Below are 72,089 nucleotides of genomic sequence, written 5' to 3' on the forward strand. Positions count from 1 at the left end.
GGGTAAAGAATTCTTAAAGGAAGTTTTTCAGATAGATATGAGTGATAAAGGGACATTTTAGGCACAGAGATATTATCAACCCATGCAAAATATGGAAGCATGAAAAAGCTTGGAGAGATGAGGAAGATACTAAATACTCCAGTAGAATGTGACCTCTATAATTGTGTGTGTGTGTGTGTGTGTGTGTGTGCATGGCATGTATGTGAGTGGGTGTGTGAGTGTGTGTTGTGGGAAGGGTGAAGAGATAAAGCTGGAGACACAGGGAGGCAAGATCATGAAAAGCTTTGTACGCCAAAGTGGTTTGGGCATTACCTTGTAGGTGATAAAGACTCAGTAAAGATTTTCAGGTAAACGAGACATGTTATCAGACTTATGCTGTGCAGATTTGAGAGATGGCATGGAGCAGAATGAGCCTAGAGGCAAAGGGCTTGGTAGGAAAACTCCGAGCAGTTTAGTCAAGAGTGATGAGAAGCCTCTCAATGGCAGTAATGGAAGAGTAGTAAGGTGAAGAAGAGTTGAAAAAAGTATTTTGACCTGGAATTGAAAAATATTATAGATTAATTGGATTTATGGGATCCAAGTGAGAATGGAGCAGGACTTTCAGAGTCTTGACTTAGGTGACTGGGTAGATAATGGTGCTACCATTTAAGAAGGAAAATAAGAAGGAACACGGGCCTGGGCTGATAAGGAGTTCGCCAGAGACTTCAAGTGGAGGAAAGAGTTGAGTGAAGATATTTAACTAGGGATAGTTAAAGCCGCAGCAGTGAATAGGAGATGATGTCTGGTTGAAAGATAAAGGACTATAGAAAGAAAACTAGGAAGTATGTGTTAGGGACAAATAGAAGAGGAGACTGAGGAGAAAAGAAAGAATGGTAAGAATTACTGAAAAAAATCTAGAGACAATATGTCAAGGAAGTGAAGATTAGATTCTCCAAGTAAGTCAAGAAAGGTGGCAATGGCAGTGAAGGTTACAGAGAGTTCAAGAAAGATAAAAACTGAGAAATCTTTTTGTATCAAATATTTATTAAGAAATCAATATAAATTAGATTGGCAAGTAATAAAATTTTTGTGAACCTTGTTTAACCTGGTAAAAGCCAGATTGCTTGATATTCTAAGATCCAATAAATGGAAAAATATGTTTGCTCATAAAGTTTGTGTTCTTAGGCATGAGATAGAAAATAAATCTTGACATGTGGCTAAAACTATATCAACTGCTAAACTAGATCGTGCTATTACATTTTTACTTTCCAACTCATCAGATTAGGAGCACTACCCCGTCCAGGTATCATATTAGGAGCATATCACATCCATCAGTGCAATACTACCTGATCCTTTCTTATTTTCTTAGGGAAAACTTTAAAACAAATTACAAACTCAGTGTTGAAAATTAATGTTAAATCTTCTCAGTTTTTTTTTCAGAATCCAAAATAATTTCATATACATACATACATACATAATACACATACACATACACACCCACACACACCAAGTTTTCGTGAGTTAACATGTGTTTGGAAAAAGGTAATAGATCATCTGAGAACAAGATTTCATTTTATACATAATATCCATCATATTATCTCTCCTCCATTCAAGTAGATACATTTCCAACATGTTTGCTAAGCAAAGGAGTGGAAGGTATATCTAGTTGTGTGTAAAATTGTCTTCGCCATGATCGGTAGGTTCTGGTGTCCTTATTAATGATGCAAGTATATATGTGAGTGTGCACACATATGTATGCTATAAACATTTCATTGTAGTGTGATCTAATTGTGCCTCATGGTGACTACTGCCAGTGGGATGCTTAATCTGTGATTGGAACTAAGTCATCAGCTAAAGATCCAATGTGAAAGTGACTGTTCTCAACCAAGCAAAGGGAATATACCTTTATCTTTTAGTAGGGAGTAGAAAGACAACATACACAAAGATCAAATGTGATATAGAAGAATCATTCTCTGAGTAATAATGCTGGTCATTTGCCAGAATACATAGGAAAGATGTGATGATACCAGTTTACAGTAAGAGTACTAAGGCAAACTTTCAGTGACATATACCAATTCAAATAAGTTAGATATAACTCTTTTATTTAAAAATTATTTGTTGAGCACCTAATATTGGGAAGCGTCTATTGGTTAAATATCTTAATGTGTCCATGAAGATTATATTAGTTACCTATCAAATTAGCAAAGACATTTGACAGCCAGTGCTGGTGAGTGCACATAAAAATCACCATTAGTTGCTGAGCTAAAAAAAAAAAATAATAAGCAGGCTATTCTGTATAGCATAAGAGATGTTTTTACATTTTTTGTTGTGAAATATAAAACACATACTAAAAAAAACATAAAGGAAGAGTTTAACAAATTTCTAAATTGAATGTCCATTCCATCATCAACAGAAAATTACCTGTATCACGGAACCAACAAACTCAACTCCCCAACTTTCTTTTTGAAGTGAACACCATCTTGAATTGCACATCAATTACTTCCTTGCTTTTCATGATAACTTAGCACCTAATATATATCCCCAAACAATATAGTTTAATTTTGTCTGTTTTTTAGTTGTATGAGTCTATTCATGCTACGAATATCCTTTTGTGCCTTGCTTCTTTTCATTACATTTATTAGATTGATTTGTACTTGTTCATATCCAAAGCTGAAATACATTGCACAAAAAGGCCACAAATATTGTATCCATTCTATGGTTAATGGGCATTTGCTTTGTTTCCTGATTGGGATCTACTGCAAATAATATTGCCATGCCCATTTTCTGCATAGATTATGTTGCATGTGTGCATGATTATCAAATTTGCTGAGTCCTGGAAATGCTTTTTCCAAAGTTGTTTAGTGAATTTTCTCTCCCACCAGCAGTGTATTATGATATTTACTATATAATATGTAGTATGACTAAACACATGTAAATCATTAGGGATTTTGATTGGATTGCATGAAATTAAGAGATAAATTTGTAGATATTACCTTATGGGAAACTTCGTTTTTGTTTTATATTTATATCAAAGAAAAAAAAATATATATGATGGGAGTACTTTTATTTGTATTGTTGAAATGAACTTGAAGGAAGAAAAGAAAAAAAAACCAAGTCCTAAACCATGACATGAAGGAAGCAGCAGGTTTTGATGGAGGAAGTAGAGAAGTTGAGACTGATGAAGCAGGAAAGAGATGAAGGAACCCACAGCAAATCTGAAGATGAAAGTTCAAAGGCGAAGGAGAGGGAGCAGAGAGAAGGATCCAAATCCGTTCCCCAACAAAAGGAGCACGAGAAAATGAGAATGGAATAAAGTGTATACAAAGGTCACGAGCTACGGGTCTAGTGGTTGAATTCTTCAATGAAAGAGATCTGAGAATCTCCCAGAAAGGCAGCCAAAGACAAGCACACGTAATGCGCGTGGGAGAGAGCCATGCGTCCTGGAAGCATGCAGGAGAATCAGAGCACTTTGGCTACTGGGGACACTGTATCTTGGCTATTACACAGGACACTGAACATCTGACCCTACCTTTCAGTGGTTTACAGTCTGAGAAAGTGAGACACGCAGCGACAGGGAACCCACAGGAAGCCATCCCTGGGTTACTCACAGTAGTTCTGTGTGCTTACATCATAAGTTCCAATTGATAACCAAAACCTTATTTTGGGTATAAGACAGAAAATCTATTGTTATGATTGTCTCAAAGGATAGTCACTTGTTTTATGGCTCTTACAACATACTAACATTTTGGACCTATTCAAAAATGTTTGGGGCTCCTTGGTGGCTCAGTAGGTTAAGTGTCCGACTTCGGCTCAGGTCATGATCTCGCGGTCTGTGAGTTCGAGCCCCGCGTCGGGCTCTGTGCTGACAGCTCAGAGCCTGGAGCCTGCTTCGGATTCTGTGTGTGTGTCTCTCTCTCTGCCCCTCCCCTGCTAGTGCTCTTTCTCTCTCTCAAAAATAAATAAACATTAAAAAAATTTTTAAAAATATTTAACAGTATTGTGGAGATGTAGTTGACATAATAAACTGCACAAATTTTCAAGTGTATGACATATGTACGTACTAATGAAACTGTCAACACAATCAAGACAAAGTGTAGGTTTCCTCATTGCCACTTCTAATCCTACCCTTCTGGCCCTCCTTGTCCCTTTTCCATCCTCAGACAACTGAGGTTATTAATAGTAAACACTTCTGTGTTACTATAGATTACTTGGCATTTCTAGAATGGGAAATATCAATGGGATCCTACAACATGTGCTATGTTGGGCTATTTTTACTCAGTATAATTAAAGATCCATCCTTGTTGCTGAATATCAGCACCTCATTCCTTTTTACTGACTTTCGGTATATTGTATAGATATATCACAATTTTTTATGCACTCACCTCTTGATAGATGTTTAGGTTTCTAACTTGCATCTACTCAAATAAAACTAGTATGAACATTTGTGTACAAACTCAGCATTCATTTCTCAGGAATAAATACCTAGAAGTGGAATGGCTGGGTTATATAGTAGGTACATGTTTAACTTAAGAACATTCCAAGCTATTTTCTTAAATAGTGGTACCATTTTTACATTTCTATCAGCAGTATATGGGAACTACAGGCATCCTACATCCTCACCAACATTTGCTATTATCCATTTTTTCGACTGTAGACATTTTGATCGATGGGTGGTATCTCATATGGTCTTACTCGCATTTCTCTAATGAACGAAGATGTTGAGCATATCTCTGTACATTTATATATGTTTATATAGCTGAAGTGTCCATTCAAATTGGCTATTTTTTTATTAGGCTCTTTGTGTTTTTATTGTTAAGTTGTGAGAGATATTTATACATTCTGGATACAGTGCATTGTTAGATATGTGATTTGTGAATATGCTATTTCAGTATGCAGTTTCTCTTTCATTACCATCACAGTGTCCTTTGAAGTTTAGAAATTCTTAGTTTTGATAAAGTCTAATTTAAATTTTTATGAGCGGATCATGTTTTTGGTGTGTCTAAGAAATCTTTGCCTAACCCGAGGTCACAAAGTCTTCTCTGTTTTCTTCTGGAAGTTTTACAGTTTTAAGTTTCACATCTATGCTTATGATCCATTTTGAGTTAATTTCCATATTTAGTTTAAGGTATCGATCAAAGTCTTTTTTATTTATTTATTTATTTATTTATTTATTTATTTATTGCATATGGGTATCCAATTTTTTCAGTAACATTTGTTGAAAACACTATCCTTTTCTCTGTTTAATTTCCTTTGTAACTTCAATGAAAATCAATAGGCCATATATATATATATATATATATATATATATATATATATATGATTTTATTTCTGGTCTCCATATTCTGTTCCATTAATTTATTTGTCCATGTTGACACAAAATTTACATTGTATTGATTACTATATATATGTTATATATTATATATTATTATATATTTTATATCTTGGAGAGTCAGGTAATATAATTTATCCAAATTTATTTTTCTTTTTCAGAGTTATATTATTTTGCTATTCTAGGTCACTTACATTTTTGTATGGTTTTTAGAAACAATTTCCTAGCAAAAATTGAAATTGAATTGCTTGTCAATTTCTAGCAAAAAATATTTATTATGATTTTGATTGAGAATACATTAGGTCTATAGATCAATTTGGAAAATTGACATCTTAATGACAATGTCTTCTAATCCACAAACATGGCATATGTATCTATTTGCTTCAGTCCCTGTTAATTTCTCTCAGTGATTTTTCATAGTTTTTAGTGTACAGGCGTTGCACATTTTTTTGCCAAACGTATTCCCTAGTACTTAATATTTTAGTGTTATTGGAATGGTCATTTTTTTATTTCAATATCCAATTTGTTGTATAAATGGAGTTCATTATTCATATTGGTATTGTACCCGGCAACACTGCTGAATTCACTATTAATTCTCATAGTGATTTTGTATGTTTCATTAAATTTTCTACATAGATGATCATGCTATCTTGCAAGTCAGACCGTTCCTTTCTTTTTAATCTGGATGCCTTTTGTTTTTCTTCCTCATCTTCCTCTTCTTCTTTCCTCTCTTATCCCACTGGCTACAGCTGCAGTACAATGTTGAATGGAAGTGATGAGAGCAGGCATCCTTTGCTCCTGACTGTAGAGGGAAAGCGTTCAATTCTGCTACTGAAAAGGATGTTACCTTTTTCACAGATATTTTTCACAGATTTTATCAAGTATTTTTCACAGATTTTATCAAGTTAAAGAGTGTCATTTCCATTCTTAGTTTCTTTGTTTTGTTTTGTTTTTTCAATAATGGAATTTTAATTTTGGAGAATACACTTCGTGGATCTAATGATCATACTTTTCTTTCATAGTCTGATATATAGTGAATTAATTCAAGTGTCAAATCAATCTCACATTCCTGGGATTAGCCACATTTAGTTATTGTAAAGTTAAGAAACTATCCACAAGACCACCCTCATTTTTGACATCAGTTGCAAGTCTGAGGGCTCCAAGACAACCCCCTAAAAGGACACCTCACTGAAAGCTGTTATATTCATGGTTATGGTTTGTTAGAAAGAAAGGATACAGACTAAAATCAGCCAGGGGAAGAGACACAAGGCACAGTCCAAGAAAATATCAAGCATGAATCTTCCAGGTTCTGTCTAGCAATGGAGTAATGGAAAACGCTACTCTCCCAGCAACAATGTGCGGAAGTATGCACGGAGTACTGTCCACTATGGAAGCTCACCCCAGCCTTGGTGTCCAGACTCTTTATTAGGGCTCTGTCACATAGACATAATCAATTACCCAAATGGCTGACCTTAGTCATCAGCCTCTCTGGAGGTTGATTTAATAGCATATAACCAAAAACCTCCACCCTAAATCATATCATCAGATTGTTTGGCATGACCCAAGGCCCCCAGGTAAGCAAAGGCATTTTTATCAGGTAGTACATTCCAGGGGCTTAACGATGATCACTAAAGAGTCAAGGGTAGAGGCCAGATCTCTCTTTGGGCAAGGATAAATTCTTTCCTACACAGCTGTGATATATTACACTTTTTATGTTGCTAAATTTGATTTGTTAAATTGTTAACAATCTTTGTATTTATGATAATGCGTGTTATTAGGCTATATTTTTACTTTCTTGTAATATCTTTGCCTAATTTGGATACCAGAGTAATATTACTTACCTCATAAAATGAGTTGGAAAGAATTCTCAATTCCCCAATTATCTGGAGAAACTTGTGTACAATTGATATTATTTCTTCCTTACATATTTTGAAGAACTCTCCAGTAAAGCCATCTGGGCCTGAAATTTTCTTTGTGGGAAGGTTTTTAAATACAAGTTCAACCCCTTAACAGATACAGAATTATTCAGATTACGTCATCTTAATTGAGCATAGTACTTTGTGTTTTTCAAGGAATTCATCCACTTCATCCAAGTTGTTGAATGTATTGGCATAACATTGTTTATAATATTCCTTTATTGTCCTTTTTAATAATTCTGGAATCTATAAATTTACCTCTCTTATACGTGATACTGGTAAATTATGGTTTCTGTCTTTGTTTTCCTAATCAGTTTGGCTAGAAATTTTACCAATTTTTGACGTTCTCAGAGAAAGTATTTTTTTTAATTGATTTACTTTACTATTTTTTCTGTTTTCTATTTTAGTGGTATCTTCCTTGTTATTTCCTTTCTTTTCCTTACTTTGCACCTATTTTTATATTATTATTACAGTTTCTTAAGGTAGAAGATGAGATCATTGATTTGATAGTTTCATAATGCCAAATATAGGAATTTAGTGCTGTAAATTTCTGTTACTGTCTTCATTGCAGCCCACATATTTTGAAATGCCTTGTTTTTATTTTTGTTCAGTTTGTTTATCTTTTAATTTAATTTTTGATGTCTCTTTTTTAAATTTTTTAAATGTTTATTTATTTTTGAGAGAGAGAGACAGAGCAGGATGATGGGAAGAGAGAGAGAGAGACACAGAACTCAAGCAGGCTCTGTGCTGACAGAGTTGTGCTGATGCAGGGCTCGAACTTGAACAGTGAGATCATGACCTGAGCTAAAGATAGAGGCTTAACTAACTGAGTCACCCAGGTGCGCCTCATTTTTGATCTCTTATTTGACTTATGGATTATTTAAAAATTGTGTTTTCTAGTTTCAAAATATTTGAGGATTTTCTAGAAATCCTCTATTATTACTTCTAATTTAATTCTATTGTGTTTAAAGAGTATACTCTATATGATTAGAATAGTTTTACATTCATTGAGACTCTTTTCATGGTCCAGAATATGGTCTGTCATTAAATATTTGATGTGCACTTACAAAGTGTGTGTATTCTGTGATTTTGAGGATGGAGAGATCTATAAATATCAAATAGGTCATGATGGTTGATAGTTTTGTTAACATCCACACTCATACTGATTTTTTGACTTGTACTAATCACTAACTGGGAAAGTGTTTTTGAACTGTCAAACTATAATTGTAGATTTACCTACTTCTATTTGAAGCTTTGTCAGTTTTCGTTTTACGTATTTTGAAGCTTTGTTATTAGTTGTATAAATACCTAAGGTTTTTATGTTTTTGATGAATTATCTTCTCTTTATGTGCTCTCTCCTGGTTTGTTTTATTTTTTAATGTTTTATTTATTTTTGAGACAGAGACAGAGCATGAGCAGGGGAAGGGCAGAGAGAGAGGGAGCCACAGAATCTGAAGCAGGTTGAGGCTCTGAGCTGTCAGCACAGAGCCCCAACTCACAAACCATGAGATCATGACCTGAGCTGAAGTCGGACGCTTAACCGACTGAGCCACCCAGGCGCCCCTCTCCTGGTTTCTTTCTTTCTTTTTTTTTTTTCAATGTTTATTTATTTTTGGGACAGAGAGAGACAGAGCATGAACGGGGGAGGGGCAGAGAGAGAGGGAGACACAGAATCGGAAACAGGCTCCAGGCTCTGAGCCATCAGCCCAGAGCCCGACGCAGGGCTCGAACTCACGGACCGCGAGATCGTGACCTGGCTGAAGTCGGACGCTTAACCGACTGCGCCACCCAGGCGCCCCTCTCCTCGTTTCTTTTAATTAATGTTAGCATGTCTTATCCCCTTCCCCATCTTTTTACTATAGAATTAATGTGTCTTTCCAGTTAAAGTGAGCTTCCAGTTAAAGTGGCAACCTAGTGGGTCTTGATTTATATCTGATCTGATAGTCTCTACCTTTAACTGAGATATTTAGACCATTTTTATTTAATGTGATTATCGATATAGATATGCTAAAATATACCACCTTGCTATTTGTTTTCTTTCTCCCCGCCTGTTATTTATTACTTTAAAATAATCTGCCTTCCTTTGGATTAATTATGATTCTATTTAATCTCTGGCTTATTGCTTTTAGTTTCTGTTACTTTAGTGTTTACTTTACGATTTATAATTTTCATCTTTAACTTACCCTTCAGTAATAATATCTTTCAGTAATAATACCATTTCATTTGTACTAGAACCTTTTATATTCATTTCTCCTCTCCTGAATTTTGTGCTATTGTTGTCAAAAATTAAAAAAAAAAATTTAATGTTTTTGGAAGAGAGACACAGAGCATGAGCAGGGGAGGGCTAGACAGAGAGGGAGACACAGAATATGAAGCAGGCTCCAGGCTCTGAGCTGACAGCACAGAGCCCAACGCGGGGCTTGAGCTCAGGAGCTGTGAGATCATGACCTGAACTAAAGTCAGGTTCTTAACTGACTAAGCCACCTAAGTGCCCCTTGTTGTCAGAAATTTTACTTTTACAAATATTATAAACCTTATAAAGCATTATTATTTTGCTTAAAGCCATTAATTTTCTTTTACAGAAATTTAAATGACAAAAAATTTATATTACCTTCATAGTTATTATTTTTGTATTCTTCAGCATAGATCCATATTTCTAATATCACTTTTCTTCTGCTTGAAGAACTTCCTTTGGCATTTTTTATAATTTAGGTCTGTTAGAAATGAATTCTTTCAGCTTTGATATGATTGAAAAAAATCTTTATTTTACTTTCATTTTTTGCAAGGTATTTTTGGTGGATTAAGAATTCAAGGTTGACTTTTTTGGGGGGGTACTTAAAAAATGTTACTAAAACAACGTTCTCTTCTATCTTGCATTGTCTTCAACAAGAAATATGCTGTCATCCATATCTCTTATACCTCTGCATATTGTGTTTGTTTGTTTTATAGTGACTTTTAATATTTTCTCTTTTGCACTGGCTTTAAGCAAATAAATTATGATATTCCTTGCTGTAGTTTTCTTCATATTTTTTTGCCCTTTGAGTTCATTGACTTTTTGTATCTGTGGATTTATAATTTGTGTCACATTTAGAAAATGTTTAGTCTCTATGTCTTCAAATATTTTGTCTGTCTCCCTTCCCACGGTGAACTACAATTACATGTGTCTTAGGCTGCTAAAGTTGTCCTGCGGCCCAGTAATACTCTATTCATTCTTTTTTTTTTCTTCCTTTTTAAATTTTAGATAGTTTGTCTTGCTAGGCTTTCGTGTTACTAATCTTTTCTTCTATAATTTCCAATTTGTCCTTAATGTAATTTTCATCTTTAGAAGTTTGATTTGGGTCTTTGTAAAATACATATCCTCATGTCTATACTTAATACATTAAGTCTTTTCTCTAGTTCCTTGATCATATTGATTATACTTATAATAATGCTTTTAATATTCTTGTTGTTAATTATTATTCATGTCATTTGGAACATTCTGGATCATTTTAATTGACTTATTTTTCTTCACATTTTAGGTGTATTATTCTGTTTCTGTACATACTTGGCAAGTGTTGACTGAATGCAGACATTATAAATTTTGCCTTTTAGATGCGGGGTATTTTTGTATTTTGATAAATATTCTGGAACTTGTTCTTGGATGTAGTTAAGTTTCTTAAAAACAATGTGATCTATTTAGGCCTCGCTTTCAAGCTTTGGTAGGTGAAATGAGGGGTAAAACTCTTCTCAGTATTATTCCTGATACCTCGTGAATTATGAGGTTCTCTACTCTGGTTGGTGGTAACAGACAGTATTCCTGGCTCTTGAAGAGCTCTGGGTATTGTTTCCTCTAATCTGTTGAGTGGAGGATTCTTTTTAAAAAAAAATTAATGTTTTATTTTATTTTTTGAGAGACAGAGAGAGACAGAGTACAAGCAGGGGAGGGGCAGAGAGAGAGGGAGACACAGAAGCAGAAGCACGCTCCAGGCTCTGAGCTGTCAGCACAGGGCCCGACACAGGGCTCAAACCCACAAAAGTGAGATCATGACCTGAGCTGAAGTCAGATGCTCAACCCGCTGAGACACCCAGGCACCCCTTGAGTAGAGGATTCTTCACAAAAATTTTCTAATCGATACTCAGCTGAAGACCCAAGGGAGTGATCCTTTTGCAGATCTCTGGAGATCTCTCTGTAAAACTCTCCTACTTAGTACTTTGTCCTGCACACTCTAGACATATCAGACTTCTTGTACACTCACCTCCACACGTCCATAATTCCAGTAGCGTATTTATTAACTCAAATGCCTATCCAATGTTTACTCCTCCCATAAACATGTAGTGAGAATTCAGTGGCTGTCATGTCCTTGTGTGCAGTACACAGCTAACAAGTACATGGGGCAATGCATTCAAACTTTTTAAAGAAATGCACATAAAAAATGAAGCAATACACGTGACAATTAAGGTGATCATGTTGATGATGTCATCTGTTATATCCAATGACTAGGGAACTGGAAATAGCTATACATGCAATATGTTTCACCACTGATTTTGGTATATGAGAAAATCAACATTTTGCAGAGGGATGCAGCCAGAGTAGAGCACACAAACTTCTGTGCTCTCTGTTTGTATACTTTGGACACAGAAAAGACAGACCTTGAGTGAGATCACTGTGGATACCCTTCATAGCTAATCTTTGCATCTCTAGTATTTAGCAGTGATAGAAACATGCTTAATCTTCAGTGAACATTTGTGGACTTACACATGATAAAAATTTGAACTGTAAAAAGATCTATTAGGATCTTATATTAGGAAACTCATGGTCTATGTGAGGAAGACTAAAATCTTCATAGAGTTACAATGCAATGAGCTTCAAGCTATAATACACATAAGTAATAAGGAAGCAGAGTATAAGTACATAGGGCAGAGAAACTCCTTGCCTGAAAACTTTAGAGACACCTCCTTAGGGACAGGGTTAATGGAAATGGCCCTTGAAAGAATAAGAATTTTCCTGGTGATGGAGTGAAGGACACAGCAGGATAGAACTGACGGTAAGTACACACAAAGATGCCAAAGTCAGACAAGTGTGTGGCAAAAAGGAGCTGGATTTTTAAAGGAACTGGAGGTGTTGAGCCAGGAAAGAAAGTTGAAAAAGAAATCTGAGCCACATTGAGAAGACTTATGTACCCTACTGAGAAGCTTTGACTTTGTCCTTGCTCAGTGGTTTCAAGCAGAGAGATGGCAGGGTTCGATTTGCATTTTAGGTAGATAAAGCTGGTGACAGTGTGGCAAATGGATGTGATGGGAAAGAGATTAGTTAGGAGACAGTTGCAGTGCAATATGTCACTTGTGCTAAGGGGTAATAGTGGGACTAGAGAGGGAAGAGCAGATTCAGAGATATTTTGGAAGTGGTGCAATTAACAGAGGTAAAAAGAGGGGGAGGGTTATTGACACCTGTCAGCCATCTAGTTTGGGCAGTGGACTGAATGGGGAATGAGATTGGGGACCCAACTTTGGGGATTTCCAGTATCAAGTCCTTTAGACCACTTTGCGGGCACTTAGGAGGCAAGACCTCATCTCCCAAGTTCTCTTTCTCTTCACTACACTCAGGAGAGGAGAGTAAACAATATTTCCCTTTAAGGAACAATTTCCTTAAAAATTAAGAAAAATAAATGGAGGTCAGTTTCTTGCATGTTAGAAAACTACAGAGTTCTAAAAATTTTTATTCCCGGAGGCATTTCATGACTTCTGTCCCAGATGGTGTTTATGTGTCTGACCGGACTCTTGTGGTCTTCTTTGATCACTGAGGGTGCCACTCACTAAACTTTGTTCCCTAACACACCTTGTCTGTGTTGGGATCATCCATTTCTCACTTACTTTTCCATCCCCTTCTGACAGGTACAAATGATGTGATCAGATAGGAGAGCAGATTGGGAGTTGTCTCTGCATTCTCTCTTGGTTGTGTCAAGTGGGCAATTAGAATCTCAGAGAAGCACAACCTAGGAGTCACAGGTCTCAAGGGAACACAGCCTTACTTCGGCAAAATAAGCTAAATGGGAAGAAAATGAATGAATTGATGAGAAGGATGAGGAAGAAGAAAAGAAGTTGTTCTTTGGCAATTTTTGATTCTGTAAGCATCAGAACAATTAGTGAGTGTTTTTGATTGGCAGCTAGAAATAGGGGTTATTACTGAAATTGCTTCCCTAATGGTGTGAATTTAAATAAGTAATGTTGTGAGAACTGCCTCTGGTTCTCACTAGCATTCTATTAAAAATAGAGAATGCGAGATCTCTTAAAATGCAGAGGACAATAAAAAGTTATCCAGAAAGAACCTGAACTAAACATCTGAACAAGTGAGTTAGAGTCCTAACACCCACACTACCAAGCTCATTAACTCTGGAATATATAATGTCCTGGCATCTTGATTTCTTAATATCTACAATGAGAGGTTGTGCTATTATTTAAACACTTGTCCAGTCCTGAAATCCTGTCATTCTCTCTTTTCCTTTTCCTCTAGTGTTTCAAAGTGAATGGAAATTGGCAGTTACCACATGGCCATCCAGAATTAGGTTGCGCCATCAACTTCCTAGGGATGATTTTTTACTCTTCATCTCTAAGGGAGTTTAACTTCAATTTGATCTCCAGATACCCTGCTCCCTTGTTTTTAATTTTGGAAATCAGCTCTGTTTCTCTCTGGAAAGTTTAGGACTCTGTGGTGATTATTAACACAGCAGCCAACAGGTGGCACTGCGGGTCCGTGGAACTGAACTCCATGGTCCCGGCCTTTCCCTGATTGTTTATGGCAATAGGATATCTTCTCCTCTGTATTTATTATTTTTTTTTCCTATTCAAAATACAAAGAGTCCAGTGAAATTGCCTAATAGGCCTCCAATGTGTATAAACCCCCAGGATCAATAATATGTGGTAGCTGCTTGCAAATGAATCTATGGTAGAGAAGACATTCTCATAGGAATATACTACCAGAAAAGTTTGAGTCTTAACAATGCTTGTGTATATTAAAAGAGAGAAATCTGTGTGCATGAAAAGGTAGTATTCCAGCCCAGGAACCTACAGCATGATTCCATACATATCATGATGGTACCCAGGGAAGGTGTCGCAACTATTCAGGTATTACCATTCAGCCGAGTTTTCAAGACTACTAGTTTTAATCAAAGAATCCTAGCATTTTGATCTGGCAGTATCCTGGGTGACACTGAATCCAGATGAACTCATGTTACAGGTGGGGAAGCGGAGACCTAGAAATGCTTTGTGACCTCCAGGAAACAATGACTATTTAATAGCATATCCCAAATGATAACTGATGTTAGGCCCAAGTCCAGGCAGTCTCTGGAGAATAACAGCTGGTTCAGGGTAATTTCTGGACTCAGGCAAATCCCCAAGCCTCAATTTCCCCATTCACTGAAATCTATCTATCTATCTATCTATGTATCTATCTATCTATCTATCTATCATCTATCTAATATGTCTTTGTAATTTACCTGTCTCATGCATTTCATATTTACTAAGATAGGTTTGAAGTTATGAGCATTGGAAACTCTTATTCTGTGGTTGTCAGAATAAAAAATCAGCTTGGTTTATAATTCAGTGAAACAATCTGGCAGACATCCTTTCATGACACACTCTATATCTCTTGGACAAGTTGTACCAAATAAAGAACTTGCCTAGAATTCCTTTATTCAAGATCAATAAACTAACAAAGAGGGCAGCTGTTTCAGCTTTTAATCTATGGAGGAGCGGAGAGTGGTGTGGAGGGAGGGTGAGTGCACATCTGGTTTTCCTCTCTGTCATTAAGAATAGGGCCTCTTGAGGGAACTTCTGGGCTTTCACTTGCTACCTTTGGATTTGTAGCCCCAACTTCCAAAAGGGATTGGCTCTGACCTCCTCTCCACCTCTGACTTTCAGCCTTGCCAACGTCTTTGTCTCCGGACAGAGGGTAACAAAGATCATCTTCACTCAGATGAATATGTCTGTTTTCTAAATTGCTCTGGGTCAAAATGGCTTAAGCAGCTTCCTGGGAATGTCAGGAGCATGGACTGAAGCTCTGGCTCCGTGGTTCCATTTATTCTCCTTCTTCCATCCATCCAGGATAGCGACCCGGTGGAAAGTTCCCGCAGAATGCAACGTAGAAAGAGAGAATATTTTATCTGCCAAGTGCTAATTCATAACGATGATAGCTGATATTATGTGTCAGGTATATTTCTCCACTTCTTACCACGACCTTGATGACAGGTGTTGGTAATTTTTTCCAGCTGAGAATGCTAAGATTTAAATAGACGAAATTACTTGTCCAAAGTTATGACCTTAACGAGTAATCAGTATACTCACTGCTAGTGCCTCGTATAACTATAAATTGTAGACCTAGGATTCAATTTCAAGTTTGTTGGACTCCAAAGCTAGTATTCTTTGCTTGTGAGCAGACACAAATATAGAACCATAGCCTGGAAACATAATGACCTAGATGAATAGGAAAATTTTTAATATTAAGCCCAGCTGTCTTAGGCTAAACCAGAACTCGTTAAGATGCATCATTTCATTAATAGATTTCTTTCTTGGTAAATCTGCTGTGTTCTTAATGAAGACACATATACCAATTTAAATATGGAAAAGAAATAAAGTGCACAGCCCTGTTGTTGCAACAAAGCAGGTTTTCAAAATCAGACATCTGGGCCTGTGAAATCTGAGTGGTGAGCCAGCTTCATGGCTTGGGGCACTGGGCACAGAGGAAAGTCAGACACTTGAAATTTGAACCCCAGCCTTTTCTTCTCTATGGAGAATCATTTTTCTGTATTTGTTCCTGAACTCACAAGTAAAAATCCAGAGCAGCCTTACTCTTCATCTTCCCTGCCTTGAACACCTGGAGAAAGTATCATGCAGATGTGAATTATAAATGTTTATATTGCAGAAAGAAAAATGGTGATTACTTTCCAACTCAGATGTGAATTTCCACTGGGGTGATGTAGTTTCAAGATATTCCTCTGTTTCCTTACCAGATAAATTCTATAAGAGTCAAGAATGTTAATGGCTCCACATAATTGAAATCTCCTATTAGCTTAAGCTATGAGGGATTTATTTTTCTCATGTGGTGATAGGGATAGATGTAGGCAGTTCCCTGTATTGGTTTAGTGGCTTAAAGGTGTCAGTGCTGACATTCGTGACTGTCTCAGTCTTGGCTTCAGATAAGACGGCTGCCCAAGTAGTAGACAGAGTTCTGCATTCAAGGCAGGAAGAAGAGGGAGGGGTAGCATGACTTACATCTGTCCTTTGTATTAGTGGAGGAAAACCTCTTCAAAAACATGACAGCAGGCTCTTATTAGCCCTGAGTCATAGGGCTACCCTTAGAAGCAAGGCAGGCTGGGAAAGTGAGATTTTAGCTTTTGTGGCATTGAAGTGAAAGGGGGCATCACATGAGTGATTACCCAGGTGGTATGTGACTGCAAATAGAAACAAGTCCTTGCAATTCACAATTCAGAAGCTCTTAGAGAATAGGCAATACATGCAGGTTAGTATTCATGCATTTTACTCAACAAATACTTATTACGCACTATGTTATACATTGAAAACTATGCATACAGTCTGCTGATATATAGGTCAAATGCTGCCACTAGTAATGTCCCTCCACCCAGGCCTTAACTCATTGGCTCACTGGGGTAATGACATCAATAGCCTGGGGCTGAACAGGTAGAGTACAAGGAAGAATGATCTAAAGTGTGGCGATGCCAGAAGCTTGCTCAATACCTTCTCAATCAAAGGTCTCCTTCACCTTTCTAAGCAAATGCCTAAAACTCTGATAGGGAGAAAAGACATGTCAACCTCTTCTCCAGTTCCACTGCTCTCCTCTTTCCTAGTTCCTTGCAATGAGAGAAGAATTACTAGCATAACTGTTCAGAACTTGGGATGTTAAGGGGTCATGATTTCTAGCAGGAAAAGAAAATATCTCTAAATAGGTCCTGCAGAGAAAGTGCAGGTTCCTCTTTATCCCACCTGGTGCATATAGGTGTGCAGGGAATTTTCAGCAAGATATTTAGTGTAGACATGACCATATTGTTCTCTGTATTTCAGTTCCTACCTCTGTATGACCATCCAAATAGCACAAGCATCCCAGGATGTAAATTTCAAAAGAGGCGACCTTCAGCCTAAATTGTATGTACCAATCCAGCTTTTTAATGGGAGGTTGTCCATTCTAGGTATTGGATTCTTAAACAGCTGTTGATAGAGTAAACTTGGTTCCCTTTCTTATATCATTCACTGTGGTTATAGCTCCTTTGGGAATCCCATGGAGGGGAAGTTGATACACAGGGCAGGATTAGGGATTCCTAGGTCTCTTAGAAAATATCAATATAGACCCAAACCCACATTCTCATCCAAATTAAATTTGTACAGAGGATGGAAATAGGAAAACATAGGGCTCAGGGAACTTAGCAGGGTCCTGTGTTCTTTTCATGCCTCTGCCCGCCATTTTTCTTAGCTTCTTCCCAGAGCATGAGGGTATATTGGATCACGATTGCCAGTGGGCAGTCACTGTGCTTTCAAACAAATCAAACAAAAAACAAAACACTGCGAACTCAGGCTCCATGCTGCTTTTGCCTAATTTCCTCTTCAAGTCCAATAGATAAAAATGTCAGTGAGGGTTCTCCTCAGGAGGGTTTGCAAACTAATTCTCTCCTCTGATACTATGTATATGAGTGGATAAACTTAATTCTTCTTACTGTTTTCCTATTGTTCTTTTCTTTTCTTCTTTTTCTTTTCTTTTCTTTTTTTCCCATAGAATGGCCTAAGCTTCATGCTCCAAATGGGACATTAGACATAAAGCCTGCCATTGACCCACCAAGTTCATATGCAGCTATTAATAACATTGTGTTTCTTATTTCACTTCTGTTTGTGTTCAAAAGATTCAACTGTCCCTTACAATTCCACCAAAATCTCATCACTCTGACCACAATCTAATAATAATAATAGCAACTATTATTTACTGAATGCCTTTTGTGTGCAAGAGACTGTGTTAAGTGACTTACTGTTTTTATTTTCTTTTTTTAAAGTATATATTTTTTTTTATTTTGAGAGAGATTGCAAGTGGGGGAAGGGCAGAGAAAGAGGGAGACAGAATCCCAAGCAGGATCCATGCCATCAGTCAGCACAGAGCCCGATGCGGGGCTTAAACTCACGAAATCATGACCTGAGCTAAAATCAAGAGTCTGATGCTTAACTTACTGAGCCACCCAAGCACCCCAACAATAATATGCAGGCTTCCAGGGGCACCTGTTTTTCTTAATTATACTGCAAGAGTCATCCCCACCCCACCCCACAACATGGCACTCTCTTCTTGTGATCCGAGGGGTGTTTGACAGCATGCAAGTAAGAGGAAGTCAGTGAACTTAGAGGTTCTTGGGAAGCCCCAATGACAAATATGTAAACAGGTGTTTAAGGACTCCTTAATTATACATTTGAGGCTCATCAAAATCTGGCTTTAATCTATTCACCAAAACTAAAAACCTTACACTCTCAAATACTGACCTTCTTCTCCTTTATTGTTCTTCACAAATGTCACCATTCATACCCCCATTCATACTTCTCTTCCTTGCCAATTGCCTTGTTGCTTTTGTCCATTTTCCTATATCCTGCTCATTTGTCAAGGATCGCTTTAAGATATCATCTCCAAAACTAATTCTCTGATACTTCATTACACAGAGGTATTTCCTTGAATTTCTGGGACATTTAGGGGTAGAGCTTGCAAAAGTAATTTTTTATTTAGGGTGAGTCTGAGTTTGGGTCTATGTGGTGAGCTCTGAGAACTTCTGTGTCAATATCACTTGCATAAGACTTTTGATCACCTATGTCAACATGACTTAGTGGTTTTTTCCAGGAAAACTTTGCCCAGGAAAGATAAAACTGTAAACTAATAAATAACTTCACTGTTTGCTTGAGGAAATTCCTACAGATCAATTTATCAGAGACAACAGTCTTCTCACCTCAGCAAACAGCTTGCTTAGCAAACAAAAATGTGCCTATCAACACATATTTCAAGGGTATTGCCTGACTGACAGCCAGTTTTCAACTATTATAGCATTAATTTTACCCAATTCTAGCCAATTACCTACCTTGAAAAGCCCACCTTAGACTACCTAAGCCCAGACCCGAGAGTGCTACAAATATCCTACTTCTAACTTTCCCTTGAGTTGCTTCTGAAATCCTATCATGATGGTGTTCTCTCCAGCTGCAGCAAATTCAAATAAACATAGTTTTACTTTATTAGCACATTTCTGATGACATTTTGAGGAGGGTAACACTGGAAGTGTATGTATATGAGTATATATGACAAACTGGGAAGGGCTGTCTGTGTACCAGAGGTCCATGTGAATGAGGACCAAGAATCTGTAGGAAGGGAAGAAGGAGTTTCGCATGACACACAGAACACAGTAACGAAGACTTCATCAGCAGAGGAGAATAATTTCAGGTCTCTGAAGAGACTCCCTGAGCTCATGACAACCACTCCTCAGCCTTTGTTCCAGGAGAGATTACTTTTAGACAATATGGGGACTTGAGAGAGAAGAGAGGATACTGAAAAGTGACAGTATGCCAGCTATCCATACATATCCCTTCATGGTTCAGAAATGGGAAACAAGAAATATATTCTTGCTGCATCTCAGACGGGTCTGAGACAGACCCACTAAAACCTACTGAGGCAGCCAGCCTCATCAGAGAAGAGAGGATAATCATGTTTTCCATGGCACAAGAGATGGCCCTTATAGTGTGGGTCCAGAAGAGGTCTCGCAGACAGTGCAGTGAGGGGGGCAGGTTGAGCGGCAAGCCCTGGAAGCTGGAGACCATATGGGAAAATACATATCTCTGGGACATCAACACAGATGACAACGGAAGACTGGATGCCTCCGTCCTCAAAACTGTAACTGTTGTGCACACACATGCCCTGTGGAAAGCAGATGCAAACCCAAGTTAAAAAGGAAAAGAGGGGTGGGCCCCTAGGTGGGTCAATCAGTTAAGCATCCAACTTTGGTTCAGGTCATGAGCTCATGATTCATGAGTTCGAGCCCCATGTCCAGCTCTGTGCTGACAGCTCAGATCCTGGAGCCCGCTTCGGATTCTGTGTCTCTCTCTCTCTCTGCCTCTCCTCCACCCACACTCTGTCTCTCTCTCTCTCCCTCTCTCTCTCTCAAAAGTAAATAAACATTAAATAATTTTTTAAAAAAAGAAAAAGAACAGAGTGGGCAGGGTGAGTGGAACAGAATATTTAATTGTGAAAGCACTGAGTTGACTAAATTTAAGTTTCTGTCGTCAGGTGCAACGTGAGTCAATTAGACATTGGTTTCCGCTGTAGAATATTAGACCAACAAAAAAATAACTTTATGTTTCTTGTAAACTGAAATGTATGGCCTCGAACTTAATACCTACAACCTACATAAGGAAAAGAAAAAAACGACAACAACAACTTAAGAGGCTGTTTATTTAGAGCTCTGAAAGTTGGTTAGGTTTAGAAATTCTCAAGTAGACCATAATATTTCCCCACCTACAGGGAAATGTCATGCAGCCTGGGCATCTTCAGGCCTCTAGTGCTGCAACTATGCTGGGCAGCTGCCTGTGAGCCACCACCAGTAGCTGATAGTGGGCGCAAGATGTTTAACTGAGACGGAATGTTCGTGAGTTCATCGAAGACACCGTCTGAAGACAGAGTGGCTAGAAAGGGGGGGATGTAGAATTTGGAGTCACTTTATGAATCAATAGAAGCACAAGCCAGATTCACCAGCATAATGACTGTAAATGTGACCCTTGGCCATTCTAAAACTTTGAGGCCTGGAGAGTTTGGATTCATATCATGTCTTCTCTGAAAAGATAAGCAAACTGTGATTTCCATATAGTGGAATTCTACTCACGAATAGAAAAGGAAAAAGGTTTTGATCCCGGAAACAATACAGCTGGGTTTCAAAATCTTTATGCTGAGTAAAAGAAGCTAGACTCTCTCCCCCCAAAAGAGAAAAGGCGGTGAGTCTATCTATATAAAATCCTTTAAAATGCAAACTAACCTATATAAAATTCCAGAGAATGCAAATTAAGTAGGTTCATGAGTACCTAGGGAGGGAAAAAAGGAGGGATAGATTATAAAGCAGCATGAGAGAACTTCAGGGGTGACACAAATGCTTATCTTTTACATTTTTTTAACCTGTATTTATTTTTGAAAGACAGAAAGAGCATGAGTGGGGAAGGGGCATAGAGAGGGAGACATAGAATCCAAAGCAGGCTCCTGGTCCCCAGCTGTCAGCACAGACCTCAATGCAGGGCTCAAACCCTGCAAACTGTGAGATCATGACCTGAGCCGAAGTTGGATGATTAACCAACAGAACCACCCAGGCGCCCCAGAAACACTTATCTTGATTGTGGTACATATTTTACACATTAGATATTTGTAATTTATTGTGCATTAATTATCATCAATAAAGTTCTTTAAAAGTTATATGTGTGTGTATATATATATATATATATATATATATTTTTTTTTTTTTTTTTTTTTTTTTTTTTTTTTGAGAGAGAGAGGGTGCAAGTAAGCAAGTGGCAGGGAGAGAGAAGGAGAGAGTGAGAATCCCATGAAGGGCACGGGTTGGCGGGGGAAGCAGGGCTCACCCAAAGCTGTGCTCATGCTCACCCAAAGCAGGGCTCAAACTCATGAACTATGAGATCATGACCTGAGGCGAAGTCAGATGCTTAACTGACTGAGCCACCCAGATGCCCCCAGTTATTTTTTTTTGCACTTCAATTGTACCTACAGTTCAGTATTTTCTTACTATTTTTGACTGTTTTATGTAGTCCCATCAAATGTGGCTCCTGGGACAAAGATCTGGTATGATATTTGATACCTTAATATGTTGAAAGAAGAATTGTGGGTGTTGCTTCAGAAGGTCTTTGTTTGTTGACTGAATAAAAAACTGGAAATAGTCTTTCAGAATTGATTCTATCTAAAAATAGGAAAGTAAGGATAGCAATAATAACAATTAAACAATAAGTTGAAGGGTGAGCATGAGTAACCAGGAGGGAGATCATGCCCAGCAAGGTGAAAGGGTAGGTAGGCAAGCACGTCAAATGTCTGGAAAGGCTTTAATGGGGACCTTCTCCTCTGGGAAATGTTTAGGACAAAGTTATGCTAAAGGTCAAGGGAACACCTTTTAAAATAAATATTGCAAATCTCGGGCATTGTTGTTCTCTCAAAACAACCTTTACCTGTCTATTTATAGCTTGGTAACAGGAACCAAGCTCCTCGTGTGTTAACACAGGGCAGTTAATCTGAATGCCACTCAGAAACGAAATTTAATCAACCCAGCCCAGTTTCCCAGTTTACAAAGATATCAGAAAGTCCGTATGTGAAACCTTCCATTGGATGGCATAATACCTACTTTCTTTGTTGTTTATATTTTGAAATATATCACTTAGATAAGGTTATATATACCATGTATGTACAATTTAAACAGTAATGATAAAATGAACACTGTGATCCAATCACCCAGCTTAAGAAAACATAGCCTTGAGGATCCCTGGGTATCTGTACTTGATTGGTTCCTCCTACTCTTTGCTTTTAGAGAAAATTAATATCCTGAATGCCATTAATCATTCTCATGTTTTCTTCATAGCTTTTTCTTTATGTGAGTACCTGTAAAAAATATACCATTTCATTTCACCTTTTTAAAACATTTTTAAAAGTATTAAATCATAGTGGCTATATTTTTTCTGTATTTTCTCATATAGTATTATGTATTTGAGATTCATTTTTATTGATAAATATAGCTATAGCTTCTCCATTTACATTGCTTTATAATAGTCCATAAGATTTTATAATAGTCCATAAGTGTATTTATTCATATTAAGTCTATAGAGATTTAGCCTGGTTCCATCTTTTTTGTCATAAAAAATGCTGTAAGTCGTATTTTTACATGTCGTTTTGTAAAGCGTGTCTAAGTTATATCTGGAGGGAGAATTGCTGGGGTTATAGGAACTGCATATGTTCAAATTCACTAGATTATGTTAAATATTTTTCCAAAGTGATTTTCTCATTTACGTTTCCATCACCAATGTACAATATTTCCTGTTGGAAGTCTTATCAGCAGTTGGTATAATTAGACTTTACTCCTTGCCAATCCAGTGATTTAATTTGGTGTATTGTTCTGATTTTAATTTTTCATTTTCTGACCATAAACAAAATTTAACACCTTTTTTTTAAATTGGTTGTATGTGTTATTTTTCCTGTGAAATATTTGTTTCTATCTTTTGCCTATTTTAGAATAAGTTGTCTTTTACTGATTTTAAGGGTCCAAAATATATTTTTAATTATAAAGCTTGGTCAGTTCTATTTGTTGTAACTATCTTCTTGCACCTTGTCATTTATGGGATTTTTTTTTTGGTTGTTTTTTTTGGGTTTTATTAAGCTGTCAATGTTAATGTAATTATATTCATCCATCTTCCTTCAATTTTATGTATTTTGTATCCTTTTATAAAATCTTCCTCTTCCTTGAGGTCATAAACTTTTTCATCTATATTTTTGTCTCTAAGTTTAACATTTGCCTTTCACTTTTTAGTAGTTAACCCATTTGGAATTAATTTTTTTGCTCCTAATTAATTGATTGTATGAGATATGAACCCAATTTTTTTTGTTTGTTTTGGATATCTCATTGTCTCAACATAATTAATTAACATTTTATCCTTTTCTCAATCACCTGCAATGTCACTGCTGCCATTTATTCAGTTAACTTATATGTGTTAGTATGTTTCAGGGCTCTCTGTTTTGTTAGTCTGTTATTTGTCCCTCCTTGCCCTGATATTAAGTTGTCTTAATTCAGATTAATAGTGAGTTTTTATTTCTGGTTAAACTTGTCATCCCACATTTTTTTCTCCTACCTTCCTATTCTTCGTTTATCCTATTTCTGTATTTCAAAATAATTCTTGCTTCAAGAAACTTTATTTCTTGAGGAAGCCATTGCCAATTTATAACCCCATTTCCCCAGAAAAGGGATTCTTTCTCAACTCTGAGAGACCACAGACTTAGAAGAAATTATCTTATATTATTGTGAGTTATTTCACTAGCACCAATAAATCTTAAGTACCACTTTCATCCATAAGATAGCATTTTGCTCCCAAGAGTAATTAACTCATTGTAGACCACATCTAAGACTTCATAAATCAAAAACACTTGGCCTGGAGTTCCTTGGTGAGTTTATGTGACACATATTCTGCTTTAATGGCGGACAGCCAACATAAAGAATGGTGCTTCTTCCTATAAAAACATATGCCTGATTATGAAGAGATTGGGCTGGTTCACAAACAGAACTAGGGTCTGGCAAATAGTGTTTGTGACTCTGCCTCCCAGGATGGTCTTTAAGGACATGTCAAAGTTATTTATTTTTTCACATCTTCCTCCATACATAGTGACTCATTAGATATGAAATTATGTGAGGAAAAGGAGAAAATTGAAGTTGAGATTGAAATCATCCAGTCAAGTTCAGGTATCAAAGGAGAGACTTATTTCACTACTAAGTACTGAAAGGCTAGGATCTATTTCAGTGATGAATGTACTATTCAGTTACTGGTCCTTTCAGACTTAGAAGTCCAATTTGTTCAGCGATAGTAAAGTTATCTCTAAGGAGCTGATTCATATTTAAGTTGTTTACAAAGACTGATAACTAAATACAGAATGCCAATTTATTAATTGACATTGTTATAGGGTTTGACTATTTGCCAAGCCAGATCTGGAACTTCTTTGTGAGCATGGGATAGATTAAATCATTATTAAATAATAATCATTGAAAATCTAGTGTGAACCAAGTATGATCACAAGAAGTTAGTTGTATAATTCAAAAGTTTAATGATGCCAGGTGTTACAGTCATCTACCACCAAGTAACAAAGAACCCAAACTTAGGGGTTTAAAATCATCAATAATCATTTATTTTGTTCACAAAGTGGTAATTTGAGGAGGACTCAGCAGAAACTGCATGTCTGTGTTCTTCGGGGTATCAGATCAGCTCGAACAGCCTGAATGCTGGAAGAGATTTGATGCCTGGGTATTGGACTTATCTGCAGGTTCATTCACTCACATGTCTGACAGCTGATGCTGGCTTTCTATCATGACAGTAGCTGGGGTTTTTGGCTGAGATACCTGTAGGTGGTCCATTCACGTTGTTGTTTGGCTTCCTCATAGTATGATGGCTCTGTTCCAAGAAAGAATGAATATCCAAGAACAAAAAGGCAGAAATGCATGGCATTTTTATGAAGTACCCTTGGAAGTCACACACATCACTTACACCATACTCTATCAGACAAAGTGGTTGAGAAGGTCTTCCAGGTTGAAGGGGAGGAGACATAGATCTTATCATTGAAAAGAACACATAGGATGGGATATTGGTGGCAGCCATCTTTTTATAATACAATTTGCAACATCAAGCTGTCAAAATCTAATGCATCCGTCTCTCCCCATTGAGATATAACTGCTACTTGGGTAAACAGATAACATTCTTAGTCCCATTTGGGGAAAAACCCAAAAGAGCCATTAATTTCTAATGGTTAAACTTGACATTACTGAATTGGATCATTGGTTATTACTCACATTTGATAAAATAGATTGTCTAGTGGAAAGAGCAATGGGTATATAGTTAAGAGATATTCAATATTAGTCCCAACTCTGCCATTATCTGTAAGACCCTGGAAAATGTCAACCTCTGAATCAGTTTGACAATAAGGTTTCTCTTACCCTAAAATCATGACTTACACATACATGTTGATAACTGAGTAGTTTGTTCATTTGATACAGTTTCCTTTCTACTTAGTTTTAAGGAAGTATTTATTTAGGGGAAGGTTGTCAAGAGGGATGGTTTTGACACTGCTGGGAGATGGAAATTTTAAAATCTGTGATCCATTACAAGTCTGAAAACCCTCAAATGGTGTTTCAGTGTCTTTGTATTGGTGTTTGGAGAAGAAACCGGTTTTCTGTTAGCCAGCGGAAGAACAGATTGAAATGAATCTGTATCATCCCCACCTTTGCTAAAAACTCCTCTCTTAGAGTGAATGAGAATATGAAGATGATTTAAAGAACTCAGCAGTGTCACTCACTAATTACTCTAAAAAGAAATTGTACTAAGCCTCCTTGGCCTTTGGGGAGCTTTGAATTTCAGTTCAGAAGATCTGACAGACAGGGTCCTGGTCAAAGGAGAAGGTCATCTTCTTTTAGAGCAGGTTTTCTCAACCTCAGCATTATTGGCAATTTGGGCCAGATAATTCTTTGTTGCAGGAAGCTGTTCTGTGCATTGTAGGCTGCTTAACATTTCTGCCCTGTACCCACTAGATGCCAGTTGCTTCTTCTTCTCGTCTTGTGACAATCAAAACTGTCTTCAGACATTACCAAACGTCTGCTGCAAAAGCATCCCTTGCTTGGAAAACTACTGCTTTTGTGTGTCATGCTGAAACTTTCCAGGTTTGTTCTGCTTATTCGTCTCAATAGACAATCCAACATTTGCAAATGCGGTGGGTCCTGTGCGTTGTGATTGTATGAAACTGTAGATTAGTGGTTTTCAGTAGTCATGGGCTCAGTCCTCAAGATTCTGACTTAGCTGATCTGGGATGTTACCTAGGCAGGGTGGTGTTCCTATTGTTATTCTTGTTTGTTGATGTGTCTTTAGCTCCCCAGGTGTTTCTAATACTCCACCAGGGATAAGAAACACTAGAGAAAAGCAAGCATCTCCCTCTGAGCCCACCTAGGTTTGGGGGCAAAGGACTGTCATCAAAGTACTGAGCAAGGGCAAGCTTTGGCAGAATTCCAATTCTTTTCAGGCCAGCAAGATTCGTTCCTGGCCAGTCTTAGGAGTCATCTGGCCTCTGTCCCCAACAGGAAAGGGTACAATTGGAAAGAATTGTCTGTGGATTCAGAGATCAGTCCTAGGCCTGGGGGGAAAAAACGGAAAGAGATCTTTATAATTAATCTGACAAAGAGAACTAATGGGGGAATTGAAATGCATAACAAATAAGTGACAAAGATAAATAACTGATGGTGGTTGTTCTTTGTGTGAGAAGATGCTATTACTGACAGTGATATTGATATCTATTGTTATAGGCGCAGTTAAAAAGGCAGATGTGATGTGTGCTTAGTAACAGGGATTACTTTCAATGGGGCTATTAATAACACTGTGAATTTGTATGCCCATTATTATCAACTAAGACTAAGATGGATTTGATAAGAAGTGGCCTGGGAAAACCTCACAGATTTCCTAGTATTTAAACTTTCAAAACAAGCATTTTATTTGCCATAGATACTTGTAAGAATTTTTCAAGCGCACATCAACAAAGGGACATGTTATTTTTACCATGATGTAAGTTAACCTAATGCCAGTTCTCCAACCAAGTGGAAATCTCTAAGAACTGACTAGATTCTGGCTCCCAGGGGCCACTAAGGAGGGGAAATTTTTGACCTTTAGAATTACAGAAATCTTAAGTGGAGTGTTGAACCTAAGTTATGAAAGTAAGTGGCTTGCAGTGGCAGGAACAGCAGCATTTCAGAGGAAGAAACGAGCAAGGGCTTTCTTGAGAATAATTAAGTCGCTTCATATTTGTGTTTAGGTTGTCTGAAGTTCAAGCCAGTAAAACCATCCTAAGCAGGTCATTCCACGTTTTTCTCAATACTCTGCCCATCTGTTCATGACATGGTTCCCACTATAGTAATAGCAACACCATATTTTTCAGAAAAGCCTGAAACTCACAAATTCCTCGAAGAAACAGAAAATCTGTATAATGAAGCAAGCAGAAACACCTCCCCCTCTTCCACACTTCCCAAAGACTAAACATGACTCACACACCCCCTTCATCCCTGACAAGAACAAATAAGCCCCCGTGTGTGTACTTCCATGGGGGAGACACAAGTCAACAGAAGAGGGTCCCTGAAATCAAGATTCCAAAAATCAGTTCAATTATCCTAAATAGTAGACTTAAAATACTACTAGGTAGTTATCAAAGATTTAATGGCATGAAAGAATGGAGAATTGTATTGGGTTCAAGTTTCTTCTCTAAAAATTACAGGTTTGCAATTTTTGTATCAGACTCAAAGGATGCTCTATCTACTGATGAAAGATATCCTACACACCTACCTGATCCTCTTGTCTCGGTGGGGTTAGGTGGGGGAGCTTCTCCGCATCAGCTTGGTTTTGCTATATCGCCCTTGTCACTGGCCTGAGATGGAGAAAATTGTGTGATCCTCCAACTCTGTGGTCTAGGAAGCAAAATACCCAGAATCTTTCTCCTGCCTTGGCTCTGATTGTTCGTATGTCATTATCTAATTAGATTCATCTTGGTGACCTTCAGTTACCAAGTTTACCAGTTACCAGTTTACTAGAATTGGCAAGCCCCTCACTGATGTGTTGTTTCTAAGGGTGCAGAGTTCCTAGGACTGAAAGTATTTTTAAATTCAATGGGGTAGGCATCCAGGTACACTGAGAGTTTAAAATCCTGATTGCAGTAAATGTGGTCCAAGGAATTTTTGTTTCAGTCTGTATGATTCCACTACCCTAATCAGATTATAGTGTTCAAAGATGCTTTAGAGAGCAGTCATTGTCATTTCTAATTTGATGTTTTAATATAATAATAATTACTAATATTCACATGGTCATTTCTGACTACAAAGTACTTTTATTTATTTTTTATTTTTTTTTTATTTTTTTTTCAATGTTTATTTATTTTTGGGACAGAGAGAGACAGAGCATGAGCAGGGGAGGGGCAGAGAGAGAGGGAGACACAGAATCGGAAGCAGGCTCCAGGCTCTGAGCCATCAGCCCAGAGCCCTACGCGGGGCTCGAACTCACGGACCGCGAGATCGTGACCTGGCTGAAGTCGGACGCTTAACCGACTGCGCCACCCAGGCGCCCCTACAAAGTACTTTTAGAGATATCTGATCCTTGCAGTCGCATGTGAGAGAGCAGGGACAGGTTTTATGGTAAGTGACACCTGTGGCTTTTGCCACTTGGGGACACCTACCTAAGAATAAGGAAGGCATCATAGGGGAAAATTAGAGCCAAGAGATGGAGAGACTGATATTATTTTCTACCCATATCCAGTTGTGTCTGAAGGTCTACTTACTTTGCTACTCTAAATTAGATGAGACTATAAAGTCCTCTCCTGCTTAGTCCAAATTACATTGGATTTCTGTGCAAGCCAAAGTATGACCAATACATTATCATCCCTACTTAAAATATAATAAGGAAAGAAAGTCACAAAAGTGAAATAATTTAAACAAGTCCACAAAGAGGAAGAAACAAGACTTGAATCTACTAACTCTTGTGTTCTTTTTACATGCACCCAATGGAGCCAATAATATCTGATACCATCCGATAAACATGTAACACATCTGTTCAGGAAGTTCTTCCATTCATCAGCCACCAAGTATTTCCTGAGTTTCCTCCCATGATGATAAGCAGTTTTGCTAAATTTAAGTTAGGCTGTCTTTTCTCACATCACACAATCCAATTAGGAATAAAGCCGTTAGTCTGCAATGGGCCCGGGCAGAGATAAATGCCAAAGGATGGTGTAGACAACACACAAAAAAAATGAGGTTTGTGAAAAGAGGCCAGTGGATGCCAGGGCTCGTGTTTGTAAATGACAAACACTCCGTCCTAATTAGCATAAGGAAAAGCATTTCTTCAGTTAAACTACTGGAAGGGTGGCGTCAAGTTGGCCTCAGGAATGACTCTGTGTCTTAACCCCGCTTATCTCTTGTCTTTGCTTCTCAATTCTATTTTCTACTACTGCAGATTGCCTTTCTGTGCAAAGCAGATTGACTTTTTCCAGCTCGTATCTGGCAACTAGAAGGGGCTTATTTGCTCAGCTGGTGACCAGGAAAGAAAAGGCCCATCATAGCAGTTTAGAATTCCTAGGGAAGAAAATTGCCAGTGGCTAATCATTGTGATGAGGGGCATGTGCAGGTACTAAATGTTTCCAGTTAAGTCAAGTGTCATTCCCTGTGGTCAGGGAGCTGGAATCTTATTAGTTCTACTGATAACACAGTAGTGAGAGGCAGGAGGTGGGGAAACAGGGAGTTCCCCGAAAGGAGCAGATGATGAGGTCGCCCAAAGGGGGCTGTTAATGAAGAAGCTTCTGGGCCAGTCAGAAGAGTTTCATGCAGGGGGCAAGGAGCCATTGGAAATGTTCAATGACAGAAATGTCAGAACAAGATCAGTAGTACGTGCCTTTCAGACAGGGCACGTCCTGGAGACTGTTGGATGGAGAAGCTGGTGTTGGAATCAGCAGCACCAAAACAGTAGGCATTAGTCATAAATCTTTTTTAGGGGAAGGGAGATAAATGTACAGGAACTCCCTAGGATTCTTTGCAAAGGCCATTTGAGGTCTCTTTGAGGAAAGAAAGGCCTTTTATTTCTCTATGGCATGATAAAATCATGTTCTCTAGCTTATGGATGGTAACTCTGTACTTGAAAACAGACAGTTTTCCCCCTTGAGTAGGGAAAAACACAAGCACAAACAGAAGCTTTCTGTTGGGGTCATGCTTCAGTCAAAAGCTTTAGAAGCTCAGTGGGCATTTGCTCATGCAGAAGTACAAAGAGTGGCAGTTTGAGATGAAGCATATCTGTTCCATACAATCCGGCAGGAAATGGTTATTAATCATTCTTGGGTCCCTTAAAATTATTTTCTACCAGTTCTTGAAACATAATGGAGGCACCTGAAGCAAAAGAGGTTTTTTTTTTATCCCTTCAAAAATGTTTCTTTTGTAGTTAATTACAGGTGAGGGTCTCTTTCCTGTAAGTTCTAAGGGACGCTGGATTTTATTGTAAGGCACCAGGCCTCAGGGTTCCTACGGTTAGCGTGCTGTATTATTCTGAAATCAGCATATCAATAATTGAATCATGAATTTATGCATGTGTATGAGTTTCCCATTGCTGTTGTAACAAATTACTATAACAATAATTACTTAATATAATACCAGTTTATTATCTTACAGTTCAGGAGGTAAAAATTCTGAAATGTGTCTGCAAGGATGCATTCCTTCTTAAAGCTCTAGGGGAGGATCAATTTCCTTTTCTTCTCCAGCTTCTAGAGAATGTCTGTGTTCTTTGGCTCCTGCCCCCTTCCTCTATTCTCAAAGCCAGCAGTGTAGCATCATAAAATCTCTCCATCTGACCTCCGCTTCTGTCATCCCATCTCCTTCTCCGACTCTGAACCTCTTTGATTGATTCTGCTGCCTCTTTCCCTTATAGGGACCCTGGTAGTTACATAGGGACCCAATGGTAATCCAGGATAATCACCCCATCTCAAGATCCTTAATCACATCTGCAAAGTTTACTTATCCCAGTGAAGGGATACTGGCTGAAGCGTATCTAAGTTCTCATTAGTGAAACAATCCATGTGATTTAAAAAAAAATACTGTGATACTCAGAGAGTGAAACATACCCATAAGCAGTATGGGGTTTGGGATCATGACTTCAAAGAGAGGGTGGAGTGGGATGAGGTGTCTAGAGGGCATCAATTCTGTTATGCTGGGTTTTCTCAGCTCAGAAGGAATAAGGGAAGAGACTCTTTTGTCTTCCTCCTTTGTTGGAGGGTCCCCAACATCCCCCTTGCTTTACTCCATCCCTATGCAATACGGCTGAACATTTAGAGCTATTTCTTTGGACATTTTCAATCAGCTCTTAAAATTTACAAGGGCAGGAATCAGTTAGGTTTCTACTTTTATGACCAACAGTATGTGCTGAATTTTTTAAGAGACACAAACTTGGCAGTCTGTAAGCCAGTATAATTCCACAGTGAAAGAAAGGAATCTATTAACTAACAGAAGTGGGGGGAAATGCCCACACCTCTGTGCACACTAGTGTTTGATCATCCGGGGGAGACCGATTACTTGATGTTGGAAATTCACAGCCTGGGTCGGTGGTGGGCTTCTACGAGGCCTCGCCAAGGTTCCCTGCCCCAGGTTCTGAGCAGTCAGGAGGTAAGTGTGGTGATTGTTTGTTTAATATATCTAGCCTAAGGAACATGTGAAAGATACAATCCTAAGCTAACAGGAGCTCAAATGCTGCCTCTACAGCTGTCTGACCTTGAGCAAGATACTGCAATTGTGCATCTGTTTTCCTATTTGCAGAAAAGGGAAATGCCCACTGATAGCGCCTCTAGAGCCTTTTGATGCACTTAAATTGCCAGCATGTTTGTTGCTATAACAATAAATAGAATCACCTTAGACTCTCCAAGTCCTGTGTTAGAGGTTATAGCAACAACTATTAACCCAAAATTGGTTTTTATAACCAGTTTTTTACCTACATACATATTGTTTTTTACAAACGAGGTTTCATTATTAGTCGGTGAAACCCAGCATTTCTGGAAGTTTGATGAAGATGACAAAGCTATCATTCAGAAGCATTAGAGAGGAATTAAGCCCGACTGTTGAGGGCTTTCAGGCAATGACGGGAAATTGAGTCCCCGCCACCTGATATTATCCAATGAGATATGTGAACGTCAAAATAAATTTTCAATCAACGAAGAGAAGGCAAACATTCAAATATGGTCACAGCCCAATATTGTAAATACCAAAAAGCACGGGCAAGGGAAGAAAGAGAAGACTGAAATGATTCAGCATTGTTTGTACCCTGCACTCCAAATAGTACTAGTGAGCCAAGCAAACCTTAAAAGTACCAGGTTGCCCCGAAGTTGGAAATAAAGAGATATCCCTGTATTTTTTCTATCGTGGCCCGAGGAATGGCAGGAGAAGCAGAAATGTGTACTAGGAAAGATGGGATAGAATTAGAAAACAGATAACCACAGTGAACTCTGACTTAAGTGCAGACGCTGCAACTCCATGATCAGTTGGTAGAATAACCTGAATCTTAAGATAACTCTCAACCATGGAAATAAGAGATTTTTTACTTCCGGTACCACTGCTATAAGGTAGAAAGTTAGTAACTTTTATTAAAGGAGACCAGTTCCAGTTGATCTTATCTTAACCCCATATCTCAGGGTGTGAAAAATGAATCGAACCTAAAACTCCATCCTCACACTGTAGATTACAGAGGAATACAGACATGTCTTGGATAAGGTGGGAATACAGGAGGCCCAAGAAAATCCAAGCACGCTATATTAAAGCAAAACAGCTGGAGAGTAGAACCTGCGTTAAACAGGAATCAGGTGAAGAGTAGTCTTGTAGTAATTTATAAATATTTAGCAGGAAAATGGAATAAAATGAGAAAAAAGAGAGGAAAAGAAGGAATAAACGGATGAAGAAACCATTCTAGAAGAAAAAAAAGTCCAAAAAACAGAAGTAAGTTTTCATGAGTATTTTATGGTTTGGAATAATAACATGAATTCAACAAAGACACAGGTAACAAAACAATGGAATGAAATAAAAATGGAGATTGCAAAATTGAGGCCACAAATTGAAAAGAAAAATGATTCCATTATAGACATAATAAATTAATTGAACATAACAAAACACAGCAAACATGGTTGACAGTAGGGTAACAAACATAAAGAAAGTCTTGAGAAACTCACAAAGGAAATGACAGAATGATCAAACCAATTCCAGAAAGAAAATATTGTGGGAGACGGAGGAACTGATTGAGCGTAAGGAAAATCACTACCCCTGAATGTTCTTGGTGAGGTAAGAAGCATGATAAATGAGACAGAAAGGCATTCAAAGAAATGCCTTGAAAAGGAGGACTTGACCTGCAAGTTGAAACAAAAATTTTTTTAGAAGAAAAAAATGGATTCACCATTTGAATGTGACTGACATTCAAGCAAACTTGGCTAAGCTTTCAAAATTTATTGAAAATGAGTTCTTCAAGCATTCAGATAGAGAAAGGGGGAGATGTTAGCCTGGCTTTAAACCTTTCTACTTCAACATTCAAAGCCAGAATACAGGAGTTAGGTCTATACAATTCCTAGAGAAAAAACTGTCCCACGAATGCTGTGTCCAATCAAGTTGTCACTGTAAAGGTCATATTCATTTTTTTAAATATTTATTTTTTATTTTGAGAGAGACAGACAGAGTGTGAGTGGGGGAGGGGCAGAGAGAGAGAGGGAGACACAGAATCCGAAGCAGGCTCCAGGCTCTGAGCTGTCAGCCCACAGCCCAGTGTGGGGCTCAAACCCATAGACCATGGGATCATGACCTGAGCTGAAGTCAGATGCTTCACTGACTGAGCCACCCAGGCGCCTCGGTCATGTTCATTTTCAAACACGCAAGAACTATAGCCATGCAGTACTTACAAATTCCTCACAGAATAGAAGTACTTTGTGAGTTTCCAATAGCTAAGAGAATTTTGTTTTTGATGAAGTTGGAAATGCAGAAGACAAAGCAAAAAGACTGTTGGTGAACAATAAATTCATAGAGAATGGATCTAAGAAGCAGTGGAAATTATGATCAGAGAATAGAATACATATGTGCACACATGCACATAACAAAAACTAAGTGCTTGGAAGAGGAATTAGTAATTATGGGAGCTTAATCCCATCATCATTTGTAGCAAGGAATTTAAAATAGAAACACATTGAAAAGAAAAGAAAGAAAGAAATACATTTTAAAAATACAAAAATGACATCAAAGTCTTAATTGTCCTTATAATCTTTTTTATAATCTTCTGCTACATTAAGTATAGTGTAATTGCAGTTTAATTTATAGATGACTATAGAACTTAATATCTTTGTAAAAACCCGCTCCATTAGACCACTGCCTAGGGGCGTCAGAGCAGAAGTTGTGCAATAGGACGCCAACACAAAATGCCAAACTGGGAAGACAGGTGGCCATTCTTTTCTACAGTTGTTCAGAAAATAGAATACTTGTGGCCCTGATTAAGTAAGATGTAGTTCTAATTCAACAAACATTTAGTGAGTCTCCACTATGATCGGCTATTATGGTTCTATGCTAGATGCCGTCGTACATAGTGTTTGGTTTAGTAATCGAAACAAGACACCACTTATAAGCTTATAGAGACTCTATTAAAGCAGACAGAAGTAACTCTTGCAAGTAACTACAAACGCTTCATAATTTTTCACCCTTTCTTTTACATCTACTGGATGGTTTAAATGACTTGACATACACACAGTTTCTCCTTTTTTTTTTCTTTCCTCTAGTCTAGTTTAGAAAGCCTCAAGTATGATGTTCATAAGAATTAGTGAGGCATCATTTATGCATGAAAATAAATATCCTGTATGGGCAATGTAAAAATCGTTAGAAAAAACAATAACTTACACGCACTTGCTTTATTTATTTATTTTTTCAATATATTTTTCAATATATAATTTATTTCAATATATTCAATTTTTCAATATATTTATTTATTTTTTCAAATTATATATTTTTTCAATATATTTTTCAATTTATTTATTTTTTCAATACTTTTTCAATATTGTCAAATTGGTTTCCATACAACACCCAGTGCTCATCCCAAAAGGTGCCCTTCTCAATACCCATCACTCATCCTCCCCTCCCTCCCACCCCCCATCAACCCTCAGTTTGTTCTCAGTTTTGTTTTGCTTTTTAATCATGGGAAGACTCGGAACGTTATTTTTTTTTTTAATATATGAAATTTATTGTCAAATTGGTTTCCGTACAACACCCAGTGCTCATCCCAAAAGATGCCCTCCTCAATGCCCATCACCTCCCCTCCCCTCCCTCCCACCCCCCATCAACCCTCAGTTTGTTCTCAGTTTTTCAGAGTCTCTTACGCTTTGGCTCTCTCCCACTCTAACATCTTTTTTTTTTCCTTCCCCTCCCCCATGGGTTCCTGTTAAGTTTCTCAGGATCCACATAAGGATGAACACATATGGTATCTGTCTTTCTCTGTATGGCTTATTTCACTTAGCATCACACTCTCCAGTTCCATCCATGTTGCTACAAAGGCCATATTTCATTCTTTCTCATTGCCACGTAGTACTCCATTGTGTATATAAACCACAATTTCTTTATCCATTCATCAGTTGATGGACATTTAGGCTCTTTCCATCATTTGGCTATTGTTGAGAGTCATGCACTTGCTTTAGAATCAATTGCAAGGTAAAGTTTAACATCACTAAAAATTCAAATTATTAATTAAAATGTAAATTATATACTATAAATCCATTTACATAGATTGGAATCTACTCCCCTTGTTTACAATCTATGAAACCAGTGATTCATCCAAATGATTGGAGCAATGGGTAGAATGACCCTCACCTAAAGGCTAGAGTTTCTATTTCTGAGCGATAGGGAGTTAGATGATTTTTTAAGCTTTACTCTCTTTTTCATACTTTGATATTTTGTTAGAATGATCTATGATGATCATGTATTGTTATGGATTGAACTGTGTCCCCTAGAAATCCATATATCCCTAGCCCCCGATGTGACTGTACTTGAAGACAGACCCTTTAAAAAGTAATTAAGGTTAAATGAAGTCATAAGAATGGGTCCTAATCCAATGGGATTGGCATCCTCTAAGAAGAGGAAGAGATCCAAGGAGTGTGTGCTCACAGAGGAATGATCATGTAAGAGAGCAGCCATGTGCAAGTCAAGGAGAGAGGCTTCAGAAAAATCCAGCCCTGCTGGTACCTTGATCATGTACTTCGGGATTCCAAAACTTTGAGAAAATACTTTTCTGTTATTTCAGCCACCTGGTCTGAGGTATTTTGTTATGGCAGCCCAAGAGGACTAATACAAAAAGCTCATTTTACAAAAGCTCCTTCTCTCTCTCTCTCTCTCTCTCTCTCTCTCTCTCTCTCTCTCTCACACACACACACACACACACACACACACACACACACACACACACACAGCTGATAAAATGCCTGAAGGCCTTTTGAGAAAAAAATGCTCTGTAAATGTAAAGATATAATCACGCTAAAATCCTAAAGAGCTGAAAGGGACTTCACTTTATCCACACTTACCAGGACTGCAAAATTGGTCTGAACGTTTCTCAAGAACAGGCTCTCTCCTGAGAGCATTCTGAGCTGTCAATCCCCAGTCAGGGCACAGATCACCAAAACAACTACTCCTTTTACAATAGGCTGACACTTTCGCCATGGGTCCTCTCAGGACTCAGAGTACAGCGATCTGTTTCTTATTTCCCAAGTCTAAAAATGTTTTGGACTGTGTGAAGGTGATGGTTGGACTTAAGATTGAAGGGCTTTCCCTTAGTATCCTGAGTATATAAACTCCAGGCGAGGCTACTTCTTCCAAAGTATGTTGCCACTGGCTGCTCCAAAAATACATGGTTTTAAAGTCAAAAGCATTTGAAAAAATATTGTCTGTTAATTATTCACAAATGGATTCCTCAGGATCCTTGGACATAACGACAGAGCTCTGGGAGTTCTCCATAAGGATTTTTTAACTTTATGTTTATATTTTTTAATTTTATTAATCATCAACAAATTCACCTTTTCTAGATTATGTATATGGCTGTCTTATAGAGATTTTGTCGCAAGATTTCAGTGCCAGTGTTTCCATTTGTGTTTATTAATCCAGGCCTTTGCCAAGATTGCATGACACTCTGGGATCAAAACAAATTACATTTTAGCAGCATTTCCAGAACAGGAAAATAATCAGAGAATTGAGCCATTGTAAGACACATGATAGTAGGTGATGCTAACCTTGAATGAATCTGCCCGTAGCAAAGTGCACCTTACACATCTTGAGAGATTTGATGGGAGCTTCTCATTTTAGTTTACCACTTTGATTGGTGTATTAGCAGTATAAATACGGGTTTGCTCATATTCAGCCTGCCACATAGTAATAGTATTAAATACACCATGGAGAATTTTCTGTTCCTGTTTCCGGCAATAATTGGATTGGATACCCAGAAAAGAAATAAGTAATTAAGGGCTTGCATTTTGAGAATTACCTTGCCAATTTTCTCTTATAATATCATTTATCTTTTTTTTTTTTTTTTTTAAATTTTTTTTTTTTCAACGTTTATTTATTTTTGGGACAGAGAGAGACAGAGCATGAACGGGGGAGGGGCAGAGAGAGAGGGAGACACAGAATCGGAAACAGGCTCCAGGCTCTGAGCCATCAGCCCAGAGCCTGACGCGGGGCTCGAACTCCCGGACCGCGAGATCGTGACCTGGCTGAAGTCGGACGCTTAACCGACTGCGCCACCCAGGCGCCCCTATCATTTATCTTTTTAAGACGTCTGTTGTTTCTGGAGCTCACATATGCCCTCATTTGCTCTTGCGATCTCCTTTTTTTTTTTTTTTTTTTTCTATTCTGGGAATTATAAACATTGAACAAGAACTGTGGAAAAGTAGTAGACTTGCGGCTATCTTTGAAGCCTAAGGCCGTTGTGTTTCAGAAAAGAAAGGCGAAATTTTGGGAGGGACGCTCTCTTGGCCATTGTTTTATGCTTCCGTTTCTGAGAGTTGCTCAATTCTTTGCATGCTGTGAAGCTCAAAAGCTAACGTAATGAAATTATAGGCAAGGAGATCATCTGTACCCATTCAAGGTTAGCTTGGTTCCTCTTCAATCTCTCTTCCTATTGAAAATTTCTTTTTAATAAGCATCTAGAGGAAGTATATTGAATATCTGCTATGAGGACAACTAGTCTGCCACATTTCTTGGAATTCCAGGAAATACAGATCAACCAAAGGTGTTTTACCCTTCTTTGTGGTTGTTCTGAAAGTGTTCTAAGATCTTTCTCACAACAGCTTCTCAGCTTTGTGAAAGACCTGTTTTCTTTGACTGAAAATATGGGCCCCAGCCTTCCGTTTATTTTTTTCCTGCTGTCCATTTGGGCCAGAAGTTGGCAAACTTTTTCTGTAAATAGTCATGTGGTAAATATTTCCCACTTTGTGAATCAAATGTCCTGAGTCACAGTTAACTCTGATGTTGTAGCAGAAATGTAGACATAGATAATATGTAAAAGAACGGACATGACTGTATTCCAATAAACATTTGCTGACGAAAATGAATGGGGGGAGAATTGGCCAGAGGGCCCGAGTTTTCAATCCCTGTTCTAAATTTAAGAACATAATGAAAATACTGATATTGCAGGATAAGCCTACACGGATGTCTGTAGCTGTTTCATTGTCAATAACACAAAAACTGAGTAAATACTCTTCCAGTATTGGAAAACTATTATTCAATTTGGCAAAGAACTCGCTCACATTATTGATGAATAATAAACAGGGATTGTGGGTGGAGGGAAGCAATCAAAACCCCAGGAGGCCTGAGGGCTTTAGAGAAACAAAGCATTGTGGGTATTCAGAAGATCATTTTTTAAAGGTGAAGCGGGAGCCTTAGGAATTGTGGAGAAGGGGCTCACAGGAAGTTGGGGAAGAGACTTACTACCTGTGTAAAGTGTACAAAGTCAGACGGAAATCAGAGAGCATCTGTTTTCTAATAGATAATTCAAGGGGTACATGGGCCTTGATCAAGGATCTTTCAAAGATACCACAGCACAATATCAAGCAGCTTCTGCGATGTATGGCTTTTTCAGCTCTGTGACTATGATGCAGACTCTGGAGTAGGAGGAAAATCCTCAAACTCAGGATAGCACCCCCCAAACCTGGCCTCGCTGCACCTTTTCTCCAACACATAACATTTTTATTGGCTTCATAAATAATTCAGGAGCTCTGGGGAAATACTGCTTATAAGAATTGTTATATGTGAAAACTACCAGATTGAACCATGTGAAATTTCCTTTTTTATAGGTCAAAACATTTTTAGTGGAAATTTTGCAATTTCACATGGTCTAACTTACTGTAAGTTAGGGAATTACTTTTATTATTCATAATTCACATAAGTTTACAACTTGGACTGTCTAAGACAGAGACAGGTAAGGGTGTTAGCTCATAAATGTTAGCTTTAATTTGGGTACTGAGCTAATTCCTAAGGGAGAAAAAAATATGTATTTGCAATGTCAAGAACTTTGTATTTATTCTTTGTGTGTTTTTAAGTAGCCACAGAGCAAAAATAACTATTGGGAAAGAAAAACCAGAGGGACTCAAGTAAGATTTTTAAAACTCAAAATTAATACACAGAGAAGGAATACGTTAGGGATAAAGACAATTCTTCAAAGTGATGTGAGATAAGCAAATGATGGCACAATGCAAAATATTAGTATTAAAATCTGGACATATCATTTACACACAGACCCAGAGCCTCCCTCCCACCCCCTACCAAAATAATGTTGTGTCAAGGTAGCAGGGCTCCGAAAAGTGTATCAGTGGGAATGTCTTAGTCGTTTGGGCTGCCATAACAATTAACATACATTGGGTGGCTTAAACAAGAGAATTTATTTCTGAAGGTTCTGGAGGCATTCAGTCTCAGATTAGAATTCAGGTATGCTAAGGTTGTGATGGGAGCCCACTTTTTGGTTTACAGGGGTTTCTTCTTTGCTGAGTCTTCAAGAGAAGGGGCTCTGGTCTCTTCACCCTCTTATTATGGCACTGATCCCATCAAGGTGGCTCCACCCACATGACCTCATCTAAACCTAATGACGTCTCAAAGACCCGCCCTCCAAAGAACGTCACACTGGGGATTAGGGCTTCAATATATGGGTTTTGAGGGGACATAAACATCCAGTCTATAGCAGTGAGTAGTTTTAGTTTGATATATAGAGAGACTGAAGGCCCATCGTGGGATAATATCTTTATACATCTGATAAGCCTTCAGTCAATCTCTGTAACTCTGCATGTAGTAGGAGGTGGACAGGAGTAGTAATGCTTCCTAAAAACACAAAAACAAACAAAAAACCCAAAAGATATCAAAGAAAGATAATCATCTTAGAATAAAACATTTACATCAATCTTTATGGGTCAGAATAGAAATGTGTAAAGATTTCCTGAAAATGGAGAATGTTTTTCAGTCCAGGAGAACTCTGATGGAAGGTATTAATTACATTCATCAGAAAAGAAAGATATGGGGTACCTGGGTGGCTCAGTTGGTTGAGCGTCTGACATCGGCTCAGGTGGTGGTCTTGTGTTCGTGGTTTCGAGCCGTGTGTTGGGCTCTGTGCTGACAACTCAGTGCCTGGAGTCTGCTTTGGATTCTGTGTCTCCCTCTCTCTGCCCCTCCCCCACTCACACTCTGTCACTCTCTCTCTCAAAAATAAATAAACATTAAAATTTTTTTAAAAAGGAAAGAAAGCAGTTAAAAAAAGATTCTTTTGTTTCTGTTTTTTATTTTCTTTTTACCCTGGTGGCCAATAAAAGATGCATAGATATAAATACTTGCAACATCCACTTAAGCATCATCAAGAGAAAGGATTCCCTGACATGTCTATCTTCTTCCCAGTGGTGAGCTGCCAGAAGTTATCAACCATTCAAATCTTGGAATCCCGGAGCCAACCTCAAGTGGTTCAAAGAACTTACTTGCTCACTGGCCCCTCCCTGTTGTAATTTGGCACCAAGGAGGGTATAAGTTCAGGGAGAAGCAGTTCTGAACTAAATTATCTCATCTCTTCTGCAGTTAGAATCCAAACTTTAATTTAATCAATTGATATTTTTGTTGTATGTGTACTGTTGCATTTTACAGGTTCATCTTGATTCATGCGAGTCTACCCCAAGTGAAGTAAATGGTAACTCACACTTGGTGTAACTTCTGAAACTATAAGGCTTGAAGCCAGAATCTGAACTATGGCAACATCAACATGGTTTTGCTTTCTGAGATTTTCTAGAATGATTCAGGCTTGGCTTTTATAAGAAAATTAATCCCTAAGCAAGCAAGCAAGCAAACAAACAAACAAGCAAGCAAATAAGGAACCGACACAGGGTCGCCCACTTGTATTTTTCGTGGTAAAAACATTAAGGAGAAAATAAAAGAAACAAAAACATCTACATTGCACACACACAAGAATGTATGTTAACATGAAAGAAAGTAGGACATAATTTTGGAATAAAGGAGTCTCAAGAAAATATTATTGACCACCTTATACCTTTATATAAAAAAACAGAAACCAAGATATGTTGATAAAAGTTAAAGGTAAAACAATCTCAACATAAAAATGTCTTTTATGATATGGCATTAGATGAAAACCTGTTTTGTTTGAGTTAACACACAGTGTGACAGTAGTTTCATGTGTACAACATAGTGATTTGACAAGTCTGTATATTATAATGTGCTCACCATAAGTTCAGGTGTCATCTGTCACCATACAACACTATTACAATGCCATTAACTATATTCCTTATGTAGTATCTTTCATTCCCATGACGTATCCATTCCATAGTTGGAAGCCTGTGTCTCCCACTTCCCTTCACTTATTTTGCCCACCCTGCCAACACCTTCCCCTTTGGCAACCATCAGTTTGTTCTCTGGGTTTATAGGTCTGATTCTTCTTTTGTTTATTCATTTGTTTTGTTTTTTTTTAGATTCCACAAAGAAGTGAAATCATATGGTATTTGTCTTTCTCTAACTTATTTCACTTAGCATAATATTGTGTAGGTCCATCCATGTTGTCACAAATGGTACCATACTGTCTTTTTTTATGGCTGCATAATATTCGTGTGTGTGTGTGTGTGTGTGTGTGTGTGTGTTTATATATATTCCAATGTGTGTATACATACCACATCTTCCTTATCCATTTGTCTATTGTTGGACACTTAGATTTCCTCCATACCTTGGCTATTATAAATAATATTGCAATAAACACGGAGAAGAATATATCTTTTTGAATGAGCATCTATATTTTCTTTGGTTAAATACCCAGTAGTAGAATTATTGGATCATATGGTATTTCTGTTTTTGATTTTTAGAGAATCCTCCATACTGTTTTCCACAGTGGTTGTACCAATTTACACTCCCACCAGCAGTGTACAAGGGTTCCTTTTTTCCTTTGCATCCTTACCAACACTTGTTATTTCTTGTCTTTTTTATATTAGCCATTCTGACAGGTGTAAGGTGATATTTCATTGTGATTTTGATTTGCATTTCCCTGGTGATTAGTGAGGTTTAGCATCTTTTCATGTGTCTGTTGGTCATCCATATGTCTTCTGTGGAAAAATGTCTATTCAGGTCCTCTGCCCATTTTTTAACTGAATTGTTTGTGTTTTTTTTTTGTTTAGTTATATAAGTTCTTTATATATTTTGGATATTAATACCTTATTAGATATATGATTTTATATAAACCTTTTTAAAAACAAAGATGTTGATTTGTATGTTCATATTTGACTGTATAAAATAAAGTGGAGATTGACTATCCGATTTATTCATGTAATTTATCTTTATTACAATCACTGCTAAAAATCCAGCTTTATCAATTGCAAGTTGACAAATTGAAATCAATATACCTAACGTGATTTCACTCAATTTGGTAAATTTTGGGCGAAGTAAGAAAAGTTGAGAAACAGGAATCCCCATCCTTCTAGCTCATTCCTGAGCCACTTGCACAGCCTTGGACTGAAGCCACCTGGGAGTGGGACTGTCTCTCACCAACAAGGTGACCTGTCCTGAAATAATGAGGATAGAGTCAGGGAAAGGGGATTTCTCAGAAAAATGTGAATGGTAGGGAGGGAAGACAACATGTGTCCCATGAAGAAATTATCCAAAGTTTGGAAATAAAACAAAAAGATTATTATGACCTGTAATGTCATGCTAGGACATTAAGCTTGCCTAAGGATCATCTGATTCTCCAGAAGAATGTAGCTGACTAATACTATTAATTAGGACATATACATATTACAACTGCAAAATTACAGTTCTATAAAAATGTTAATTTCAAAAAAAACGAAAGCAAATTATTTCTATCTCATAGGTATGCAAAAGAGTTTTCTTGATAGCAATGCAAATGACTTTTGTCTATTAGAGAAGATAACCACAGAGGCTGTTTTATTGTGTTGTGTGACATTAATCAGCTTAGTATTTAACATATAAATATTACTTGAACATTTTTTTCATTCAATGACTATACATTTATTTTCTCTTTTGAAGTAACGCATGAATTCATTTCCTTTCATCTGCGTTCGAACTGGCTTTGTCATCCTGCTGGTTCCCTCATTAAAACTTTGACACGTGTTCCTTATCTATTTGTATAATTGTGTGGGTTTTAAGAAACAGTTTGGAAATTATATTTTTGAGAGTCACAAGAGGTGTGTATCTCTTTTGATGACAGCTAAACCCGGGGCTATGAAGATTGGAGCCATGAGCACTCAACAAAGGAACAAATGACTCGGTCTGAGCAGGATGACATAAATTAATAAAAAAAAGTTATCTTGGCATCGAACCTGGAACTTATTTTTCCAGAAGACAGCTTGCACCCATATGAACCATTATTACATTTTCAATTTGTTCACTAACCCAGGCTCTTAATTGTGAGTTACCCTAATTTCCTCCATCTCCAGTCAACAAGTCACTACACTCTGTCTTTTTAGGTTTAGTTATTTCTCTCCCATCTATTCCTTTCTCATTCTCTTTGCTATTTGCTTTCTGCTTAGGCTTCCTTCTCTTTACCTCTTTCCTACTTCAAATTATTTCCAAAACTACTCCCAGATCCATATTTTTTTAAAGCATAGCTTGAATTAGGTCACTATTCTACCAAAAATAGAAAAAAAATCTTTGATGAACCACTCCCTACCTATAAAATAAAGCATATGGTCCTCAGATAAATCAAATCCATCTTTCCAAATTATCTTCTTCATCATTCTCGTGGTCTAATGCTGTAACAAATCAAACTTGTTACTTGTGTCAAATATACCATGGACTTCCTCCCATAGCTCAGTGCGCATGGGAGGTACACCTGTGCTGTAGCAAGAATATGGACTTTGGCAGCAGATGGACTTTGGTTAGAACACCGGGTCCTCTATTTGTAAGTGGATAGACCTTGAAAAGTTTTCTGAACCTCTCTAGGTGTCAGTTTTCTAATCTATAATCTGGTGATAATATCCCACTGGGGTGTGGTGGTAAGGATTAAAATGTGTCACAGGTTCATTCATGCATTGTTTTTCATGCAGTAGTTTGTTAGTTAATTTCAACAACTAGAGAATGGGCAACCCACTGTGTGACAATGTGCAAAGCCCTGGGGTTATAAAGTCCAATGAACTGAGGTCCCTGTAGCCAGGTTCAAGATATGTATAATTGTCTTTAAAATAGTTTAGCATGAGAAGAATGACATTCTCTGAATGTTAGTTGGATAAAGCTTCAACCCGGGTACAGAATGCATTCTACTCAACAATGCTTACTCCAGGGGGCACCTGGGTGGCTCAGTCAGTTAAGCATATGATTCTTGGTTTCGGCTCAGGTCGTGGGTTCAAGCCCTCAAGTCAGGCTCTGAACTGCCGCTGCCTGTACAGAGCCTGCTTGGGATTCCCTCTCTCCTTTGTTTCTCTTCCCCACCCCTGCTTGTGTTCTCTCTCTCTCTCTCTCTCAAAATAAATAACTAAACTTAAAAAAATTAAAAAAAGGATTCTTACTCCAGAGTTGCTCAGCTAAGCTGTTAATCTGATAGCCTATTATCAGAAGCCATTTTTATTAAAGTACATCTGTTATCTTTACCTCAACCAACAACAAAGGTTTTCCAATTAGCATGGTGACTATCAGCAATGAGTTTCTATTCATGAAATTAGTACCTTGATGCTGTGATAAATGTTGGGAATTGGTTTGCATTGGTGAAACTAAAAGTGTTCAGGATCTATGGTTTGGCTGTTGAGAACTGTTCCCCAGGCTTATGTGAATAGATGTGGGAATAGAGTGTGATGTGTGTACCCTTTATACTGAGGAATGATATCAAGAGTTAACCTCTACACGGTTCTATGAAATTGGAGGATTCTTGTTGCCCGATGCCCACTGAAAGGGTACCATCACCCTGAGTCTGACACATTGGCAGGTTTCCTCAGTTGAATCTTCCCCACACAAGGTTAGAATACCTAAACAAACTAAAAGGTGAGCCACTGGAATGATTTATGTGGCTTATTTTGGGGATTATGTATTTATCAATAGATTTCCAGTTAATAACCATATATATGCCTATTACAATATTATGAGTGAAGATGGGGAATATGATGTAGCTAAATCTCATCCATTTCATACTTTTAGCTGTCTACCTTTGTTTACCAAAAAGCACCCAACGCATGTGCACCTATGAAACTGGCTGATCATTTTGCCTCATCAGGATACTCGTGGTCAAGAGGAGGAGACAGGTGAGTAAGCCCATAATCACAGTGAAATATTACAGGTGTACATACAGGGTATAGAGCATAGATAAGGAATATTTGAATCAGAGAAGGAAGGATCTTGTTATGAGCTAATGCAACCCTATTCAGTTATTCACAATTATTAAGTTCTTTTTTGGTAAATATTTATAGTCAGGCTCTAAGAGTCAGAGCAGGGGAAGGCTGTAGGATTTTGCCTTTTTTCATTTTTGCCTTTTGTTTGTTTGTTTGTTTGTTTGTTTGTTTGTTTTGTGCCTACAATTCCATTACCAATTGGCATGTTAAAAAGATAGCAAGTGTGAAACCCAATTCTGCCAAACAGCCGTTTATTAAAAAGGCAGCACAAAAAACTGGTCACACGGATGTTTTACAAGCTCTATGAAGTCCCAGTTCTCCATTGTTTCAGGCCTTCAGACAAGCTCCATTGTGTGAAGGAATCAGTCAATGACATTCCAATACTGGAATTCAGCTAACCTTGATCTGTTCAGGCCACAGAATTCCCGGAAAAGCGGTGACATATGTTACAAGACCTGTAGGCCTCAGAGTATAATTTGCAAGGTCAGAAGTGCCTGTGCAACATTTTTAATCAGTCTGCATATTTAGAACACCAGTTTTTTTCACTGATGAAAAATAATTTCTAACATCCATTAAGCAAATTAACAATCCCCAGCCTCCATGGTATTGATCTGAGATAGTCGACAACAGCAATCCCTAAAAAGTAGGTTTCTGAATCGAACCTAACCACCCACCCCTTGAGAGTCTGTTTCCCTGATGAAAGCACCTCGATTGGTAAATAACCATGCCTAATTAGATTAACTAACAAATTAATATGGCACCAGTTGTGATTAAGTATTTAAAATAAAATACATACAATATAACAAAGCCGGAGGACAAAAAGGTAGTGGCAGCATTTTAAGAGGGGGCTTCGCTTAAAATGACTTTTTTTTATTTTATTTTTTATTTTTTAAAATTTACATCCAAATTAGTTAGCATATAGTGAAACAATAATTTCAGGAGTAGATTCCGTCATGCCCCTTACCCATTCAGCCCATCCGCCCTCCCACAACCCCTCCAGCCACCCTCAGTCTGTTCTCCGTATTTATGAGTCTCTTCTGTTTTGTCCCCCTCCCTGTTTTTAGATTATTTTTAAAATAATATAAAATGACTTTTAAATGCGAAAAGATCACTTGGAAATACTGTGGTGACTGGAACTTTGCAGAGAGCACCTCATAAAGTTGCTTGCCCCCCGTTTTTTCTTTGCTCGTGTTTGTTCTTTCGCTCCAAGACATCCTTCCCATCCCTACTGTTCCAAATCCTTTCCCTCTCTGACAGCCTGGCACAGATGCTGTTCCTTCAGCTGAGCCCCCATGATGCCCAACAGCAGGACTACCTTGATCCACTAACTCCCCACTCCTGTCCCAGAGCCAGAACTGACCCGTTCTCTACCATGGGCCCCACAGCACATGCTCACTTCATATCAGAGTTGTTGTTCAGGGCCTTTTCAAGTAAGGACCTCATGTCATATTTTCAGGGTGCCTTCTAGGTACTGGGTGCTCCACAAATGTCTGTAGAGTAAATAAATACATGTACCAGGAATTGTTGTTACCCTGACAGCTTCTCCTTCAGTATCTTTCCCTGTGCCTTTCAAGCCTTCCACCCAAAGCCCTTTAAAGGAAGTGTGGAGTGCAAAAGAAACTTGGAAGTACAACTGAAAATAGCTTCGTACAAGCAAAGATGATTTTTGCAGGTTCTGGTTTTATCTGAAAAAGTCATGCTACTATTGCATTCTATTTAATATTTTTAAGTAGACATTCTTAATGGTACCAAGTTAGACCACTTTAAAAGAGAAGAAAAATGGGATGATGCTCCATGCTTATTTTGCAGTCGAATGCACCTTGGGAGATGAGAACCAGGTTTGTGAAACATGACTTAGGGCAGTTCCTGTTTCAATCATGGTTTTCATGGTTCCCATCTTTATCATGGTTCTTCCAACGTTGTCTTTTAATATCAGCTGAGGTACTGTTTAAAGTTAAAGTTGCAGGTGGGGCCTTTGAAATTCCAAGTCAAGATGTCCCCAGGAGGCCCCCAATTAGCACTTTTGATATGCAGTTTAGGTGATTCTGATGCAGGTTTATGTTTTTACATAAGTCTCTCTGTGAAGGGAGATGGCTGGTCAATTAACACTGAAATTACCAGACATAGATAGATTGATACTTTCCTACCTGTTGTGCTCTTTGAAAAATAGAACCCTAAGGTATAATTTTGCACTGAGCTTTAGGTAATTTTGTACTGACTAAGGCTTCTTGAAAACACAGGGATCTTAAAACTTCGATAAAAGCAAACATGCACTATGGGCTCATGTAGATTATAAATTGTATGGCTCAGGCTTCTCTATAAATGCTAAATAATTGTCCATTTCAGTCACTTTCTTCTTGCTTTTTTGCTTCTTATGATGGGAAAAAAAGAGACTCCAAGAAGTTGTGACATTTGCCTTGTGTGGCACTGTGGGTGTGGGGGAGAGTACGTGCAGGTCAGGGAACTAATTTTATTCATCTGGCAGCCACCTCCCCACATTCTCACCTAAGGATTGGCGTGTATACCATTTCAGTGACTCAGTGACCTCGATGCTACCTTTCCGTGGCCAGTCAAGCTCCTTTATCCCCTGCACTTCATTCAACCTTGGTTTTGACACAGTAAATCCCATAGGATCTTATTGCGACTATGGCAAGATTTCTACTTAAAATCATCCTGAGACCACCAGTTCATTTCATGACTGTCAGAAACTGAAGGATTGCCATCCTTCTGTACAGATTTGAAACCACATGTGAGCTGAAGCTGTACCTTCTCCTGCTTATTACAAATCTCTTGAATCACTCGGCAGACAAAGCCATGGCGAAGAATCAAGGAGAGGCTTTTGTTCCATTTATAGAACAATATGGGCTTCCTCTAGGGCCAAAGTCACACTTGTATATTCACTTAAAAAAATGGCTTATGACCAAAGAGTCAATTGTGCCCCCCCAAAAATGCATTGCAATTTCACATGTTTTCTCCATCATGTTGAAAAGTAAATAAAGAGAGACATAATTAGCCTTATAGTGTAAGTAGCAACTCAAGGCATAGAGAGATCAAGAGATTTGCAAAGGTCACATGTATATTCCAAGGAAATGATTAGACTGTAAATATTCTACCTCCCTATCCACTATTCTTTGCATTATTCATGATCTTTCTCCTTCTGTATCTCTGCCTATTTTCAAAAAAAATATTTGTGAATTTTGCAATAAAGGCACAAAGAGAATAAGGCAGATACATATAAAGATTTTATGAAGAGCTTACAATCCTGCAGAGGGGGGAGAAACATGCAAGAAACCTAGAACATCATGGCTCTCTCAAGTGAGCAATACAATCAGCTTTGAGCTTGGCTACAGTGAAAATGGGTAAAGGAACCCTCATAACGATGGAGTCGGGAAGCCCTAAAGGGGGAGCTCTCGTGCACGTAGCCCTCACTGCAGCCTGCCTGTCCTGCAGGAAGAAGAAAGATAATTCTTACCTTGACAAGGGTGGACACTTTTCTCATAGCAATGTCATCCCTTGCCTTTTTTTCCCTCCCTGTATTTATGGGAGATATTTTGTAAGATCTTACCTTATTTTTATTTATTTAAATCCAAGTTATTTAACATTCAGCGTAGCGTGGGTCTCAGGAGTAGAATGTAGTGATTCATCACTTACGTATGACACCCAGTGCTCATCTCAGCAAGTGCCCTCTTCAATCCCCATCACCCATTTAACTCATCCCCCTACCCATCTCCTCTCCAGTAACCCTCAGTTTGTTCTCTGTAGTTAAGAGTCTCGTATGGTTTGCCTCCCTCTCTGTTGTAATCTTATTTTTCTTTCCTTTTCCCTATGTTCATCTGTTGTGTTTCTCAAATTCTACATATGAGTGAAATCATACAATATTTGTCTTTCCCTGATTGGCTTATTTCTCCTAGCAAAATACACTCTAGTTCCATCCATGTTGTTGCAAATGGCAAGATTTCATTCTTTTTGATCACCAGGTAATATTGTATTGAATATATATATATATATTTAATACATATATACATACATATGTATATATATAATATATATATATATAATATATATATACACACCATAAATTTTTTATCTATTCATCAGTCGATGGACATTTGGGCTCTTTCCATACTTTGGCTATTGTTGATAGCACTGCTATAAACATTGGGGTGCATGTGCCCCTTAGAATCAGCATTTTTGTATCCCTTGTGTAAATTCCTAGTAGTGCAATTGCTGGGTCATAGCGTAGTTCTATTTTTAATTTTTTGAGGGAACTCCACAATGTTTTCCAGAGTGACTGCACCTGTTTGCATTCCCACCAGCAGTGCAAGTGGATTCCTGTTTCTCCACATCCTCGCCATACTCTACAGTCTCTGGATTTGTTCATTTTAGACACTCTGACTGGCGTGGGGTGGTATCTCAGTGTGGTTTTGATTTGTATTTCCCTGATGATGATTGACGTTGAACATCTTTTCATGTGTCTGTTGCCATCTGGATGTCTTCTTTGGAAAAGTGTCTATTTATGACTTTTGCTCATTTCTTAACTGGATTATTTGATTTTGTGGTGTTGAATTTGATTAGTGCTTTATAGATTTTGGATACTAACCCTTTATCTGATGTGTAATTTGCAAATATCTTCTCCCATTCCATTGGTTGCCTTTTAGTTTTGTTGATTGTTTCCCTCACTGTGCAGATTTTATCTTGGTGAGGTCCCAATAGTTCATTTTTGCTTTGTTTCCCTTGCCCCTGGAGACAAGTCTAGTAAGAAGTTGCTACAGCTGATGTTAGAGTTTGCTGCCTGTTTTCTCCTCTAGGATTTTGGTGGTTTCTTGTCTTGCATTTGGGTCTATCCTCCATTTTGAGTTTATTTTTGTGTATGATGTAAGAAAGTGGTCCAGGTTCATTTTCTACATGTTGCTGTGCTGTTTTCCCAACACCATTTGCTGAAGAGATAGTCTTTTGTCCATTGGATACTCTTTCCTGCTTTGTCAAAGCTTAGTTTGCCATACATTTGTGGGTCCATTTCTGGGTTCTCTATTCTGTTCCATCGATCTATGTATCTGTTTTTGTGCCAGTACCATACTGTCTTGATGATTATGGCTCTGTAATACAGCTTGAAGTCTGGAATTGTAATGTCTCCCACCTTTGGTTATCTCTTGCTTTTAAGAAACAGAAATATCTCTCCCAGCCCCTGCAGGAACCACTAACCACCACTTGCAGGCAATGAAAAACCATCATAACCTCCAACTTTTGTTTTTCTCCAGTGAACTTTTGTTCAAAACAATCTTTCTAAATTTCCCCCTGAACTGTAACCAAAACTGACCTTTCCTTTGTCTCTTTGGACTCACCTATGATTTGCCATAATTTGCTCGTCCCAAATTGCCATCCCTCTGCTATTCCTGAATAAACTCATTTTTCTAGTAAAATAATTGACTTTTATTTTTAAAATTGACGTTACCAACATGAAATGGAATCAAGATGAATTAGAGATGGGGAGCCTGGGTGGTTCAGTCTGTTAAGTGTCCAACTCTTGATTTTGGCTCTGGTCATGATCTTGGAGATTGGAAGATTGGGGCCGAATTGGGGCTCTGTGCTAGAGCCTGCTTGGGATTCTCTCTCTCCCCCTCTCTTTCTTTCTGCCCCCCCCCCCAACCATTGCTGGTGCTTTCTCTCTCTCTCAAAATAAATAAATAAAAAAGATGAATTATAGATGTCTAATGTCTAATAAAATAGACCCTATTTTTTTTCAGAACACAGTATAAATGTCTGGTCTAAATTCTAAGAATTGATAGAAAGGATCCTCAGTAAAATGAAAATAGAGTAAAGTTAAAAAAAACCACATCTTTAACAGTGATAAGGCAGAAAAAGCAAACATTATCTTCATATGACCATTTTTTAATACCATCCTTATAGAAGCATGGGGCATACTACTAAATTGTGGTTCAATAAAGAGCTTTGCAAGAGATGGGATTATTGTTCCAACACTTAATTCCCACGTTTGCTACATAGTTCTTTCCACCGGAAGTGTTTCTTTCCCAGCCTCTTGAATTTGGGCTAAATCATTGACATTCTTTTGCCAAGGGGAATTTAATAAATAGAATAAAAGCAAATAACTTGAAATATTCCTCTATAGTTGGAACTTCTGTAGTTGCTGTTGTGCCCCTACTATCAGCATGAAAACAACATGCCCCAGCTATTCTGAAGGCTCAAGGAGGATGAGAAACTTATTGTTTGGACTGAGACCTACAGGCCACCAGCAAGAAAAGCTGAGACGGCTGCGTCCAGCCAAGTCCACGGTCCACAACCACACTGCCAACCCACAGGGCCTTGACAATAAGTGGTATTTTTTAAGCCCGAGTTTTGGTGTGGTTCATTGTGTAGTGCAATTTTATTAATATACAAGTTCTATGCAATATAATTTACCCTTTTTAGGTATACCATTCTATAAATTCTGAAAGATGCATATTGGCATGAAACCACCACAACATCAAGATACAACATTTTCATCACACCCCAAAAAGTTTCATTCCTCTTGGTAGTCCATCCTCTCCGCCACTCCCAGCCCATGTTAATCACTGATCTGTTCTGTCTCTATAATTTTGCCTTTTTCAGATTGTCATATAAATAGAATCATAGAGTAGTTGTACTTTGTGTCCGTCTCAACTTAGAATAAAGAATTTGAGTTAGCCCACATAGTTGCATGCATTGGTAATTTGTCTTTCCTATTTCTGAGCTGTATGCCCATATGTCGTTATACCAGTTTATCCATCCGGTGATGGACATTATTTCCGGTTTTAGTGATTATGAATAAAAGCGCTACAAACATTCATATAGAAGTTTTGATACGGACATATGTTTTCACTTAAGTTGGAGTAAATACCAAGCGGTAGGATCATGGGGTTATATGGAAGTTTACATGATAAGAAACTGCCAAGTTGTTCCCCAAAGTGGCTATCCCATTTTCTATCATCTCCAGGATTGTATGAGAGTTCCAGTTGCTCCACATCTTGCTAAGACTTAACAGTGTCAGATTTTATGATTTTTAGTCATTTAAATTAACATGCCATGGCATCTAACTATAATTTGAGCAACATTTTTGTGCCAAGGCTTAAGTGATACAAAAGAATTAAGCCAATATGATCCAGGTACAATGTTCCCTGGTGCTCTGGACTCCACAGCTACTATTGCTATTCAAATAAAGACAGCAGAAATTTATCTATGTCCTAATTATTCAGTCTTTCAGAGACCTTTGAAAACCTGTTAGGACTTCCAGAATGTCCAGTGGTATTTCCCATAGCCTCCAATATTATACAGACAACGTGTCAGCCCTTTGAAATGCAGTAAGTGCTGTAGGTTTTTGTTCTGTTTTTTTTCCTTCATTTTGTTTTTATAGCTATAGCTCATGCCTGTTTGTTTCACTGATTGTATTTTTTTTTCTTTTTTAAAAACAATCTATCATTGTTTCACTACTTATCCTCTCTTTTTTTAAATTTTATCTATTTTGAGAGAGGGGAAGAGAGAGAATGCAAGCAGGGGAGGGGCAGAGAGAGAGAAAGGGAGATAAAGAATCCCAAGCAGGCTCCCCCACTATTAGCCTGATATGGGGCTTGAACTCATGAACCATGAGATCATGACCTGAGCCAAAATCAAGAGTCAGACACTTACCTGACTGAGCCACCCAGGTGCCCCCCCCCCCCACTTCTCCTTTCTAAGAAGGAATAAAATCCCAGCTAGAATCAAACCTTTTGGACCAGAGGCATAAAACCTGAGGTAGAAGGAAGAGACATCTTCTCTGTTCTAGTGCTTAATTTCTCCCAGGGAACTGAGGTTTCGTAAAGGTTGTCTTTTCATTTAAAATGGCTGTAAAGGGAAGGTATTTAGTGTTTCCATAAACTCCCTGCAGCATGTAGTATTTTAAATGAAAACTCTAATTATCCACCACAAGGTACCATTTAGCATATCTGTTTTAATTATTGTCAATTCTAGAGGAAATGAACCTAGGGGAAAAAATTAAGTGGGATTTATGCATTACCAATTAGTTTCTAGTTTAGTAGGTGCAAGAGTCAGGTAACCAATATCTGAAATCACAACAGTGCAATGACCTCTTCTTTCTGGTGAAAGACCGTCAGAGATCTATGATCATTTCTGTCTCTCTCTCTTTCTCTCTCTCTCTCTCTCTCTCTCTCTCTCTTTCTCTCTCTCTCTCTCTCTTTCTTTCTCTCTTTCCCTCTCCCTCTCCCTCTCCCTCTCTCACTTCCTCCCTCCCTACCCTTTTCTCTCTCTCTTTTTTCACATGATAGACTCCAATCAGCCTTGCAACATTTTAACACAGTATTGGTCTGACCTTAAGCAAACGTTCTTTCCACCAACCCTGATGGCTGTCTCATATCCTAAAGTTTATCTCTCAGTAATATCTAATGGAATGCTTCTGGTAGGGCTGTTGGTCCCAAGGAAGAAATGACTTATAAGGAAATAAAAACCTTGTTCAAATATTATAATCCTCTTACATGAATAGGAAGGAAACTGATAATTTTCTAGAAGGAAGGGCTAGGAATGCTGAGGAGACATCATTAAGTCTGATTTGCTTCAATATGAGGCAGAACTTCATCATTACAGATATTGATCACTTCAGGAGAAATGGCTTCACTGGGTCCAGTAAAGTCTAGGCAAAGTCTGCAATCATATCATGTGAATGAGACCTGAGAGGAAATGCTCAGCCCTGGCACCTTGTGATTCTGTGACTTGCGTTGTTCAGACTAAGAAGTAACCTAAGATTACATTTCCTCAGGTGTCTTTTTAAAATTACTTCTACCTTCCTTACACCCCATGGTCGATCGATGTCTCTCTCTCTCTCTTTTTCTCTCTGTCTAGCACAAGTTGGAGAGGAAGAGGGTAGGGGCACAGGGAGTTATATTTTCTAGTGAATGTTGGTCTTTTTCCAGTAAAATTAGTTTTTGCTTTTGTTTTTTTGTTGTTGTTGTTGTTATTGTGAGTGACAGAAACCTAATATGAACGGGTTGTTCCCTTCCCCCTGTCCCAGAAAGGGAGCATCTTAATTCATGTAAACAAACTGCAGAAAGGGCATGGACATGGCTGGCTTAGAAACCAGTAAAACTCGGAATGGGAACACTGCTTAGAACTTTGCATCTCTTGTCTCTGCTTGTCTCTGCACTGGGTTCATCTCTTCTATGGGTAACCAGCTTTCTCCACAAAGCAGGTCACATGGCTTCTGTTAGTATCTGGATTCATAACTCACAGCATTAACCTTAAGAGACTGACCATCTTTCCTTTGTACCCATTCGAAAAATTCAAAAGAAGAACTTGGATTGATAATGTATCTCCTGTGGTGTGAGGGACAAGAATGTTCCTATAATTGGCAATCTATCAAACCCCATGAGAAGACTGAGCAATTAATGCTCACTGCAAGTTTGAGTTTCTTTATATAAAAACAGACACCTTTTATATGGAAGGGACTGTCGTAAGTGTTTTGTAAATATTAATTCATTTACTCTTCATATCAATCCTTCAATATCCTGTTAGTATTTTCATTCTTAATATGGGGAATCTGAGGCAGGGGGCATGTACATAATTGAGCAAGGCAGAACTGGACAGAAGGGGCATATCATGTGCTCACATAGCATAGCCTGCTTGGTACTCACAGAGGACACGGCACTCAGTGCTACTTTCTTACTCCTTTTCCACCTCCCCTTCCTTTTTCTTCACACCTTTTTACCCTCTTACTGTGTTGCTTTCCCATATAACATCTAGCATGGCAGTCTTTTTTGCCCATTTCCCTGCCCCTATCCCCCAAATGACAGATGAATAACCTCTATCTGGCTGTGATGTCAAATGCTAAATATATTGGCATTCCTTAAAGAAGCAATTTGTTTTCTTTTCTCAAATGTATCACATGCAGTTAAGTGGCACTGACTTGTGCCCTCGCTGACCAAATTTCACAGAGATGGCCTGTCAGAGGCTAGAGAATCTTTTGAGGAATGGGTATCTTCTCTATGGAAATATCCCAATTACCATTTCTTGTGGGAAACCCAGCATCACCCTAGAGATCTGTGGCCATCAGAAAAAGTAACCAAGCTGAAGGGACATCCATCTTCATTCCCAGTGGGGATACCACCATTTTCTCTAACGTGTTCATCTTGAGCACTAGAAAACTCTAACTAAATAAACGAAAAAAGATGGCAGAAAATAATCCACAGTGACTTATGCATCTTTCTCCATCCATAAATAACTTTATATTTCACTTCTGGCAGCTGAGCTGAGCCAGAAGGTAATGAGCCATTGTGGAAAACCCATCTGTTGCTCATAAGGGGAAAGGCCGGATTTATTGAGGAAGAATCTGGAGCGTAAGTCCTGTTATTGTTAATGGGAGTTGCACATCTAATTGGTCATGCTGAAAATATGCCCTATTATATTCTTTCACTGGCCAGATGGATGTGCTCAGCTGCAATGCTGAGAAGAAAAATGTACCTAAAGAATTTGAGAGTGGGAGTGGACACCACAGCCTGTAGGGAACTGACAGTTCTAATGAGGATAGATAGTACTTGTCCATGGGCCTGATTTAAAGACGTTTTCCAAAGAACTCAAAGGGCCCAATACAGGTATTTCTAAATGGGGTCACATAGTCCAGTCCCCTGGAGTGGATAGCGTTGAATCATTTCAGCTGGGCCCCACTAGCCCCGTAATTTGAAACACCTTTACCTCCCATTCCTTTGTAACATTACCCACTGGTACTTAATAATTGCTTTGAGACTTTCTTAAAATGGTGCTGGATAATGGCAATTGAAAGCTGTTCCTCCCAGTGTCCTCTTTACCACGGTGGTGGGAAGAAAGTCTGAGAAATCAAAGGCAGGTTTTGCCTTATACACGGAATTTCCCCCAATCACGTTTAAATCAGATTTGGGGCAATAAGTCTTCTGACAGAAATGAGGCACTATATCTTGACACAGCTTCTGGTACATTGCAGGTGCTTAAGAATTGTTGAGTGAAGGAAAATAAAATAAACTAACAACAATAGGCAAAACCTTAGCACATTGTGGCTGAAAGGGATCTGAGAGATTTGGTTAGTCAGGGTATACTCACTACTGTAACTAACAATCCCTAATTCTCAGTAAATTAACAAAGGTTTGGTGCTTTCATGTCATGTTCCAACATCCTAGATGTGGAGAAGGAAGGGCCTTGTGCTCGGGGGGGAAGAGCAAGGTACCCCATGCTGTTATTCTCCACCTGGGTATGGAGAGCATGGAGAGCTTGGAGGAGGATGGATTCCAACCAAGCCTTGGGTGAACTGCATTACTGCCAACCCCTGCACTGGCCCAAACTCAGTCACCTGGTCCGAAGCAAGAGAGCAGAAGCTGGAAAATGTCGTCTTCCTATATGCCCAGAGGGAAAATGAGTGGGATTTGGTGAACGCATGGAATTGTCACTGTCCCTGAAATGCTTTAATTTGATCCTTCGTTTTGAAGATGGAGTCACTGAAGGTCTAAGACTGGGTGATGTTCAGCAAGTCACATGGTGGCTTGGGAACAGTCAGGAAAAGAACTCTGATTTCCTACTCTGTGACATCTTTGTTGGGGGGAAAAAGTGAAGAGGTGAAAGAACGGAGGAGCAGGAGAGTTTATTAGGAGCCCTAGAGAGGACTCAGAACATCCAAATCCTTGTTCCTGGCTCTGCCATCAGGCTGGGGAGTCACTTACTCCCTGATTCCCCTTCTATGAAATGAGCAATTGGAACAGATGATTGCTCAAGTCCCTTCAAGCTCTAACAAACTCTCCGTCCGCTGAGACATTACAAAGAAGAAATAACAATTACAAGAAAAGCAAGGCTGCCAAAGATAGGCAAGTCTGTGTGAGGTGAGGGGTGGCAATAAGGCAGCAGAACGAGGCAGAGGGAGCCCTATGGACATTGCAGCTTGTGAAGACTGAAGACGGGCCTGTCATCCTGCAGTGACCAAGGATCGTGAGCATCTTCCTGGAGTCCATTTCTCCTCCCCATCGTGTCTCCCCAGCCCCACCCAACCTAAGCTGGTTGCCATCCTGTCAGAGCCCCATGGTGTGGACACCCGCTGTCTCATTGTCACAGGTTTGAATGCAGCCAGACCAGAGGCGGGGCCAAGGAGCTGTTGGACAGTGTGCTGTTGGACAGCCGCCCCTTTTCCTCCTTTCTCAGGAGCTCATCTCTCAAACTCACCTTCAAGTGTGCAGGCTGTAGCAGGAAAGAGATTAAGGTGACACTACCGGAGCCTTCATTAGCTGCTCGAGGCCAGCCAAGCCTGGAACACTGTCCCCATGCAGGGTGATAACAGGCCTCCACAACAAAGCCGCCAGCAGCAGTCTCAAATCCTTTTCAATTCTGCCCACTTTGGTTCGCTCAAAGGGTAAAGGGATCAATTTCTGAAATCAGCCTTTCCCGTAAACACGACCAAGTAGCAGCCAAAGCATAAACAGAGGTAATCCTTCAAGGAGCGGCACTTCAGGCTCACCAAGCACTTTCATCTCAGCATTCTAAAGTCCTTTTCAATCATGAATCGCTTTCTCTAAGCCCCCTGCTCTCAGAACCAGGCAGAAGCGATGTGGACGCTGAGCATTGGAGTGGGGGTGGGTGGGGGGGTAGGGGGTGGGCAGGGCTCTAAAACGCACCAGGGAGCTCCATTGCATTGCCACATTCCACCAGGTTTCCATAAATACCATGAGCAGAAATAAAACCTTGCTTGAAGTAATGGGTATCATATTAAGGCAGCATTTTTCAAATCTGGAGAGGGAGCAGTTATGAGGTAGGCAATCTAGAATTACGGGTTTCACACACCTCGACCCCACTGACGGTGGTACCCTGGCTGGATCCATTGCTTAGTATCTCTCAGGGTCTCTCTGTCTTCACTTTTGTCTGGCTTACTGTGGCAACATTTTCTCAGCCTTATGGGAAACCCAAATACTATGACTTTGGACTGGAAACTCTCAAACAGGTTTATGTTTGTGGAAGGTAGAAATTGGTAGCTACACAGTCAGGCATGTTGGGCATCATCATAATTTCTTATTTTGTAGCAATCAGCCTAAATCAGACTTCAGCCCTCATGTCATCAAGCTGATGGAAAGCTGGCTTTTAGCCCTTAGGGATGCTGCCCTCCATCAGATTTCAGGAATTCCTAGAGTCTTAATGCAGTACGGAAGGGACCTACCAGTCAGTGTCCTGGGTCAGTGGGTCTTGCTGACTCACAGTGAGATGCCCATTGGCAGGGCTTGCTCTGTTCCTCCAGGACTGCTGACTGCTGCTTCTACTCATGGTGCCACTGGCTGATTTCAGAGACCTCACTTCTGCAGGTTGTCCGTCAGGCAGCTCCCTCTGAGACTTCACTGTCTCCCCAGGGCTGCTCCCAGAAGGGGGGGGGGGTATGTCTCCTCTGCTTACAGGATCAGTGCCGTCTCACCCCTTCCCAGACTGGAAGACACCTTTCTTCTTTCTTTTATTACTTTCAAAGCCATTCCACTATTTCCCATCTGCCTTCACATTTCATTACTTTTTGCTCGGCTAACGTCTAAGGAAAGGAAAGGCAGAGTCTCCAGCTCCTGGTTTGAAAAGGAGAAATGAAAATTATAGAATGTCTTAAAATTACTTTAATAAAGTATCATCCTACATGGCTGTGACTAAGAAAACTAAAACCATCAGCCCCTCAAATTAGAGAGGAAACAAAGCTAAGCCAAGAAGATGGCCAGAAGCAAACCATGAACAGGACGTATGAGTCTATGATGCATTTTCTTATAATTGTTGCTTGCTGTAACCAAGGCTGTTGGATCCTGAGATTTACTAAAAACTGCTTGTGGCTCGAGTGTTTTCAAGGGCACTTTCTCAAAGACTGTATAAGTATTTTGTTGGTTCTGTGATAGTTAAAGATTTAGGGGTCAAATAGTTCACCCAGCCCGTCCCTCATCTGAAATACTTAGTCAACTTCCACCATGAACCAGAACTTTCTCTTGCGGAAACTCATTCAGATAATGGTTTTGGGACCAAATCTAAATTTCCTCTGGTTGATCACAATTCCATCCCCAAGTCCGGAGACATGGAAGTTGTTGAAAAGGAAATTAACCTCTGCAAGGCTTCCATTATGTGCCAGACATTTTTAGGGCTCTTTTTATATGTGCTTGATACAAATTCTGAAAGATAGCAATTATTGTCTCCATCATAAAGGCACAGAAAGAGATTCAAGGTAGTTAAGTAATTTGCCAATTCCAGTGCCCTGGTTCTAAAACAATGCCCTTCCAACCACCAGACTGACTGCCATCTTATACACAGCCACCTACAAGAATGTTAGTTCCAAGACCACGGCCACATCCCCGCTAAATTCTCCAGGTTAGTCATTCTCTCACCATTGTTCTGTTAATAAGAGCAGGTAACATTTATTGAGGGCTTTACTGTGGTCAAGACCTCTGGTCTGCACTTTACATGGGTCATCTCATTTAAATAGCTCCTGGGTGTCTCAGTCACTTAAGCATCCAACTTTGGCTGGCTCAGATCATGACCTCACAGTTCGTTGGTTGGAACCTGGCATTGGACTCTGTGCTGACAGCTCAGAGCCTGGAGCCTGCTTCAGTTTCTATCTCTCCCTCTGCCTAGCCCTCCCCTGCTCACGCTCTGTCTCTCTCTCTGAAAAATAAATAAACATTAAAAAAATCAAATAGCTTAAGAAGGCTATGAGGCAGATACCCATTTTATAATCATAGGGTCCTTCACTACTATGTGCATGAGTTTGTGTGGTTTGCTGTTTATGAGCATCGAATCAGACAACTTAAGATTCAAAATCAGCTCTTCCAGTGTGAAGTTTTTCTTTTTTTCTTTTTTTTTTCTTTTTTTTTTTAAAGATAAGTTTCTGGTCCATACAGGGATCAAATCTGTGATTTTGGTATTATTAGCACCACACTCTAACCAACAGAGTTGACCAGACAACTGATCAAAGCTGGCCTTTCCAGCTATAGCCTTGGGGGAGCGAGTTTCTCTAAGCCTTGGTTCCTTGTGTGGGAAAACATAGGCATAATAATTAGTAACCACCTCAGAGGTTATTGGGAGGTTTAAATGCCATCAACCCTGGAGGATGTCTGGTACGTCCTAAGTGCATAATACATCTTAGGGACAATTATTGGGCACCCCAAGATCTTTCCCCACCATGGTTGATAATTCATAAAGCAACTCAATTTTGTTAATAACCATCTTACAATAGGGCACTAAAAATTAAAAACCATACAGCAGGGGAAATTTGACCAATATGAAAAAGGAGCAATTTAATCTGCTGTTTGTCTCCTGGCTCCCTTTAGTAAACCAGCCCAAGAGCACTCTAGCTTTTCAGAACATACTATTATACTTCAGATACATACAGAAGTCACAGTTAGCTGGGTTTTCTTTGAAAAGAATTTAGGAGTACAGGGAGATAATGAAACGTGGCCAGAGCTACTAGGGTTGTGCCCTTACTCAGTCTGTGATTAAATTAAGGTCTTTTAAAATTTTTTTGATGTTTATGTTTATTATTTATGTTTGAGAGAGAAAGAGAGAGTGCAAACAAGTGGGGAAGGGGCAGAGAGAGTGGAAGACAGAAACTGAAGCAGGCTCCAGGCTCTGAGCTGTCAGTACAGAGCCTACGCGGGGCTCAAACTCACAGTGAGATCATGAGCTGAACAGAAGTCTGACACTTAACCGACTGAGCCACCCAAGCACCCCTAAAAAAAGTCTTGCTTACACTTCTTTGGCAGATGGTTGCCCACTTCCCCTGAGGCAATCTACTTCCTGGAGGGATTGCCTTTGGACTTTCAAGTGCCTGCACATTTTAAAATTGTTTATTTTTCCTGTAGAGGCAGGTTCAACCAGCATATCGCTATTTTGTGAGCAAGGAAGATGAAGCTTCTGCAGTTTTATCACAGTACGGTAGAATGTATTAGTAAAAATCACTAAACTAACGTTATCTTTCTGCATCGTCTTTTTAAGGCACTGACATGTTTCATTCTAGGAAGAAACTTCCTTCATCATCCTTGGCCCCAAATTCCCAGCCCTAACAGAGGTGATGACCTCAAACTATGATAATGCCAGCAAATAAGTATCATTGGTAGCACTTTGAATTTAAACTTTAGCTTAACACAGAGACTGCATAACAGCATTAATCCTACCTTACAATGGTAATTGTTCAACTACAACATTAGGACATCTGAGGACAAAACTCTCTGAGTGACTAATACACTCCCTTTCCTACGTCCTTGCCAGACTTCCGGAGGAAACACTAACTGTAATGCAGTGAGCTTCAGTAAGTTTGTGGGTTTTTTTTTTTTTATTATTCTTTTTTTCTTCCTAATAAAGGCTTTCCTCATTTGGGAGCAGAATGTCAGGATGTGAGATGATCACTATGTACCTCTTGTTTTTTTTTTCCAGTGAAAAATACTTTAACAAATGTCAATGAAAACCAAACAATCAAAATAAACAACTACGTACAAAATGTATGAATCTCAGTAAATTAATGTTGAGCAAAGGAAGACCCAAACCAATATCCATGGTGTGATTTCACCCGGACAGTGCTTAAAACAGGGGATGCTAGTCTATGGTTAGAAATCAGGATAGTAGTTGCCTTTGGGGAAATAGTACCTAAAAGCGAGCTCAAGAGTTTCCGGGGTGCTGGTTACATTCTGTTTGTTGATCTGGTTATTGGTTACATGAGTGTGTACAAGTTGGAAAAAGGTATTAAGCCAAAATGATTTGTCTACTTCTCTGTATGTTATACTTTAATGAAAAATTTACTTGGAGTCAAGAAATTAAAGATACTCGAAACTTTATTCCTGCGAGGGTATGTAAACAGAAGAGCTTATTAAATATTATGAAAATTTCCAGAAAAATCAGATATTATGGGGGTCAGAATTTTAGCTAGAAAAAGCAGTGTTTAACAAAGCCATCATATTCAGATGGACAGCCAGAGGATAATCACATGTTTCTATTTCCGCTTCTCTATCTTCAATTTTTGGAAAATGATACCTTTTTGAAAGAAGCAGGAATTTACAGAATTTCAATATGAAAAAGCATGTACTCTTTACTCACTACTCACCAAAACAGCAAAAGTATCCCTCCCTGTCTTAAAGATAAGCCAGGTCATTAAATCAATTTTTGTACAGGTTGACACATTGTTCTCTTAGAAAAGCAAGCCAATAGCGATCGTATGTTTAATTGTAACCTACCAGGATTTCATTTCTAGGCTCACATAATGCCTTCCTGAAAACAGATGTCTTTGTAAATGTTTTTCTCCAAAGGAGTTTGGCATATTGGAGAGGTTACCAAATTCTCCTTGTCACATCCTAAAGCACTCCTTTTAACTGTTCTTCTGGAAAACTTTCCTCAGACCTTGTGGTCTGGGCCAAGAGACTCTCCTTTTGAGCTGCCAAGGGGCCCTATGCTAACTCTGTCATTGGATTTAGCATATCTCAGCTTGTCAGTTTACTTATTTATCTTTCATCTGGTCATGTGTGCAATTTGGCCGGAGCTGAGGTAGATGTGGCATTGTTCTGCCCCTGTGTCCTCAGTCCACCTCAGCACCCACCTGTAGCTGCAGAGGACAGGAAAAGTACTTCGGACAGCTTTCCACTTTGAATGCCTAAATGCTGTCCTTTTCTCCAAGGCTGGAGGCAATAGCTCCACCACTTGGGGCAGACTCAATGTGCCGGGGACTTAACACTTCAAACCAGCAAGGGCCCGGTACTGATGGATAAATGCCCCAGTGTCTGGTTATCTACTTCTGCATGAGAAACCACCCCGAACTTAGAACAAGTCAACAATGTTGATATCAACTGGGAGCTCACCAACGGTGGGGGCCAGGGATTTGGAAGAAGCAGAGGGAGGGTATCTTGTCTCCGCTCCATGACATGTGGGCCCGTTTGGGAAGATGCAAAAGCTCAGGTGATAATGACTGAGGGTAAGAATCATCAGGAGGCTTGCTCACTCACTTTTGTGGCAGTTAGTACCGGCTATGGCTTGGTCCTCACTGGCTCTGACTGGCATGTGTGGCCCCCGTGTAGTTTCTCTGGGAGGGCTAGTTTGGGCTTCCTCACAACGTGGATACACGAGCACGAGCATCCCAAGGGAAACAGGAAGAAGCCCTATGGCTCTTTAGGTGATAGCCTCTGAAATTGTAGAGCACCCTTTCCAGCAAAATCACAGGTCCACCCACATTTGAGGGGAGGAAGCATAAAGCCAAGCTCTTTTTTTTTTTTAACCCAAGTTCTTAAATGAAAGAGGTTCAAGGTCACGTTGTAAGGAAAGCATACAGAATGGGAAGGTATTGTTGTGGCAAAAGAATATGGCACGCCCAGTTCCCCTGTCCTTCACTGGGACAACTCTGAGGTATGTTCTCCATGATTCTTTCAAGCATTCCCAGTAGGAATGACTCTCAGCTTCCTGTAGCAATGACCTGTTCATAAATACACACCCATCTGGCTTTTCCAGGGTTCTTGTCTCACCTTCCCTGCTCTGCCACTTGTGCGTCCTGAGGTCACCTGCCAACGATCGCCTGCATCCAAGTCCTTGCCTATGGACTGCTTCTGGGAAAACTCAAATAAGAGGAATTGAGTCATTTTTCTCTGTATAGCTGGAGTCTAATACAGTAGCTATGGCATGGTTAGCTCTTAATAAAAGCAAACTGGATGAATAGATATGCTCACTTCATGGACCGAGATAGAGATATAAGCAAAACACTGGCAGAGCAGCTATTTTTAGTGCTAAAAGTATAGCTCATGTGGACACTATTTTGATATTTTTTTTCTATCCACAAGCCCAGAGTTATTAAGTTCTTCAAGCATTCATGAAGCATCCCTCAGCTCTTCTGGAAGTAGGATCATAATTGGTCCACATAATTTGACTTCTACTCTGCTACTATCTTATTTCATCACAACCCTGGGCATCCCCCTGCCCATGTGGACTTCCACCTCCCTCTCCATAGGCTCAGACACCTCCGTTGGGTCATCTGCTGCTCCTCACCCTATGTGAATGTCATGCTTGGGCTCTGACATCCTGCTCTGAGCCCCTGTGACTCCCTGCACACAAAGATGCCAATCTTGCTTGTTTGCTTCTGATGGCTTTCAGACGAAATTATTCAGGAAGGAATAAAAAGGAAAGGAAGAGGAAGGGGACTGGAAAGAACAAAGAGGAAGAGAGTCTTTATTATTAGAAATGACAAAACCTCAAGGAATTGACTCATATGAAATAAGAGATAGGAAACTACGGCCCATGAAATGTGATTTGCACACTCAGAGTAAGAATTATAACTATCACAGGGACCAGTAACATTTATTCTGGCATGATAGGCACACATTATTTTTGTTGTCAAACTTCACAGGGCACCAAATCACAAACGTCACATTAGGGATTCATCATGGGAAATCTCAGCCACGGGCCTGTAAATACTTAAAATTCTTTAGTCATCCCATTCTGTTGATGGGGACAAAGACTCACACAGGAATCAAAGAGGTGATTGGCCAGCTTCACATTAGAAAAAGATTAGATTAGCGCCTCTCCCCCCAGCTGCCCTGGGAATACTTTATAAAATACAGATGCCTAGGCCTACCCCAGAGCCATCAACTCAAAAATTTCCAGGTAGTGGGTGGGAAGGAGGAATTATTTTTTTTACAAACTTCCTAGGTGAGCATAATGAGCAAACAAGACTGAAAACTATTGAGTTAAATATCTCAAATATTGAAATGCTAATTAGCATCAGTTTATGATACTTCATTGCATCAACTCATTGGGGGAAATCAGAAACACCTGAATTTGATTAAGGCCCCCTTTCTATTTCATCATGCCAGGAAATTCACTGCCAGTGCTTTTTTTTGGATACTCACATTTCTTCTATACTTGCATGCCTGATGAATGCCTTTCTACCTGACATAACCTTCTTAGGTATTGCTGATTGGTCGGTTGGGCCATATTCAGAAAGACTTCTTAAATCTGGCTCAGAAATAATGTGTTGATTTGAACATCAGCAGTTAGCATGCAGGTAGCTTCTATGTTCGTAGCATGTAAGAAGTACTTTTTACTTTTATTTATCTCATTTAAGAATCACCGTAGCCCTATAAAGTAAGTAAATGCGTTCCATTTTACTGATGATGTTGAAAGAGATTAGGCGACTTGTCCAAGGTTATTAAACAACCAATTTTGATTTCCAAATCCTGTGCTCACTCTGCCTCCCACGTTTTAACTTTCAAAGGCCAATTTTTTTTTTTTCATTTTTCTATTTTCTTGGAGAAAGTTCCGTAATTGTAGCATTTGAGTGCTGACGACAATCACTGAAATATAATTCACTAAAAACTGGAATTTAATATGAGTCGGGGCAATTCTGGACGCCTGCCAAAGGGACTTACTAACAGTGATTGAAAAGCCAAAGGGAAGCATTCATAAACAAGATTCATGTGCAGACCCAGATGGAATCCTGCAAGAGTAAAGCACAATATGGTAAATTGGAAGGGAAAACAGAGGCAATCTTCTAAATGTGGTTTCTTTGCAGTATAAACATGCATTCTTGAGCAGCCTGAGTACAAAGGCTGAAAAGAAAATCGCTTGGCCTAGGACTTGGCATTTGAATTTTCCCCTGAAGCCACATTCAGATATATGAAAGTAATAAATTTAAATATTACTTGAAAATGTCTGCTTATGTAATCCTCAGTAGTTCTCAAGTTAAATGTTATTATTAATATCTTTCCAAGAGCCAGCGACTGATTTTTTTTTTATTTCTAGTAACGTGAGTCACCTATAACCTGAAATGCATGGCAAATAGGACAGAAAAGAGAAAGAAGGGGAGATAGAAGATAAAGTAGGCAAGAAAACACAAGAAACTGACTTTGGGCCTAGATGGTTGTCAAAGCACTGCTTGTTACATAGGAGAATGTGGCTCAGAAATGGGATATACCTCTCTGCATGAATTTCGCTGTTCCAAGAAGATGGAACGTCTCTCAAGTCATTAATGACCATGGCATTTGCATTTCATTGTTTACCCCAAAAAAAGAGCAATTAAAAATGAATAACCAAGATTCCTTTTATCAGTCTAACAAAGGATTGCACAAAATTCTGAATTGGCTTTGTTCTTTATCACTTGAAACTTTTCTAGGCATTGATTTGCAAATCCAATTTGTGTTCCAGGATCAGGTATTAAAGGAAAATAATAAACCATTTGGGGATAACTTAAATGAAGAAGTTTCCTGGATGGCTCTATGAGTATTTTAACTAATTCATAGATGCAGTAATTAGTCATCATGACCTTGGGATAACAGACTAACCTTGAAGGTCACTCCAAAAGATTAGAATACTCTAAGCTTTGTTCTTTCCTCTTTTATTTCTGTCTCCAAGCACTTGCATGTCAGAGCTGAAATCTGCCAAGTGGTGGTCCTCAAAAATTTTTGGTTATATATTTCTGTAGATGAAAAAAAAATCAAGTTTGTGAATATATCCCCAATAACAGTAGATACAGTTATCTGTGTGCAGTACTGTAGTAATATAATAAATACATCTTATAATATAGAAATAATATTAAAGTGGTAAAAGTGTGAGATAAAACAAATAAATCAAGGTTTTATTATTTTAAAGTTGTACTCCACTTTGGAGGCTATTTCTTACACTTCAATGCGTATGCAAACCACCTGGACATATTGTTAAAATGCAGATTTTATGTAGTAGGCCAGAGATGTGGCCTGAGAACTTACATTTTAACAAGCAAACAGTTGCTACTGATGCCCTTGATCCATAGACCACATTTTTAGTAGCAAGGCTCAGAATAAAATATCACATTTCATAAATTATTTTTCCTGTTCAGCACATTTCAGAAAATTCAAGAGCATATTCTTGGCCCAGGAAGCCTACCAAAGAACTAATAGTCATACCTCTGGCTTTGTTTGAAAGACGTTGTCTCCAAATAGACTTCTTCTCCAAATGGTGCTTCTTCTAACCCTCTGCAAGTAAGTCTGCCTCCCCCCAAAATCTGGATTTCTGTACTGATGACCTGTTGGATAAACTCTTCTGGCGCTCAGTCTTTCTACATATAGTTTCCCTCCCGAATACAGAACCTTGAGCTTGTATTTGGGACAAAATCCTGTTGGCCTAGAACCAACAAAATTGAGACTACGGTGGGGTCTTATGCAAAACAAACAAACAAACAAACAAACAAACAAACATACTTACATATATACAAGAAGTACCAAAAACTCAGTAATCAAAATAGATAATATGACTCAATATTTAAACATTAAATTGGCAAACTAAAGTTGGCCACCATCTGTTTTTGTCAATAAGGTTTTACTGGTCCCACTTTTCTTCCTTGTCTACCATGTTAGGTACTGCACACTGCATCACCTGTGGGCTAGATCAGATACTTCCTAAATGTCTTCCTCCAGGTAATTAATTATTAATAATAAGTAACTAAGAATTAAAAAATCAATCATAGCACACACTATTTGGAGGAAAATCTAATACTTATAACATCAGTATTCTGAGTTATTCAAAGCCGAGAAGGAATATTCACACATTTGATATCTTTTAATGGAATTAGCCTGAAGGATTGAATAAAGGCTCCATTGATAAAAACATTATCCTAGTTCCAAACTTGAATGTTGACTAAAATCTGTTGCATAATTTCTCTGCTATGAGTGGAATGCAAGAAGTATCAGATGTGTTGGTATTTCTACCCAGGGGGAGAGAAAAATTACTTTTAAATACCTACAAAGAAGGAGCACCTTCAAATTCAGTGCTAGGTGATGTCTCCGCCTATCAGTGAATGACCATAAAATCCCCTCAGTCTTCTATACTGGAAACTTTGATGTTGTCTTTAATTTCCCTTTATCTTCATTTGTCCACATTTAGTTGGTTGCTAAGTTGCTTCAGCTGTATTCCTCCAAGGCCTTTTGACTCTGCTTTTTATCCTTTCTAGTCCTTCTGCCTCACCCTTCACCTTCTGCTTCCTGCACTCCTCTTCCAGAATCAAGTTTCTTCCAATCCCAACTCATTCTCCACATTGCCACCTGGCAATCTTTCTAAAATTAAGATCCAGTCATTTCATTTTACAGCTTTAAAATTTCAGAAAGCTTCCTGCTATGAGGAAATTGCAACACATTCAGTCCGGTTAACCTTATCTTCCATGATTCCCCATGTCCCTCCGTGACTCCTTTGCACTATGTCTGCTGAGATGACTGAGAAATATATACTCTTTTCCTCTGGGAAATCATGGATCTTAAGGCCTGGAGCCACTTAGTGCTTTTTGTTTTTATGGAAAGGCCATAACTAACTTAGAACAAAACCAGAGGAACAAAAAGTAGAACCCATAGTTGAAAATGAAAATGGAGATAGTTAGGAAGAGGAGAGAGGCATGAGGGAAAAGGAAGGGGAGGGAAAGGAGAGGATTATTTGAGACTTGAAGGAGGCAGCCATGCCTGAATCAGTCTACCTCTCGAGACATATCTAGATATATTTACATAAGACAATACATTCCTTCTCTTTAGACTAGTTTGAGTTGGGCTCCTGAGGTTTGCAGCTGAAAAGACTCCTGACTAATACTATAAACCTGATAAAATGGAATTCTAATGTTTATTACCATAAAATTGGTTCATGTGGTTTTCTGGTTTCTGGTTGGGTTTTGCCAAAATGAAGAACAGACAACAAAGATTCTTGGGAGGCAGGAGATGAAGAGAATAAAATAATTCAAGATAGGTAAATGGAATCTGTTCCTAAGAAGATTTTTCATATTCTGATTTGGCCACATTTTAGAACTGTCTAAAACCAGCTAGACTCCTACACTTACAAATATATAGCTTTCAATGTATGTTCATTACATGTACTCAACACAACTGAGAATGAAACAAAAGAAGATGCATTTTTCAGAGCTGGTGATTTTTCTTGCTCTGCTGGTCCTAATATTATTTAGAGGGGGGAAAAAAGAAAAAAAACACAAGAAAGCATTTATCTTCATTATTGTTTTTCTACTTGCATCTCTGCTGAGTGGCACAGTGACCTTCCTACCACAGATGTTCACAAGCCTCCAGACTCTCAACATCTGTTCCCGTTACCACTTTGAAAATTCAGAGATTCAATGTACAGCTGGATTTTGCATTTATTATGGTCGCAAGTGGAATCTCCAAAGCCAATGGGATTTATCATCTCAAATGACTCAACTGAAAGAAATACATGTCCTTAGTCCATTTGCTCCAGCATGAGCTATTAGGGAGTCTGGGATGACCTTTGACTCTTGACCCCTCTCTCTTGCTGACCCCAGCATGCGCTTGTGGAAATCAACAGCAGCCATTTAAACAATACCTTTGTCTTTATCTTAATTATTTTACTCTTTTTTTTAAAGTTTATTTATTTGTGTGTGTGTCTGTGTGTCTGTGTGTGTGTGTGAGAGAGAGAAAGAGAGAGAGAGATCAGGGTAGGGGGAGAGAAAGTCCCAAGCAGGCTCTGCAATGTCAGCACAGAGCCTGACACAGGGCTCAAACTCATGAACCAGGAGATCATGACTTGAGCCAAAGTCAAGAGGTGGACACTTAACCAATGAGAGGTATGGGAGTGAAACTAAGAGAGGAAGATATGTAGAGGGTGACCCTCAGCATGTCCACAGCCTCACTTGCTGACAGCTGCCACCAAAGTCCATGCCTCAAAAGGGTCAGAACAGCCAACATATTGCCTGCATTACCCACTTGCTGATGCGGTAATACAATTAATGTGCCCCTTAATTATTTTACACTTTTATGCATCATACTTAATTGCCTTAAAACTATACCTTGCCCTCTGAAAAATGCTTTCCAAATACAACTCGCAAATTGACCACAGCTCACTTACTAACAAAGACCACGGTGTGTACTCTTCAAACCTCCAAAAGCTAAGCCGAGAGAAGATGTTGGACCAAATGCTCATGTATAAGATTCTTATTGCATTTACAAGCTTTCTATCACTGTTAACATTTCATCAAAAAAGGAAATAAAGTGCTTTAATTTTGGGCATTTACAACTCAAACCAGAAATCCTTAAAAAGCAATACATGTTTTCTTTCATGAACAGAACGTTCTTTCCTCATCAGCAAGTGGGTAATGCAGGCAATATGTTGGCTGTTCTGGCACTATTGAGGCATAGACTTTGGTGGCAGCTGTAAGCAAGTGAGGCTGTGGACATGCTGAGGGTCACCCTCTACATGTCTTCTTCTCTTAATTTCGCTCCCATACCTCTCATTAAGATGAGAAGTCTCACTCCCTACGTGTGGCTTTCTCAGCAGCTTGCTGGCCTATTCACTAGTTGGGTTGATTTATGATTTAATTTTATGGATGATATCACACAATTATCTCCAGATGGAATAATCAGGATGAAGAGCTGCCAACCAACATTAGGAATGAAGCAGGTTCATCCAGCACCAGCCATTTCTGCACTGTAATTATTTTTTGTTTTGACTTCATAAATTTGTCCAGAGACATTGGGTGTTTCTTTCCAGCACGGTCTCATTTGTCTAATTCAAATGAAATGATCTCACCCTGGTCCCCATATTTCCCACATTTCTCTTATCACTCTGCACCCAACGGTGAAACTCATAAATGATGATTTGTGGAGCTAAAGATATACAAAATCTAATCTGCCCAATTTATGATGCACTCATAGAATCATCTTGATGAATTGCAAATCTTGAAATTTTGATTTAGGCAAGCACTTTGATGAGGGGAAGAAGCAGAGGACAA

This window comes from Prionailurus viverrinus, chromosome C2 (assembly GCF_022837055.1).
Source record: "Prionailurus viverrinus isolate Anna chromosome C2, UM_Priviv_1.0, whole genome shotgun sequence".
Lineage (NCBI taxonomy): Eukaryota > Metazoa > Chordata > Mammalia > Carnivora > Felidae > Prionailurus > Prionailurus viverrinus.